Genomic DNA, 72,089 nt, shown 5'->3' with positions numbered 1-72,089 from the left:
TTGACTCCTCCCTCAGAACTGCCGGCTTTCAAGTCGCTTTGTTTCACTTCCACATCTGGCGCCTGGTCAGATGTTTCACTAATCGGCATCCTGTGGGAGGAGCCGTCTGAGTTTGAGATCCTGGCAGTCTTTTTTGTTCTGGCCATCATGCTCTGCATAGACACAGATACAGTCGGACTTTGTATAAAGGGCAAAGATGGGTCCAGAAAAGGGCAGGCGGCACTCCTAGTCCTAGATTCAGCCGTCCCCGGTGACCGGCTGATCACTAACCTAGGTCGTGTCGTGTGCTTCCGTGGTGCCATTTCAAAAAAGAATAAAGTAAAGAGAAAATTAAGAGTAAGAGAACCGACGGTTACCTGAACGAGTGACGATTGATGAAGTTCTGAAAATCCTTTGTAGTCGGCTTGTCAGAGCAGGCGGTAGGCAGAAAGGGTCCAAAATGTCAGAGCAAGTTCAGGGGTCCGAATGTTCTCTCACAAAGTTTTCAAGTGTGAAAATGACCGAAGTCAACACTCCTTTATATAGGCGAAGTGAGAAGGCGAAGGGTCACTTCCAGAATTCAAAATTTTGGCGGGAGAATCTCTCGGCCTCTCGCCGAGTGACACCTGTTGCAGGGCGATACCTGTCACAGGTAACACGTGACCAGTCACGTGCCACCTGTGAGGGGCAAATGATTAGGGGATTTTTCCCCACCAATCACCATCGGACAAGTGGACCAATCAAGTTCCGCCATGTGTCCGTCACATGGGCCAATAGGAGCCTGCCACGTGTCAAGCAATGATCCATCCACTATGGACCAATTACGACACGACACGTGTCCTTCCCATGACACCTGGGATAACCGGTCACCTAGGCCCAACTTCCGAGGGAAGCCCAATCAGCCCAAGGTTAACCTAAACCTAGATTGACACGTTTCCCGAGGTTATAAATACCTCCCTTAATCCTCATTAAGGGAGAGGACGCTAAAAATGCAGATTACACAAATTAAACACTCTCACCTAGAGAGACCCAATCACTTTAATTTCCGCATTAATTACTCCTTAATCAAGTACTAACTTGACCGTCGGAGGCGGATCTCCAATCATCCGGAGCATCCGTTTGTTTTGCAGGTACAGGCGTCCGGTTCCAGTCTCGGAATTGTAACTCTCCCGCAGGACATCAGAAAACCCCGAAACAGTAGGCTACGCCAAAGCGAGGTGCCATCACTTCTCCAAGGGGCATAAGGCACACCGGGTGTGCACGTTGGTTTTGGTTTAACTCATCGGTATGAGTGAGGAGTCCTCACATACCGTGGCAAAAGAGATACATCGTCAAAGATGCATTAGATGCGACGATTGTCTAACCAAGAATGGCTTAGAGCCATTAGCAAGGCAATTCTTACCCTAGAAGATTGAGTGTTTAAGACAAGCCAAAACATGCTTAACCACTCTTTGTTTATTCGGATCTTGGAATCGCCTTATTTTTGCCAAGTAGGGACAATTATTATGCGTAAATAAGACGTTTAATAAGATTGAAGTTTGCATGAATGCTATTAAATTTCAAACTTATTATGTTATTGATAAATGGTTATACTTAGCACTTATATTTATAGTATTCTAAATCAAATAATATTGTTTCCATGATTGGTAAAGGAAATCCTTGAGAATAGATCTCAAAGACAGGAAAAGCATTTCTAAAATACAATTCTCATAAATGACTTTTATAACTAAGTCCGAAAGGACGGTTGGACATCATGTATTCAAAATACTAGGTAGTTTTGATAAAACATGAGGAAATGAGTTGCAATCTCAAGATTGACAACCAACGTATCCTTTCGCATCATACATAATTGAGTAGGACTCATTGATGTAGTAATTCGAGTACGAATTAATGGAAAAGATGGAACTTCGTTTTACGGCGCACTAGGTGCTTGATTATGCCTAACAAAGTATAAGAGTCAAGGTACTTAAAGAAATGACTCTTAAAGTAAGATTATGAGATATTGTATGATAAGAAATATAGGAAAGAAGGAACGAAGAAAAGGAATTAGATTTCATTTCAACTCATGAGTTCATGTTATTGTAGTTAACTTAGCAATTCGTTATCTTCACAAGTATCGGATACTGCTTGAGTGTTCCACTATGATAGTGACCTCAAACTATTGAAGTTAAGCTAAGTTATCGACTTACAAGCTTAGAATGAAGCAAGAAGAGCTACATTAGTTGTAAGGTCGTATGTTTTGTTTAAAGACCTTTTAAGCCAAAGGCTGGAACAAGTAATGGTTATTATTTCCCATAATCAGCAATTGATCCGTTTACACACGGAAAGACTCACATTCAAAATAATGAGCAATAGTTGCGAGATTTATTTGAATGGCATGGTTATCCAAGCATTGAGTCAAGAATGCCTGATTATAAACAAACATTTCCCTAAACATGATAAAAGTCATGGGCTTGATTTGCATTCCGAACATCTTTAGCAATGTCACATCGACAAGAACGTACTCAAAGGCTATATTAGATAGACTCTTGATAGTTGCTCGATTTGGAATCGTTCTAAGACAAGCAAGTCTTACTTGTTGAAACCGACAAAACAGAGAGCTATTGTTCTTGGTATAGACAGTTGACTCCGAAGGCTAAAGAGGATTCAATTACTTCAACATTTCACAAAGAATTTGAAAGGATATGGCTATATTCATCAAATGTGAACAAACTTGACTTGAGTAGCTCAAAAGTTCAGTGAAGTACGGAATCGACTTGGCAAGATATCAAAACGTCTAGATTAGATCGAGCGATGTTTGCTTGAGCCAAGCGTGACTATCTCAAAGTTATGAATGGAAATTTTCATAAATAACTCCACAAAGAACATAGTGTGTCTTCATGGAGACCTCGGTGTCATTTGAAAATGACTCGAACAATGATGGTTCACAACCCTTCCTATAAAGTTCTTAAAGATTTGCACAAATGACTAATGTTACACTAAACAATGTGTCGAAGCTAAGAAAGGACGCCATATTCAGTTATGGATAGAAATAACTTCTAAAAGTCTTTTCAAGTATATGTCTAGGGCTCTTAGTCTCAGTGGGAGTTCACTAGCTCAGTGGGATCAAAGTGGCTCAGTGGGAGCTAGGTGACTCAATGGGAGCTTAATGGCTCAATAAAGACTAAGATAGCTCAAGTAGGAGCTAACTGTTTGTTTCACAACGAATACCCAAAGACAATATACATGTCTCTTTGTAAGCATTCAAGTGAGACTACGGGTATTACCTCCACATCCTAATTGAGAACAAAAATTGTTTGTTGCTCTAAGTAGTGTCTTTCTGGAAAGTAACACGTTTCCAAAAACGACAAGTGGGAGACAAATGAACTCGATGACCATCGAACTTAGCAACAAACTAGAACTGAGAATCTCGGAAGACCTTAAAGGACTTCATGAGAATGCTTGATCAAGAATACTCAAAAGGACTTTACAAGTGCCTTAAAAGAGAATTCATTACTCACAAAACATTAAAAATGTTGGAGTAAGATCAACATAATAAAAGGGCTTTGAAAGCGCCTTAAAACTCAGTGTTTGATGCAATTGCCCCGTATAGGTATAGAATTCACCAAAGGCTTGGATTGAATCCTATAAATTTTCTATTAAGTTAGAAACAAACCTAAGACTTACAAGCATACTATTTACTATTAGATAGTAAAGGAATAATGTCTTGTAAGATAGCTACGACAAATCCAAATTCCGAATAATGGTTAAAGACCATGAAAATTCGGAATAGACTCCATGTTTGAAAATCATGTTTGAAACTTGATTAATTTGCATGAAAGGTGAAAGACCCATCGATTGCAAATAAGTTTTCAAGGAGAAAACTAACAAATGTGGAAATGTATATGAATACATAGCTAGATTGGTTGTAAAGGATATAATTAATATCAAGGAGTTGATTTTAATAAAATCCCATTCACCAATCGGAATGCTCAAGTCTTTTTGTGATTGATCTAGCAAAATTGCACATATGAAATATGGCAAAATAGATACAAAAACCGCCTACCCAAAATAGGATTTTGGAAGTGACTATGGAATAGTCTAAGGGTTTTGAAAATCTAAATAATGCTAGATTTGAAAGCAAGCACATGGAATCCGTCATAGGATTAAAGGAAGCATTGCATGAAGGAATTGGAACGTGTTTTCTCATAAAGTTAATAAGAGGATTGACTTATGGAGAAACATAGAAATTCTGATGAACAAGAAGTTTAGTGGGAGCAAAAGTAATGGTCCAACAAGAAGTTTACGAACTCTATTGTGAAACAACCATCAAATGCTAAATGTTTAGATTTGAAAGTATTTTCGACAATGGACCGAGCTAAAGACGATACTTAGTACATGTTGGGAATTAAGTTCTATGGTATAGACTTAATTAAATGTTTAAATGAGTAAAAAAATTACCATGTTAAACATGAAGGACTTTGAAAGGCTTTCGACCCATATGTATGAAGCTAAGTAAATGTTTGACCTATGTATAAGCTAGGCTAAGTACTAAGTCAAATGAGAAAGACTCTAGTAGGAGACTTTCAACCACATCATATAGCGAACAATTTGGCAAGACTCAGTGTAACTGTATGAGCTAAATGTTACATGGATGGAATAAAATTGAGAATAATTCTAGAATTAAATCCATCATGTAAAGCTATGATATGGAATCGTCAGATGACTTAAATGCTTAGAGCATGTGAAGTACATATATAATACCAATCGATATTAATCTAAGTATTAGATCATTAGATTATAGTCAAGAACATCCAAAGAACTTAGATAAGTAGTTGGATGAGTTCTTGACGCATGGAAACAAATATAATTTGAGTTTTGATGTTGCAAGCATAAACCTTAACAAGGATTAGATCCTTAGCAAGGAAGCCATTTATAAGCACGAGGCAAGAAGTGTCGTGGCTTGAGAATGGTAACATGGATGTGCATCCATGTATAATGTGCGGGAATTTAAGGAAAATTACCATGCTCAACAGTGAGGTATCCCAAATCATTGTGAGTCGCTTGGAGTGAAACCCAAGCAAGGCGTCATCAGGGAGTCTACTAAAATATATGTTGAGAATATTGTTGCCTTAAAGGCAATAATAAGGAAAGATGTTAAATGGAAAAGTTCGTTGTTGAACGTTGATGATTGTAGGTTGTCAAGTAGAAGGTCTCGAATCATAAAAATGAGTGGGAGCCATTGCTTGGACAATAAATCCTAAATCACATGTAATCCATTAACACTCTCAAAATTTTATCATCTTATTATGGAAATGGTGGATAATGAAGATGCTAAGGTTTGCAAAGTAATTATAACTAAACCTATGCAATAAGTGAACGACAATATTCATAATTGCATGAAAGAAATCAAGCATATCAAATATGAGTGTGATTTTTATGAATGTTTTATGAAGATTACTACTCTTAAAACATTTGGAAAAAACCATTTATCATAAGATGAAACATTGTGAAGTTTCATAGTGGAATAAAATATTTCTAAAAATTCCACAAAACTATTTAATTGTGGTTTAGAATTAAATAATAAGTCCATTCGATTTTAATAAATATTCAAAATAGGGAATCAAGTCAATGGCTTGGATAAAGAAACACCTATTAAGTGAACATTGAATATTTTAATCGAAAATTATCCCTAATCAAGGTCATATTTTGTGGAAGATTGATGGCCATCAGAGATTAGTGTGTAGTATGATTTATAGCACCGTTTCTTGTGCTATGAGGATATAAATCATTTGCACAAGTATTGGTTTAGGAACCATACTGGATCGACCTATGAGGATACTTTAAGAGATTTAAAAATCGTCATAAGTATTTTCTCATTATTACTATCGGAACTCTTTTCCTTTGACCATGAGTTGTGGGAGATCTCTTGTTTGAGCACTGGTCCGCTTTGGTATCCGCCAAACGTCTTCCGTAACTGGGGATTATAAAGACATATATCAAGCGGGTGAGTCCTCTTAGTAAGAGAAGCTACATTACAAGACTGGAAATGTCCCCCTACTAACAATAGGGAGCATGTCTTGTTGTTTACAAGGCCTCTCGAAGAGCGAAACTGTGAAAAATGCATGGCCGTGCTCAGATGGATTTTAGAAATCATCTGCTTATTAACAGTCAAACTCGGATTTTGAGAAACACTTCTGGACGTAACAGAGATGACTAGTAATCTTACTCTGTAGTTCATGAAGAGACATGAAGAGACATAGGATAAGGGCTATACACTAAATGCACACTTGTCTGGAAGGACAAGTGGGAGATTAAAAGGAATGGTGTCCTTCGAACAAGTGTATTATTCTGATAGCGGGTTCAGAATTATTAGAAAGATAATATATTAAGTAAGGTCAAGTGATCGGAATGCCTGGGTGGAGGCCGCTTCCGATCAGTAATATTAATATAATTAATATTATAGCTTAATCTTGACTGAACCCTTCGGGTCACACCCAAGCAAAATATACGAACCAAATCGACGAATTAATTCAGAAAGTGGTTAGTTCACATTGCATGTGAAATGCCTTGGGGACCAAGTGAGAAAGTGGTCCACACCTAACCATGTGACACTTGTTACTTGTTCCATTGTTTATTTAACTAAGGGTTGAATTCACCAATCTTTCCATGTGGGATCTTTTTGTGAAAAGTCCCACATTGAAAGATGAGTGAAATTCACAAGGCATACTTCCTTATAAATAGTCATGGCATGGCTTGAGAATTCTTTGCTTGAGTGGGAGTTAGAAAGAGCATTCCATATTTTTGGGAAAACTCTTAAACTCTAATAACACTCGGGTTTTGGTCGGACCTTGCTAACCCCAAGGTAGCGGACCTTAAAGTTTTGTTCGCCTTTTTGTGGGTGGATACCGTCGGAGGCGCGGCGCTTGACGTGCTTGTAGCTTTCAAGTAAGAGTCCCGGTTTTTGGGCGAAGCTCGCTTCGAGGGTAAGATTCGTTATCTTTTCTTTGTGATTATTTATTTATGCTTTATGATTTTAATTATTGCGAGTGGTTCCTCGGGTAGGGGTTGTTTCCGCGGTGAGTCGAACTCACCAAACCCCAACATCGCACATGCAATACCTCAGCCGAGCGACGGCTAAAGGCGGCGAAGGCTGGTACACCTTGTCCACCTGGAAGGGGTACATGATGGCAGTCGGCAAGGAAAACAAGTGGAAGGAATGGAGAACAAATTTCTACATAGTCCACTCCTCTGATAGCCGACTAAATATGAAATACAATCGGTGGAACAAGGATCCGCCCCTCCTGGCTGGCAAAAGTGCTCTGCCGCCTCTCCCTAGGGGAGCCCAGGAGGAAATCTTTGATAGGGGGTTGTTCAAAGTGTCCGTCCGGAAAAATGAACAGGGGGAGAAAGAGGTCGTCCCTTAAAGCTACATCCCCCTATACAAATGGTTAGAGGATGGGGGTGTTCTTGGCCGCTTGTGGGCTAAGTTCTGAGATGCCGAGAGGTAGTCGGCCGTCGATATTTATGCAACTTTAAATTGCTTTTCGATACTTGTTAACATATTCTAACTCTTGCTTTTTGTGCAGACAAAGCTATGGAAAAAGTCTCGACATCAAGGAAGTCGGCTGCCGTCTCTGTGGCAAAATACCGCTCAAACGTCATTAATCGGACGAATGACGAGCAGAAAACAGGCGGGACACCCAAGGTAGTTGTTTATCATACTTGGTATTTTTGAGCAAGGTCAATTTTTCCCGCATGTTTTCTGACGCCTTTTCTTTTTATTGATGCACGGTGGCTCCACCAGACCTTCTCCCTCTAAGAAATCCCAACCCAAAATCCAGAAGATTGGGGCGGGTGATGTGAGCGCATCCGGCAAGTCCCGGAAGCACATTGCTCACAAGCCAAAGAAAACAGGGGACGACTCTACTCTCAAAGCTAAAGGGAGGTCAGCAAACCAGATGTCAACCAGGCATCAAAGGGTGGCTTTAAGCAACCCACCACTACTGTCGACTCAGCAGGAGAGAAGAGGCGTCTCGGAAAAGAGGAGGAGGTTCAGCCGGATGGTATAAACCACCTCTACCTTTAATACTATCACATAGATAGATCCTTTAAATTTTCTAAACTAATTTTCATCTTATAATTCCTGTGCAAAGGCCGACTGTCATCCAGATGGCCAAGGAGATGTTGAGGGCGCTTGATCCGGAGGATAAGGCGTCCGTGAGAGGAGTCGGTACCCTTAACTTGGATGCCATTTTGGGGAACCTCTGTGAGGTAAATAATTAACTTGATTCATTTATTTTCAAGTACATATCCGACTGGCTCTAAACATTCGGCTCTTTACTTCAATGCAGGCCATGATACGCATTCAGGGGCTAAAGAAGCCTCTCTAGGAGAAGTCCAAAGAGGTAACGGCTTCTCATGCTCGAGCCGAGTCCGCCTTAGACCGAGCTCAATTTGAAATTGCTCAAAATGAGCTACTGACCCTTGATATGATGTATTCCCAGGCGGACGCCAACCTGCAGGTGAAAAAGGACTTGGATTCGGCTCGCTCCAAAATCAATGAGCTTAATGCCGAAATTAAAGGCCTTAAGGAAAAGCTTGAGCCTATGCAAGAGGTCGAGAGGGCCAAGGAGCGGGTTGGCCGCCTGGAGAAGCGTCTGGCAAACCAGGAGCAGCAGTTGAAGGCCAAGTTAGAGTTTTGAGCCGAGGAGGAGAAGGAGGCCCTTGTCAAACAATTGATGGAAGATTATGAAGCCATCATGCGAATGGCATGGGAGGCAGTACAGCCGGGTGCTGACTACGGCACTTGGAAATCCAAGTTTGATCAAGCCAACAAGGATTTCAATGTTGACCTTCTTCAACAGGCTCAAGAGGAGGCGACCAAGGCTGCAGCTGAGGTTGAAGAGTCCGACTCCTCATCGGACTCGTCTGGGGATGAGTAGGGGGACGAGGAGGATGGTGAAAATGCTGAGCAACCGACGAGTGGAAATACGGATGATGTGGCTGCCAACGCTGAGATCCTCTCCCCTGCTACTTAAGCTTTTATGTCTTTTCTAGGGCTGAATGGCCAATTATTTGATTTTTCGGCCTGTGTGCCGAGTATTTGATGTACTTCTTTACCGACCAAGGGGTCGGGTAAATTGACAATTTCTGGCTTTTCCAGCTAACTTTTTCAGTCGTGTTTGGCAGTTGGTTTTATTTTATTGAACCACTCGGCTGTTTAACTAATTCTGTTTATATTGTTGTGCTTCAAAAATTTTAAAGCTTTGGTTTTTCTTTGCATGTTTTTGGCTAAGTAATTATAACTTGTATACCATGCAAATATCCTTGCCCCTGGACGGATGTCGATTGGTTTCGGTTGATTGGATTGATTGACTTAGAAATTATTGATACTTAAAAGAGTATGCATGGTTTCTTAGTCAATCAATCACTATGGTGATTGCCCCAAAACAAGCGATAGACGGCCATTCAGAGCAGTCGATCCTTTGATTTCATCCGGCGATAGGCCTCGTTAAAATAAGATGCTAAGTTTTTAACTTAGCTTATTTGTTAGAGAAAAATAATCCGCCTGGTTTGCCCCGGAGCAAAGAACAGGCACATTGGGCCAAAGGCCTCGTTAAGTTTAAATAATCTGCTAAGAATTTTAGCTCATTTTCTTAATAAGGAAAAAGTCCACCTGTCCTGCCTTAGAGCAGAAGTAGGCGCATCCGTCCATAAGCCTCGTACACATAGAATGCTAAGATTTTTTAATTAGCTTTTTGATTGAAAAAGAATTTTCCGCCTGTCTTGCCCCAGAGCAAAAACAGGGGCATCCGGTCTTATGCCTCAATAGCCTCTAATCATGAAACAGTGACTGTTTTCTAATTGTACTAGAACAGTTGAAGAATTCTGGGCCTTTTAGATTTCAATTTAGATTAAATCAAACAATTGCGAATGCTGCCTTAGCATTCGGTAGGGTCGTTTGATGTATTCGTAGAGCAATGTGCCACCTAAATGGGAGATGCTTCTCCTCGACGAATTCGCCCGAATGGACGTCGCCGGTTATCTGACTCATGTTGGAGCAGACGGTCATACTCATGTTGGAGCAGACTGTGGTCATCGACCTCTATTGATTTATTAATATCCGGTCATTAGCCTCTTTAAAATAATATCCGGCCTTAGGCCTCTTTTAAAAAATGGTAAATAGTCGTTAAGTGTTGGACTTAACTTTTTTTTTTTAAAAAAAAAATTCGTTGGGTCGACTGCTTTGATGCAGTCGACTCCTTTAGATGGATTGGGGTGTCTGCTATTGGAACAGACGCTTTTGCAAATAGGGTGGCCGTCTGCACTTTGTACAGGCGACGCTAAAATAATTTTCTTTTATAAAGCATAGTAAAAAGACAAGTTGGGAAATGAAGGCATATTCTCATTAACAAAATTTCGAGAAATTTACAAAAATTCTTAGAAGTAGTACTTTTTTAAGTTGTCTACATTCCAAGTTCTGGGCAGCTGCCTGCCGTCTAGTTCTTCCAGGCGGTAGGTGTTGTCTTTTACTTCGTCATAAATTTGTTAGGGGCCTTCCCAATTTGGGGTTAACTTTCCCTGCTCGTTCGGCCTACCGACTGCCTCCATTTTCCGTAGCACAAAGTCCCCCACTTTGAGTGGACGCTTGTGTACTCTTTTGTTGTAAGCCCGAGTCATTCTCAGACGGTAGATCTCATGGCGCAAGGCAGCATTGCCCCTGTGCTCTAGAAGTGAGTCCAATGCTAGCCACATGGCCTTCCAGTTTGCATCTTGTCATACAACATGATTCGAAGAGTCGGCTCATACTGTTCAATGGGCAGGACAGCTTCCGCACCATACACCATGACGAATGGGGTTTCTCCAGTTGCCCCTTTCACGGTTGTTCTTGAAAGGAATGGTGTCCTTCGAACAAGTGTATTATTCTGATAGCGGGTTCAGAATTATAAGAAAGCTAATATATTCAGCAAGTTCAAGTGATCTGAATGCCTAGGTGGAAGCCCCTTCCGATCAGTAATATTAATGTATAATTAATATTACAGCTTAATCTTGACTGAACCCTTCGAGTTACACCCTGGCAAATATACGAACCGACTCGACGAATTAATTCGGAAGAAATTAATTCGTCGCCCGAGTATTAAATATTTAGACGTTGGAAATTCGAGCTTCGAGCGTCGGAAATCGAGTCAAAATAATAAAAGACGAGACACGAAAATAATAAATCAACAAGACCAAAATACCCCTAGCATCAGAATGCCCCGAGCAAACTGAGTGCCAGGGGCATTTGTTATAGCATGGTGACTAGCATGCGCACCAAGCCGAGCCTAGGTTGGCTGGTGCGTGCTAGCGCACCAATGCTAGCATAGCGTGCTAGCAGCGCTAGCCAACGCGCGCAAGGTGCAAGGTATTCAGCAAGCAGCTCGCATCATTGATGCGCGGCTTGTTGGTCGAGTGCGCAAGCAGCCCGCACAAGCTATGTTGGGCTTGCTGGCCAGCAGCGCCAAGCAGCCCGCACGATTGTGTTGGCCCTGCTGGCAGCCGCACATGACAGCCCACTTTGGGGTGCCTTGGTGCCCAAGTGTGGTACCATGTGGAACATTGTAAGGGGAGGCTTGAGGAATGAGGTGGGCGGTTTTTGGAGAGGGAGTGGGGAGAAAGTTTGCCCCCCCTCCAAATGGTCCTCACCTAACCTCTCTCATGAGCTTACCACTTGTTGATTTATTACATGTTTGATTATTTATTTTATAAAATGGAAAATTCAAATTCTCCCACATTGATGGGAGAGCCTTTTCACTCTCTTGTTTTCCCTATAAATACCCAAGTTGGGGTATTGGGAAAATCACTTGAGTGAGAGTTGAAAAAGGCATCACCATTGTGAAAACCTTTGAACTCATTTAATCACTCGGGTTTTGGTCAGACCTTGCTAACTCCAAGGTAGCGGACCTAAAAAGTCGGTGTTCGTCCTTTGTGGGTGGATACCGTTGGAGGCTCGGTATTTTCGGAGCTAAAGCTTTCAAGTAAGAGCCCATTAGGTCGGGCGAAGCACGCGTCAAAGGTAAATTCCGATTCTATCCTTTTATGTTTATTTGTTATGCTTTATGGTTTTATCAATTGCGAGTGGTTCTTTGGGTCGGGGTCATTTCCGCAGTAAGTTGGACTTACCAAACCCCAACAGTTCTGATGGCCCAAAGGACGTGTGGTAATTCATCTGCCCAAAGGCCACCAGCTCTCTCTATTTTCTTTTTAATTCCGTTTGAGATTAACTTGTTGAAGGCTTCGACCTGGCCGTTTGCTTGGGGTCGACCGACTGATGCAAAGAAGCTTGAGACCCCCTGGTCCCGCAACCAAGTCTTGAGCTGAGGCGTCTCAAACTGAGGACCATTGTCAAAAACCATAGACATAGGCACCCCAAAACGAGTGATAATATTCCTCCATATGAAGGAGATGACATCTTTAGTCTTGATGTTTTTTACCGCCTCCGCCTCTACCCACTTGGTAAAGTAATCCACAACTACCAATGTGTAGCGCTTGCCGCCTGGGGCGGCTATGTAAGTTCCAAGTATGTCCATGCCCCATTTAGTAAAGGTTATTGGGCTGTGGATGGCCGTCAGGTCTGTAGCCGGACGATGGATGAGCTTGCCAAACTTTTGGCACTTGTCACATCTTTTTACCATTTCCATTGCATCCGACTCCTGATTTGGCAAAAAATAGAGTCGTCTGGCCTTGGCAGCTAAGGACCTGCCGCCTATATGGGAGGCGCAGTAACCCGTATGCAATTCTTCGAGGACCTCTTTACCCTTCTCTTGGGTAACACACTTCAATAGAGGTTTCAAAAAACCAGTCTTGAAGAGTTCTCCTTGTCTTTGCTCAAAGTTTGTCGCTCGTTTCTTCAGAACAGTCGCGCTCCAGGGGTGAATCAGGGAGCGTGCCGTCTGCAAGATAAGCCCGGATATTGTCCATCCAGGTTGAGCTTTGGTCGAGAATTCCAATGTGGTCTTCATCAGATATACTTCTTTTTTCCATGACCTCCCTGAAAACTGACCGAGGCGTTTCACAGGAGGCGGATGATGCCAGTTTGGATAGAGCATCCGCCTGATTGTTTGAAGACCTAGGCACTTGACTTAGATGAAATTCCTCAAGTGTCCCAACTTCATTTTTGACCGCTTGCAAATATTTTATCATGGCCGGGTGAGTGGCCTCGTACGTTCCATTGACTTGGAGTACGATCAGTTGTGAATCAGAGCAGGCGTCAACTTTCTTTACCCCTGCCGCCCTACAATACCGGATGCCGGCTAGCAGGGCTTCATATTCGGCCTCATTATTAGAGACCTGGAACTCGAACTGTAGTGCATACTCATACTTATCTCCCTCAGGAGATTGACAGATAATTCCCGCACCACAGCGGTTCGTAGTGGAGCTCCCGTCCACATACACTTTCCAAACCCGACTGGTATTGTCCAGAGAAACCGACCTTGTCATTTCAACAATAAAGTCGGCGAATTCTTGCCCCTTTATTGCCTTTCTTGGTTTGTAAGTGATTTCCAATCCTTGCATTTCAATCACCCATTTGAGCATTTGTCCAGTAAACTCCAAGGTTGTAAGTGGCCGCTTAATTAGTTGGTCGATATAGACTACTACTGCATGCGCCAAGAAGTAAGGTTTTAACTTCTTGATGGCCATGTAAAGGGCGAGGCCAAAATTTTCAACTATGAGGTACCGAAGCTTTGCGTTCCTAAGAACATGGCTAATGAAATAGACCGGAGCTGGATGCCATCTCTTTCAGCTAAGAGAACGGCACTGAGGGCATGATCGGAGACGGACAGATACATGAAGAGCTTCTCTTTGGGCAAAGGGCTAACAAGCCTCGGCAAAGAGTGCAGATGAGTTTTTAACTTTTGAAAGGCCGCCTCTACGTCATCCCCCCATTCAAAGTTGGTATTTATCCTGATTGCCTGGAAGAAGTAGAGGCACTTGTCACCTTACCGGCTGAGGAATCACCCCAAGGCCGTCAGACAACCTATTAGCTTTTGCACTTCTTTCACAGTACGGGGCGACTGCATGTCGATTACCGCCTGTATTTTTTTAGGGTTGGCCTCTATTCCCCTTGGCCAATCAAGAATCCGAGAAACTTCCCAGACTCAACACCAAAGACACACTTTTTTGGGTTCAGCATGACCTTGTGCCGCCTGAGTGTGGCGACTGTTTCTCGGAGATCAGCAAGGTGATCCACCTGTTGTTTGGATTTGACTATCATGTCATCAATGTATGCCTCTACATTCCTTTTAATTTGATTAATGAAGACCGTATTAATCATTCGTTGGAAAGTAGCAGGCGCATTCTTCAAACCAAACGGCATCACCGTATAACAGAACAACCCCTGATCAGTAACGAATGTCGTCTTTTCTTGATCTTTTTTCCACAAGGGGATCTGGTGGAAGCCTGAATAGGCGTCCATAAAACTCATCAGGGCATATCCGGCTGTTGAATCAACCAGACTGTCGATCTTTGGCAGTGGATAACTATCCTTCGGACATGCTCTAATCAGGTCAGTGTAGTCAACACACATGTGCCAAGTTCCATTCGGCTTTCTTACTAACACAACGTTAGCCACCCACTTAGGGAAAGTGCATGGCCGAATGAACTTGGCGTCCAGCAGCTTTTTTACTTCGGCGGCTACCGCCTGACTTCTTTCCTCGCCGTGGTTTCTCTTCTTTTGCCGAATGGGCTTCTTTTTGGGATCCACGACAAGTTTGTGGACAGCGAGATCTGGGCTGATGCCTGACATCTCCTCCACTTAAAAGGCAAAGATGTTTTTAAATTCTTTCAGCAGCTGGTACAGGCTCTCACCCAGCTTAGCAAATGCAACCGTCCCCACCTTAACCGTCCGCTCTGGCCAACTATCGTCTAGAGGGATATCAATGTGTTCGCCACTAGGCTGGGGACGGGGGTCTTCTGATCGTCCCCCGGTCAGTGATTGCTATTGCTTTTCTTTTTTGACCACCACTAGCTGATCGACCTTTCTTTTCTTACCGGCTGGTAGGGTCGGATGTTCTTCCTTGATATCATCAAGGTCGATTGTCTGTTTGCCCCGGTCGGCTGCTGTGACCACGGGCTTGACGTCCGAGAGGTAGCACTCCCGAGCTGTCTTCTGGTCCCCGTTGAGGGAACCGACTGTTCCATTATCCTTCTCATACTTGAGCAACATGAGAGCAGGAATGATGACGGCCTTGCACTCGTTCAGAGTGGGTCGACCAAAGATGAGGTTGTAGGCAGTGAGCTCTTCAACCACTAGGAAACGGATGGTCATGTGCCGACCGCTCCCCTTTTTTCCCAGGCGGACGGGCAAATCGATCCGTCCGACTGGGTGCACAAGTCCTCCCCCAAAACCAACAAGGGGGTGTGAGAGACCTCCATCATGCTATCTGGTTTATACTTGAGGTTGGATAAGCATTTGAGGCTAATGAGGTTAGAGGAGCTGCCTGTGTCAATCAAAATTCGACCAACCAATTGGTTGGCCACTTTGCATTCAATGACCACAGGGTCATCATGTGGCCGACGGACTTTGCCTCTGTCCCTTTCGGTGATGATGACTTCAGGGACGGCGGATGTGCTTTCCACCTCTCCCTCTTCAACAGAATTGACCATCTTTTTCAGATGGTCCTTGGTTCCCCAAATGGTCTGGCCACCCCCGGCGATGTCGCCTGCTATTGTATATACCGGATCTTCATCTGTTTCGGTACTAATAGCAGGCTAGGGAGTCTTCTTCTTGGACTGCCCCGGATTTGCCTTGGAAGTCACTTTGGACTTCACATAGGACTTCAGCTGTCCTTTGTTGGCCAGACGGTCAAGCTCCCGCTTGAGACTAAAGTAGTCGTTCGTGTCATGGCCGACATCCTCATGGAAGTGGCAGTATTTGTTTTTGTTCCGATTTTCAGTGGAACCTTTCATAGGAGTCGGTTTCTCAAGAGTCATCCAATCCTTGATCTCCAAGAGGATGGAGCAGCAGTCCTTATGGAACTCGTTCCTTAGAACGTACGGCTTCCACTCTTTTTTCTTCTTCTGAGCCAGCTGATCGGAGGTATCAATGGCCCAGATCTGTTTTTTCTTTTTTGCTCTCTTCTGGATTTTGGAGTCGGTTGAGCAGGCCGACTCTCCTTCTGTCGGTCAGACTTCTATGAGTCAGACTGTTTGCTGGAGGAGTAGAGTTCGGTCGCCTGTATATAGGCTTTCACCTCTCGCAGTGCTCCTTGCAGAGTGAAGATTTGTTTGCGGACAAGTTCATACTTGAAAGTACACCCGTCCTTCAGACCCTTGAAGAAGTCTGTGTAAACGACCTCATCAGACAGCCCATGGATCTGGATTCTCACCAGATTGAACCGCCTGACATAGGAACGCAACCCTTCTCTATCTCCTTGCTGTACATTGCCTAAATCAAGGCTTGTCTTTTTGGCAGGGATGTTCATAGAGAAGTTATAAGCAAACAAAAACGCAAGCATCTTGAAGCTAATCATAGGTCCCAACCAACACATTCTTAACCTTGGTAGGCTGTTCAGCTTCGACTATTTCCCAGGAGAATGTAGAGGGTTGACCTCCAAGGTGTTGTAGTCTAAGCTTCTAGTCCATAGGCCGATAGTCATATGTCGCATGTCCTCCAAAGAAGGCAGGCTAGATGTATGGTAAAGCAGGCGGCTGGTACGATGGCGGAGCCATGTACTGGGTCGACTGTATCACATGAGGGCCAGGCTGAACCCGAGGACTGCTTGCTGTGGTCTCATGTACAGATTGGGAATACCTCACAGAGGTATTCTGAAAGCTATCATGGCAGGTCGACGTAGAGGCCGACTCTGATAGCTGGGTTCTCTTCTGCTCGATGTAATGTCGAGCATCAGAGAAATTTTTCTTGCTACCATCCGTCTGTATTTGCCGAATGGCTTTTCTTGTACCCGCTTATGGGAAACGGAGTCTTGAGAGATCAAATTGAGGCCAAGCCTTCCCCTTAGGGGCGGGATGAGGAGTCGGCTGGCGGTCCCTGACCGACTTTTGTTTGCCAGGCTGAGTTGGCTTCTTGGCCGACTGCTCCTTTCTAGGAGTAGACGACTTCTTGGTGGCAAGCTGCTTGATTTCACCCCTAAGACTGCTCACGATTTTCATGAGTTTGTCTCGGGTGACTGGGGTTGATCCTGCCGCCTAGTAAGGATCAACTGGCTGCCCTGAGGGCTTACTTGGCTGTCCAGCAATCTTGCTTGGACCCGCCTGATCATGGTGACGCTCCTGCTTTTCTTTACTGCGGATGCGTCTAGAGATGAGGGACCCATCACGGCCCATGTAGGTTTCGACATCAGCGTCGTCCCCAAAATAATGGTCAGTCTGGACCACTATGTCCTCTAGAGGCCGATTGGTCCCAGGAGTCGGTACAGGTTCTTATGAAGACGTCTTAGAGGTAATCTCCCCACAAACGACGCCAAATGTTTCGAAAGTTTTTGTGTCCCTCGGGAGAGTTAAAACACTAAGACTGGATCCAGCAAGGGGGCGCCTGTACTTGCAAAACAGCGGAGCACCGAATGGTCGGTGGTCCGCCTCCGAAGATTAAGTTAGTATATGTTCGGAGTGAAAACGTGCGGAAAAGAGGTTATCTGCTTGGATTCCAAGCTCAGGTGTTATATTTCTTAAGAGTGACAGTTTAGACAAGATTGGTATTCAATCAAGGTTATGTCATAAAAGTTGTCCAGAAGATCCCCCCTCCATAAATGAGGGAAATGTTCCCTATTTATAGGATCCTAGGAATGTGTGCCCTTTCAAGGATTTGGTGCCCTAGGAAAGGGCACGCCGTTTTTGCAGGCGCCCCTTGGGATTTGGGCCTTGAAAGCCGCCATTCTCAAGGGGCTAAATCTGCCTGCCACTTGTCACCATCTGGAAGGTCCAAGGTGGTGCCCCTTCCAGTGACACGTGGATGGCTCGGATTAGGCCAGCTAGTAGGGTAAAAATACCATAATTAATAATCATAATATAATTAGACTAAGTCATAAAGCCCAAAACCCTCCATATCACTCCATATGGAAGTCCATACTTGGGGATGAGGCCCATCATGGGCCTCGTCCTCTCGTGCTCAATGTAGGCCCTTTGTGTGACCTTATAGGATCCGTCTAATTTAATTGGGCTTTGGCCTATTTTACTAGCCCAAAGATCTTTAGTACCTCTAACTATGATATAACGACGACCCAAATGCACGAACTTAATTATCTCCATAATTTGATCCATTTACATATCTAGTAATTGCACAAGACGAAAACATAAATCCTTCAAAGACATCATAGTTTGGATAGCTAAACAAGCAGCTTAACATAATCTTAAGCAACACATCAGGACTAGCTGCAACAACTAAACCAGGAGTAATACAAAATGCTAACTTATTCAAGATTAATGCCTAAGATAACATATTCTAAAGATCATCATATCATAAAACCAAAAGAGGCACCCTATGTGACGTACTTGTTACAATATGCTTAAATAATCTACTAAGTTCAGGCGGAACTGGCTTGTCGCTGACCCGATCACCAAAGGAAGAATGAGCTCTAGGCTTGCGAGGTAGAGGCGGGGGTAGAGCAGGTGTTGGAATCATACTTAAGCAAGACTTAGGTGTAACACATCATTCTTCATGTAAGTACGGAGGCAAATACAGAGCTCCTTGAATCCCAAGAACCCGTTCCTTAACTGCTAGGTAGCTCTCCCTAGTCAATGAACACTTAATACTAGCATAAACCTCATTGCCATGATTCAAATCCACTATGTCTAAGTTATACAGAGAACACAAATAATTTACATCTCTCCTAGCAGCGTCTTGTTTGGAAACATTGCATTACAGTGCTGAAAACGCATTCCATCTCAACAGCACTTGAAGGATTGTAAATGATCAGCCATGACACAAACTTTGTTGTGTCAAGTTTGAAAGTGTCTACTTCAGAAACCCGGGCTTTAATTTCAAAAGCTAAAGTGTGCAAGACATCTATGAAATCAATGCGCACATATTTTACACGGCGCTTACGATTAGTTATAGCAAGCAATTTAAGTGGGGGGTTGTTCAAGTCTCTTTTCAGGGATGCCAACTCAAAAACGCTTCATCTAATAAAGAAATTTACACTTCTCAAGTTTGCTAATCCTCTTTGTTGTCAAGTCTTCAATATGTACACCGTATTCCATCCGCAGAGAACGTACTACAGCCCTTTCCAATGACTGATGACCTTATCAGCTGCACCACCTTCAAAAACATAAGGTAACTAATCTATGCTACTCATTAGAGATATAGAAAATCATGAAAAAAAAAACAGCACAAGTCTAAATGAGTAGTCAAACAAACACTTAGATCTTCATCATAAATTACATGCCAGCATATTTAATCTCAAAAGCAAATAATTCATAATACAACAGCAAGCAATCTAGTTTTATTAAACCACAATTGTGCAAAGCACACCACATCATATAAGCATTCAAGATAACCACCTTATACACATAGATATTAATAAAAACACTACATGCAACAAGCACCGACTATGCACATTAGCAAATCAAACTTAGGCCATAAATCCATGCACCATATAGTACAACAACACTAAAATAGTTAGGGGTGTACAAAAACTGGACCGGACCTGAAATCGGACCTGAACCGACCTGATCCGGACCGGACCTGACCCGGACCTGTTGATTCAGGTCCGGTCCCGGTCCTTAAAAATCAAGGTTCCCGGTTCCGGTCCGGACCCGGTCTAAACCCGGGGTTTTCAGGTCCGGACCTGAAACCCGGAAAAATTGTATTTTTTTTATAAAAAAAAAAAAAAAAAAAAAAAAAAATTAAAATAACGCTGCTGCTTGACAGCTTGAGTGACGCTTGAATTCTCTTTCATTTCATTCTAACCCTAACAAACAGGCTATCTCCCCCTCTCCCTCACGCAGTCACGCAAGTCTCAGCCCAACGCGGCAACGCCCACCGCCGACACCTCCTGCCTTCCTCACTCTCTCAGGCGAAGCCCAGGCGCCCACCGACCACCGCATGAGACAGCTACTGCGCGATTTTCCATTTCTCCGGTAAGTTATTTTTTTTTTTTAATGTAAATCTAAATTATCTAATTATGTTTGGGTATTTTGTATTCGAAATAATGAATTAAGTGTTAGAATTTATATGTTTATTCATGTTTCAATTGCTTATAATGATTATTTGATGTTTGCATGTTGAATTTCTTTTTTTTACTTCAATGTTTTCGAATTTATGTTTTTTCTTTTTTGGTTTATTTTCGAATTTCTTTCGAATTTATGTTTTTTTTTTTGGTTTTTTTTAGTTTAAAGTTTAGGGTTTTAGGGTTTAATGTTTAGAATTGATAACAAGTATGGTTTATCTTCGAATTTATTTATTTTTATGTTTTGGTAATGGGATTGTAGCAGAGGACAATTAGTTTTTCATCATGATTGCATTGTTTATTTTTGTCAAGTACCTGAATTTCTTAGACTCCTTTTGGTTGGACTTTGAAATTAGAGAAAATGCAATTATTTTGATTTCAAAATTAGAAATTGAGAGAAAGGTAGAAATTAGCTTGGTTGATATATGATAAGTTGGAATGTGCCTCTGAAATTGAGTGTCTTTGGTTATAACTTTAGTCTTTGGGTTCGTATTTGTACCCCCTATTCCGATTTCTATCCTATATTACTCGATTCCTTTTATCTTTTTTGTTTATTTACTTTACGCTTCAGACTACGATGTTGAATGAGGAGTTCTATGCTGAATTGGATGGCATACTCAAACGTGATGACAAAGATAGTTTTGTGGAGCTCCTTGATATTAACATAGCAGCCTTAAATGAGGAAAATAGGGGGGCTGCTACTGCCTTTACTATACACTCAAGGGCTTCTATTCCTCTAGGAGATCCTTATGCCCCCTTTACTGCAATTTGAACACAATCTCAAGTAGGGGGTGGATTCAGAATGTCTGTTGCGCTCGAGGACAACCTTTTCTCAGACTCTTCAAGTTCTAGTGCCTCCCTGCATCGTGCAAGTAGCTCTACTGCCGACTCCTCAAATACAGAAAATCAGTAGCTCGTGTCTCCAACTGTCCAGCTACCTATTGTGGGGTGGATTCCATGGTTGGAGTGTCAGGGAAGGCGGCTAGGGGTGGGGCTGCCAATGAAGCTGGTTGTGTACTTGTGTTGTGTTGTGTGGGCAGTGGTGGATCTGGGTATTGACATAAATTTCAGAAAGTTGGTTGTGTTGTGTTGTGTTGTGTTGTGTGGGCAATGCCTCTCTCATTTTTTTCTTAACATAAATTTCAGAAAGTTGAAAGTATTTCTAATGTGTATTGATATTTCTAATGTGTATATATGGACACTTTTTAAGCTAACTTATACTTTAAAATTTGTGTTTATTCCTGCTAGGCTGCTAAAAGTATGGACTCAGATTATTAAGATTAAATAAGTTGGCTAACCTGTGTGTAGTTCAGGGGTTCTTATTTTTGTTTTTATTCTTGCAGGGAGTGAAGGAAGTCAAGGAACCACGGATTCTTATTCTTGCAATGTAAGTTGCTCTTAAATTTTTTTTATAAAATGGTATGTGTATATAATTGTTACTTTAAAATTACTTATATTGTATATAATTATATTGTAGATGGAGAGCTCTCAATCCAAACGGTCTGCTTCTTTTTCTGAACAAACGTCACAGCCACTTTCTGAAAAGGATATGGAAGAATTGCAATCTACTTTGCCTCCTGATAAGAAGCTAAAAGCGGGGCGGGAATATATATGGAACAGAAAAAGTAAGAGGAAAGCTGAGTATTGGAAATATTACTTAGAGTACGTCGAGAATGGAAAACTACGAGCTGAATGTAAGTTCTGTCCTAAAACTTTTGCTGCTGATGGTAATCTTAATGGTTCAAAAAATGTTAAAAACCATGCAGAATCATGTCTCGGTAATCCTATTAATATAGAAAAAGAAAAGGGCAAAGAAAAGCAAACTAAATTGTATTTTGATCAAGAACATGAGAGTAGTGAATTAAAGTGTGGGAGTAGGATTATTAACTTGAATGATGTTAGAGAGGCATTGATTCACATGATTATTGTTGATGAGTTACCATTTAAGCATGTGGAAAAACCCGGTTTTAGGCACTTTGTGCAAGTTGCATGTCCACAATTTCACATTCCATCTCGTGTTACCATTGCTCGTGATTGTTTAAAGTTGTATTATAGTGAAAAAGAGAAATTGAGAGAAATGTTTAAGACATGTCAAAGAATTTCTGTGACCACTGATACTTGGACTTCAATACAAAGAATTAATTATATGTGTCTTACAGCTCATTTCATTGATAATGACTGGAAATTGAATAAAAAGATCATAAATTTTTGTCCAATTTCTAGTCATAAAGGAGAGGCTATTGGAAAAGCAGTTGAGGCATGTTTAGAGTATTGGGGTATTGATGATAAACTTTTTACTGTCACTGTTGATAATGCTTCTTCAAATGATGTTGCTTGTGCACACTTGAGTAGAATGGTTAGAAGAACAGGATGTATAAATGATGGAAAAAATCTTCATGTTAGATGCATTGCTCATATCATTAATTTAATTGTGTGGGATGGTATTAGAGAACATGGTGTGTGCATTGATAGAGTTAGAAATGCTGTGAAATATGTTAAGAATTCCCCTGCAAGAATACTTAGATTCAAAGATCTTGTGCAAAAAGCAAACATAGATTCAAAATCTTCTTTATCCTTTGATGTCCCCACTCGTTGGAACTCCACATACATAATGTTGGAAACGGCTTTGAAGTTTCGACGTGTTTTTAGTGGGTTATCTCTTCCTGATGGAGAGGATTTGAATGACAATGAAAGGCCTCCCGAACCCGAAGATTGGGAAAAAGTGGAGAGGTTGGTTTTGTTTCTAGGGGGGTTTTATCTGTTAACTAAACGAATTTCTGGTTCCCATTATGTGACAGCTAATAAAGGTTTAGGAGAAATTGCTTCTATGTATGATATGTTGAATAATTGGGAACAAAGTGAGGACTTGAATTTTCAAGCCATGGCCATTGCAATGAAAAAAAAGTTTGATAAGTATTGGGGGGATGTGGATAAGATGAATAAGTTCATTTATGTTGCTCTTCTTCTCGACCCTCACTCTAAGATGGTCATTGTTGAATTGACACTAACGGATATGCATGGACCGGAAAAGGGTACAAAACTTGCGAATGATGTGAAGGAGTTCGCTTACTCTTTATTTGAGGAATATAGAAAAATGTATGCTACTTCTAATATTCCAGATTGTGGAGATAATATGTCAATGGATATTGATAATAGTAAAGGAGTGGGTTCCGATTATGTGAGGAAACTAAAAGAAAGAGCAAAACGATTGAAGGGGACAAGTGGGTATGCGATAAGTGAGTTGGATAGGTACTTAAATGATCAATTAGGGCCGGAGGAGGAAGAACAAGATGCATTGACATGGTGGGGTAAGAATGGTCAGTGTTATGTGATTCTTAATCGCATGGCACGTGACATACTAGCCATCCCATTGTCGACCGTTGCATCGGAATCTGCTTTTAGTACGGGAGGTCGTACTCTAGATCCATTTCGGAGTTCTTTAACTCCTAAGGTAATGCATCGTTATCTTTTTATTTTATAAAATCAAGTTTGTTTATATCTTAATATGACTTTGTTTATACATATTTGTGTAATATTTTTGTATTGAAGATGGTTCAAGTGTTACTTTGCACACAAGATTGGCTTAGAGCTAAGGAAGTGCCAATTGTTGATGTGGAAGAAAATTTGAAAGAGTTAGAGGAAATAGAGAAAGGTAGTAATAATTTTATGTATTTGAAATTTTGTTACACCAAATTTATTATTTCATTGTTATCAATCATTAATATATTCTATATTGTATTTTATTTAGAGGTGCAACGTGGTGAATCTAACGATGTAGACGATGAAGTTGTTTTCGTGGACTCATTAGTGTGAATCACGCGATCAAAGGGAAAACAACTCGTTGGAGAATTTATGTATTCCTAGTACTTGAGAGTTGAGAGTTGAGACTTAAGAGAATTTATGTAATTTTATGAGTTTTCGTGGACTTATTTGTATTTTCGGTGGACTCATTTGTATTTTTGGTGTTTGAGAATCGGGACTTTATAGACTTTATGTAGTTTTGTAATTGATAATTTTGGTTTGTATGTAATTATTAAATTATGCAACAGGTCTAAAAATCACAAAACAGGTCCATATGCAGGTCCAACAGGTTTTGTATTAAAAAAAAAACGAAAAAGACACAAAACAGGTCCATTCAGGTCCAAACCCGGACCGGACCTGATTTTTCAGGTCTGGCCCGGAACCGGACCTGTTAATTCAGGTCCGGTCCCCGGTCCTCATAATTACCCAATTCAGGTCCCCGGTCCAAACAGGTCCGGTCCAGGTCCGGTCCGGTTTTGGACCGGTGTACACCCCTAAAAATAGTACTAACACAATAAGTTTATTATAGCAAAACACAATAGAAAACAACAAACAAACTACATGCAACAAGTACTATTCCATGAACATATGACACAGACAACACTAACATTATTAACATCCTCTAAAACAAAATAAGTTTATAAAAAAAACATAACAGCAAACAGCTTACAACATAATTTTGGGTAACACCTTTTTAAACAAGATCAACCCGCCAAAAAATGCAAACAAATACTTGTGAATATCTTCCTTGGAAAGTAATTATTTCATTGAGCAAACAACAACATCAATAATAATCCATAAACCATAACCATCAACTTAACAAAAGGGTACAAAACATGCAACCACAACTAAGCTAAGGCAACATGCCTCTACAATCTCCATAAACCCTTTTTAAGGACTATAAACTTTTTTTGTATTAACAGTAAGTAGCATACATATCTGAATAAGTTATGTGTAATTAATGATGATACTAAATTAAACAGCAATTTAACAAGCAGTTTTTCGTTAGTTCAATGTCTAGAAATTAGAGGAATCAGTTTCTTGCTCAAAGAGATTCAATGCAAAAGTCAAGCACATTAAGGAGTGTATATTGATAAGTTGTCCTGAGTATATAGTTGCCAAAAGCAAGTTATCCAAACATAATTCAAGAAATTCCATGGTTCTAACAAGAAGTAAAGCTACCATAAGAGCAATCTCATCACCAAAACAATTACCTCAACTGTAATTCCCATTTTACTCAGTTATCTAAAGCTTACATACAAAGAAAATAGAACTCAACCCCTCAGTATATATATATATATAAAAGGAATCAATGAAAGGAATCAAAACACCCCCCCAATGAAGAGCACACATAAATACACAAAGGAAATACAGCCGAAACACAATGAATAATAGTGCATCAAACTACCTTCCAAGAAACTAAGCATGCACTATTATAAGGCATGTTATGTGAGGCCAAAACAGGATTAAAAAAAAAGAAAAAAAATAAAATATCCCCATTTCCCTAAGCCAATGAAAACACCTCCCAATGAAGAGCATACATAACTACACAAAGGAAATACGGCCTAAACACAATGGATAATAGAATGCATCACAACACTTTCTAAGAAACTAAACATACATCACTATCCTTGTAAATCAAGTATTTTAATCATTTAAATGTAAAGCTAAAAAGAGTATAACAACAGATGAAAAACCCATTAAGTGCATAAAAAAAGCATACTTATTATTATACATATCAATGTACCGCTGGGTAATAGAACGCCTCATCAACCTTAGCATATCATTGAACATATAATTAGCTTAGAATATAAATTATCACACTTACATTGTAATACCCCGTATTTTTAAAACGTATTTCTAATTAATTAATTAATTACTACTCTCTTAAAAAGGGTATTTTAGTAATTTATTTTACTATTGGATTTTGGATCCAAAATGATGATTGAATTTTGGCGTCAAAAGTATTTTAAAACTCAATTATTATTTTTGGATTTTGGATAAGATTTATTATCCATTTATTTTAGTTTAAAAACCGGATTATATATATGTATTTTGGATATTTAAATAATCAAAAATTATATTTTAATTATTTAATTAGGAGGTCTGAATTTTCTAAATATTAAGCTACGATTTTTGGATTTTCTAAGTGTAGAAAATCTGATTTTCTATGTGTAGAAAATCTTATTTTCATAGTGAATTTATTTAGTGAATAATTGGTATTTTCTTAATTAATTATTTTATACAATATATTTTATTTACACAACTATTTTTTATTCCTTAAAACTAGCAAATTAATTCCCTCAATATCTAAACAGAGGTCCAAAAATATGAGCTTAGGAAAGCTCAAATTTTCTGCTACCATGATGGATTTTTGGGTGATTTATTTTGGTAAATTGTATTTTTAATTATCTCCTTAAAATCTCTTATTTTCCTTATTTTCTATTTTCCATCTCACAAAGATTTGATCATCTTATTTTCCTACCTTATTTCATCTTTGATTATTCCCCCAAGTAATCTCTTTTGTCATATTATTTTCATGACAAACACACTTTCCTAAATTCTATTATTCTTAATCACCTTAATATCAAAAGTTTCCATATTTCTTTATTCACTTCTCCAAGTAATTCCTTAATTCTTTTTACCATAATTCTTCCTACATTCTCCTACCATAATTCTCTCATTCATGAGCCTATAAATACCCCTTCATACCTCCCATATTCTTCACACCAAAAACCCAATTCACTTCTTCTCTCTTCTTCTTCTTTTCCCTAAACCTTTTCATACTTTTCTTCTCCGACCTCTTTTCAAACAAATATTATCCCATTTATCTTTAAAGCCAGTTTTCAGGCACTTTTGTTCAGTTTTTGGGGTATTGATGTTTTCACGGAAGGTTCTTGAGGTTCTTTTGTGTGGTTTTGCTAGCAAGAATCAAGGTACGTTAGGTGGCTAGATACCTTTGAAAGTGATTGGTTTGAATAACATGTTTTATATGAATTGATTAGTGATTGAATTAAATTAATTGTATTATGATTTTGAAATAAATTATGTTTGGAGGTATTGATAAAAGTATTTTGAATGATTGATTTTTAAATCATGTTTTGAATGGTTTGAAGTACTGATCATGTTTAAATAAAGGATTTGATTTTAAAAGGCTTGTTGAATTAAATAAAGGATTTGATTTTAAAAGGCTTGTTGAATTAAATAAAGGTTTTTCAAGGAAGAGTTGTTGATTTTGAAAAGCTATTAATTAATATGAGATTTTATTCTCAAGTATTTATTTAGGTTTGATTTTGAAAAAATGTGGAATTAATAAAAAAAAGATTTTGAATTATATTGGAACTATTGGATATTAAAAGGATTTATTGAACCATTGAATTATTATTAGGAAAAATTGCCCGGAATAATCCGACCTTTGCCTCATCCGCCTAAAATAATCCCACCTTTCGATTATTTTTTAATAATCCGACCTTTATACCCAATCCGCTTCCAATGGTCCCAGGTGACTTGAAACCGGCTAAACATGTTACCATTTGTAACTTGGGATTATTTGCACACGTGGTACCACATTGTTGGTCTAAAATAATAATACAAAAAAAAAATTAATAAAAAAAATTTAAAAAAAAACCCAACCACCTCCCCTTACCCACGCACCACCACTGAAACCACCTCCATTACCCACCACCACTGAAACTACCTCCCCTACCCAACCCACCAGCCGACACCACCTTCTTTACCCAAGCCCACCAACCGAACCCACTTCCTCTACCCAACCCACCAACCGAAACCACTTCCTCTACCAACCCACCAACCGACCAATCGAAACCAACGGCCACTACCTGTGATGGTTTTTCAATTCTTAGGTTGATTTGTGGGTGTTCGAAGATGCTCAAAATTGTAGTGTTTGCCGGCGATTGTTGGTGCAGCTGTAGTGGGTGGTAAGTGATTGTGATGGTGGGTTCATTTGTTACGGGTTTGTGGTGGCGCGTTTGCGAAGGAGAAGCAGCAACAATAGGGCTGCTATTTTTGGTGGTTTTACAGCTTGGGTGCTGGGGTTGGGTCGACCGGAAACGGGGAGGGAGAGGGAGGGGGTGGTCAGAAAAGGGGAGGGAGAGGGAGAGGGAGGGGTGGTCGGAATCGTGGAAAGGAAGGGAGATAGTGGCCGGATTTGGGCAAGGGGGCGGTGGGTGGGCCGGAATCTGGGTTTCAGCTTTTTTTTAAAAATAATTTTTTTTTGTTTTTTTTTTAATTTTTTTCTATTTTTTTATTTTTATTTTTGACCAATTATAGTCTGACACGTGTCTAATAAATTGTAATAACAAGTTAGGTGACCGGTTAGGACCATTTAAAGCGGAAGAGGTATAAAGGTCGGATTATTAAAAAATAATCGAAAGGTGGGATTATTTTGAGCGGATGAGCCAAAGGTCGGATTATTCTGGGCAATTTTTCCTTATTATTATTATTAATGCTTTATAAGCATGTTGGTAATCCCACTATGCGAATTTGGTTTATTGATAAAGCCTTAGACTTTGTATGACCGGGTCTTTCCTCAAGAATAGTCTTGTAATATATGGAGACTAGCATGGGGGTGTGCACACTTGGGTGAGGAATTGGATTAAAAGGAATTGGTTCTTAATAAAGGAATTAGTTTTATAAGCTATTATTTTGAATATTTAATCATTGGAATAGATTTTGGAATAATCAGTTAGAAATTATTGGATTAATTATTAGAGTTGATTTTAAAAGCATGTTTGCAAATAAATTGAGTTTACATTATCTTGCACTTATCGTACTTAGCATATTTTTGCTAATCCGTATTTCCTATTTGTTTTGGTTCGCCCTGTTTACCGTAATGGTAAGCAGTGTTGACTATATTCAGGTGGAGTCATGAATGAGCATATGGGAGTCCCGGTATTTGCTTCACCTAGTTTTAGGAATGTTGGTCTTGTCTTTATTTTGAGTACTCATAACAATGTTATCATTTTTATAAGTATTAATAAAATAAAGTTGAGTTTCCGCTGCAAGTTTTGTTATTGAGTTAAGTATTTTGAGTAGCCTTGTGTAATCACGCGGCGGTAATACGCCTATGTCTATCTCTATAGTATAATTATACGTATTATACTAGTATTTCTGTAGAGAGAGATTTGGGGGTGTTACATACATTACCATGGAAATTGCCAAACATTATTAAGGGAAAATTACTAAACATAATTAGATGACCACCAAATATAGCAAACAATTTCACAGAATTCCTACAAAATAGCTCTCCCCTTAAAACTGACAAACATAATTAAGCCGAAAATCCCTAATAATTATTCACAAGAACATAATTAACCAATTAAATCCTCAATTTCATAAACCCAAAAAATGCCACAATTGAACTTAGCAAACAATTGTACGATAATTAACCCTCTCCAAAAAAAATTGACAAAGAACAAATGAATTCCTAACTACTTCAGAACTCCCTAATAATTATTCACAAAAACATAATTAACCAATCAAAGCCTCAATTTCAAAATTCCGAAAAATGCCACAATTGAACATAGCAAACAACTTAACAAAATCGAACGATAATTAGCCCTCTCCAAAAAATTGACAAAGAACAAAGAAATTCCTAAATATTTATTCGGACAAACATAATTAACGAATTAAATCCCTAATAATAATTCAGAACTCCCAAAAATGCTATAATTTAAACAAACAGCTACCCAAAAATAAAAAAGTAAAATGGTCCCAAATCATAAAGCATGGCACGTGGAGGACAATGGCCAGCAAAACATGTGCATATTTTTGAGGGCAAAAGAGGGAAAACACTGTAGATAAGGAAAGTAGAGAGTACTTATGGGGGTAAGATGGTTATGACACTGTAAACAAGCATTGTCCTTTTGTGGCACTTTTTATTTGTAAGTTGGGGCTTTTAGAGTTAGGGATACGTATAAAAATACGAGGTATTACATTCGCACCCATGGGGTCGATTCTTGGGCTTTGTTGGTCGTTCGAAAGGGAGTTTTCTAGTGGGATAGTTACTGGGACAAAGGATGAGATTGTGTCTATGGAATGGATAAAATTTTGGCCTGTTGATTTTGCTGTTCTGTTCTAGGAAACCAAATTGAATACAACAAGTTTATGGCCACCATGTGTGCTATGAATGGAGTAAGCATTGATGACCACTTAGAATTAATCAACCGTCCACCATATTCCGAGGAAGGGTTTCATCATGTGTACGTGGATAATATGGGCAGTGCTGTAAAATAATAATTCAGCATCTAAAATAATAGAATTTCTTTGTAAGACCTGTAGAATATTATAAGATTTCAGAAGTTTATTGTCTGATGTATAGTAAGTTGTGTAATGAACACATATACGAAGTAGCAAGTATTGATTTTATTGTGCTGAACTACTAATGTTGAAATGTGTTGCATGATTATGTAGTAGGTGTTTTCTATTATGGAAGCCCTCTGACAAAACTGATGTGGCAACTATGCCAAGAGTTCAGCCTTAGTAGTACCACCCTTAAACTCTAGCACTCTATAATTAGATACCACCCTTAAACTTTTAGGTATAGTAGTAAGGGAAGGAGGGGAAAAGATAGCTCAACTCTAGCACTCTAGATTTGGAAAATAATGACAATGAGAACTGATAGAGTCCCATCTAGACAAAAAGATTAACATTTTAACCTATCCCTTAATGTTGATATGATTAATTATTTTCCAAATGATTGCTGATGTTTCTTGCTATAATTAATTTTGATATGATTAACATTTTAGGCTCATATGCTTCATAACCTCTCCCTTAAACTTGAAACTTACATTGGATAATAATTAAATTATTTATCCTATTTTCCCCCCAAACCTTTTTATTACTACACTTATGACATGAATAGTATGAATAATTAATTTAGAGATTAAGTGTGACAAGATATATGACATTAATTATGTTTGCATACCTGAAGACTTACTCCATCCAAAATACCCAGGTCCTTCCCTTGGACGCTTTTTCACACCTTGAGTGGATATAAGTTCATCCACTACATCCTCCTCTTCTACATCAACAACTTTCATTAACACTTCAACAACCTATTATCAATAATAGTATTTCAAATTACAATGTACCACAAACTCTAAACAACATACATGTAATCAAACACAACTCATCTCTCACCTCTACAGCCACAACACTTCTTTTTCACTGGCATACTGTCCAATGCAGCCCTTTCGTGTGGCCTCCCATATGCCGCGTGACAAACTACTCAAATTTAAAAAAACCACCACAAGATGATATACAACAACAACAAAATCAAATAAAAAAAAAACAAGGCCACTTTACTTTACTTTACTTACCCCTAATTTCCCAAAATCACCATCCATAATACGATCAGCATTCTTAGCCTTGTCTATCTCAGCTTCTGTCCACACCTTCAACCGAGGAAACACACCCCGTTTGACAGGGGGTCTTCTCAACCGATAAAGATACATCATCTATAGCGTACAAGGTTTTATTATTTCCATAAAAAACATAATTGCAGAAAAACCAAATTATAAATTACCCCCATAGGCTAGAATTAACCGCAAGAAATATTATACATTCCACAACCCTTGGAATACCCCGTATGGTAGAACCTCCTTGCAAAGCTTGAAACAGAATACATAAGTTTTTTCTAGCACTAAGGAACACCAATCATATGACTCAGGGTCCACTGCTGCAATTGCCGCTGGAAGTAACTTAGGGTACAACCTATGGGATGTTGTAGGACACGGAACATCCACTAGGGCTAGCAGCAAGAACGCAACCTTAAACTCAAACACATCTTCAAGTGGAGATTCAACAGCTTGTACTAAGTTTTTCCTCGGAATCCCATTCATATTGCTCGGGGTAGTCGTACTGAATTGAGAAAGGACACCTTCAAGAAACTGCTTTGTGGCATCATCCATAGCTTCTTTCGGAACCGGCAAATACCCCTTAGGAATCCCAAGAACCCAATGGACTTGAACGGGGTCAACTGTAAACTCTAGCCCATCAGGATTTATCAAGCAATATGACAGAACATCAACCCTCGTAGCAAGCCAAAAATACAACTCCCTATGAAGTTGCCTGTCAACTAAACCAAACATTCTAGGAAATCCCATCTCTTTTCTTTTCACAAAACTCATTAAAAATCATACCAAAATACTCCACCAGTAAATTTACATTTTCAGGCCGCATATAACAAAAAACACATATCAATATACACATGTCATGGATGCAACTGATAATTGAATTAACACCATTTTACCCTTGTGACCTCCACCTTGCAACGTTCAATTTATTTACCAATTTCCTTCATCTTTCTGCCTTCACTAAGTTTATTGTCCGAAACAAAAACAAGAAAAAAAAAACAAAAATAAATTCACCTACAATGGCAACACTTGGACAATACAACGAAAAACTCACCCGGTACACGGCTTCATCAATTTTCTTGCACACCTTAAAGAAAAAAGCAATTAATTATCATCGCCCTCCAAACAATTAGAGATCAACTTCTACATTTATGTATGTTACCGATAAATGTGATACCCTTACCTTTTTGCTACCGACCAGCAGATTCCACTTTAGAATTTAATTACTTCTCCACCATCCTTCAAATTGAGTACACAAACAATATTATAACCAAAATATACAAATGCAAACAAAAAGCAACCAAAATATACAAATGCGTGAACTTTTTCACAAAATATACAAATGCACGTAACTTTTTCACAAAATAAAATCCACCCCACCAACTTACGCATGTAAGTTAGAAAAATGTATGATGACTCAATAACATACAACTATCAAGTATGGCCACACCACTTATAAATTAAAATGCCACCAAATAAACTATAACAAACTTCTTAAATAGGACTAGACATTAAAATGATGAGAATGAGGGCCACCATTCTGAATAATCCTTCAACTCTAATCAGATCAAACTTTCAGTATCACACCCCTCCTCAAAATGGCCACAACCACCATTGATTTTAAATGCCATTTTAATACGTACTAATCATCATGTCCAAAATGTCCAAAAGAATATAAGACTTTCATTTAGCAACCATTCATTAGTCAAAATCTTTTCAATATACTATATAAACAAATATTCAATAATAATTATTACAGTAATAAACTTCATTCAACAACTCACCATTAAATCTTTTCAATATACTATATAAACAAAGTTCATTCAAAAACCACTATTAAATAGCAACGACAAAAGGAGATAAAAAATCAACTACGGATGCCAGGCACTTAAATTAAAGTGAAATCACCAAACTTAGAAAAATTGAAGGGTGGTAGCCACTATGCCAATCAACACCATTTTCGAATATTCAAAGTTAACAAATCAGATTACTAACTGAACAACTCATAAGAAAGCAAATTATCTGATATTTATTTAACTGAACATGTTTAAGCATTCGTAGATATTCATTCATAATTCTATACAAAGAATAAAAATACATTTTACTCAATTACTAATAAATTACCTGAATACAACTTCTTAAATTCACCGTGTTGTACCTTTTCGACTACATGACCGCGCGTACGTCCACCTCTTCTTGCACCCCTACGACCACCCCTTCCACCCCTCATATAACTTGCTACAATTAACCCCTTAGTAACATAAACCCTACAATTCTTATGAATCCTTTATATAAAAATAAATAACTTGTATTACCTTACATGCCTCCATTGTTGCGAGAATGAGGTCTACACCACCCACCTTCGAATTACAGCAAACACAGATCTCTTCAACAAAAAACCTTGAATTTCATGACAAACCTTGTTACGATATAACCTAGACTAAATTCGACACTTTTGAGGCCATTTTCTGACGCTAGGTTTTGACAATTTTTAGCGAGATTTAGGCTAGCTCAAATACTTACTATTATATAAAATAAATTAGGGAGACTTTGTATTAATTAATTAATGACTTGATGTTAGAATTTTTATTTTAATCACAATTTTGAAATTTTTTATTTATATTAAAGCTTTATTTTTATAATTGTATTAGGCGCTAAAAAATATTGTATTATAATTCGGATTTTCGGATCGGATCCAAATAAAAGAATTTTAATTTGGATTGGATCAAAAGAAAATTTGGATTGGATCGGATCAAATTGAAAAGTGCAAACCGAATTATATTTTGAATTGGATCGGATTTGGACTAAATCCAAATCGAAAACCGAACAGACACCCCTTGAGAAATTCTCGTTGGTGTGTTGGGCGTTAACACCACGCATAGTCTAGGATAGAAAGGGAATCAATCCATCAATTTATGAAATCAAATCAAAGAAACAAAAATGTCGTCATAATTTTAGCTGAATTGATTTACTTTTTAGACCAAACAGATAAAATAAAATTCAGAAATTCAAAAGTCAATCATATTTTCAGACCAACAAAACCACCTAATCGCTGACTTCTCACCTACAACTTCACCTGCTGCTCATTCTTGCTTTCCACCCTTTCCAATTTTCTCCATCTAATTACCTCTTTTACTATTTCCCCCAAATCTCCTAATTATTCGATTAAGGTTAGGGTTAGGGTTTGTGTTATTCCGCCATGGATTTACCTCCGTTGACTGGCGGAGGTGAAGAATCGGGTGCGCCATTTGAGTGGAGTGATCTATTTGACTTTACAATCGACGATCAATTACTGCTTAATCTGGATGTTTCCGATCACCCGAAGGAGCAGCCACCGGTGCTACTACCGCCGGTAACGAACGCGGAGGATAATGGAAAGACCGTTGCGGTAAATGGAGGTGAATCAGGGTCGTCCGATCGGGTGCGAAAGCGAGACCCGAGGATGATTTGCAAGAATTTTTTGGCGGGGAGGGTGCCGTGCGCTTGTCCAGAGTTGGATGCATTGATGGCGGAGGAGGAGGAAGAAGAGGCCGGTCCTGGAAAGAAGCGGCCGAGGATGGGGCGGACACCGGGTGTAGCGAAGTGTCAGGTGCCCGGGTGTGAGGTCGATATTCGTGAGCTCAAAGGGTATCACCGGCGACATAGGGTTTGTTTGGTGTGTGCTAATGCTACCTCGGTTGTGATTGAGGGTGAGACTAAAAGATATTGTCAGCAGTGTGGCAAGTAAGTTAATTTTTAAGTGTTGGGTTTATTCAATTTGTTTATTTACTTTTGTTTTGAGGTTTTAGTTTAATTTTTCATTTGGTGTTTAAAAGCTGTTTAGTTGTCAGGGACTCAGGGTTATGATTTTAGAAATTCTTTAGGATAGGTTATGAGAATTTCGAGTCAGTTGAATGGTGGAGGAATTCAAAATTTTCGCAATTGAAATCCAAAATGTAGAAATTTTGAATAATTATATTGCGACAGTGGTTGGTGGATGTTGATATTAGTTGCTAATAAGTTTTGATATTAGTTTAACCGTTAAAAATTGTTGGTGAATGAATTTATATTTTGTAATCAAGCCATAGTACTTTATGTTTTCTGTGTTTTTTCTTTCTGTTTTCTTAAAACAGAATTGAATCTTTTTCGGTGGCTCAGTTGTAAAAAACAACTTTTATGTAATTTTTCTCACCTTTCTTGTTAGATTGTTTGTAATTTTAGTTGCAATAACCTTCTCCATATTGCAAAAAAATTGCCAAAGCTCCTTAAAAGTTCTGCCTCCACTGCCATGGGATTGTGATTGATGACTTAACATTATTATTGTGTTTCATGGATAATTCAATCAAACTTCTCTCTGTCCAAAATTGATTGTCATTGTTCACAACTTGTGCTCAAAATGAACTCACTGGCAACCACTGTTGACAGCTATCCCTGACTCTTCTAATATGTGTAGCTTGTTCCAGTGATGAAAAAATTTAGCTTTGTTTTGATTCCTACCAGAATTGTTGTGATCCAAGTGATGTTTATATGAGAATAATGGATGTGGCTGTCGGAAAGGGAGAAAGGGTGGGTATGGTCTTAATTGTGTAGTAAGGGGAGGTGGGGGGGGGGGGGGGGGAGGGAAGGAGTATAATACTGGTCTAAATTCTTCATTTTTTAGAGTTAAAATCATAACCCATCGGTTAAAATAGGTTTTGTAGCAATTTTGAAAATTTTGAAATTATGAGCATTTGGCATCGCTGTGGTTTTTTGTTTTTTATTTTTCAAAAGCATATGATATCATATAACTAATATATAAAGCTAAACTTTTAGCCGGACGACGAGATAGCAACACTTGGCGTTTCAAATTTTCGCCAAGTGTCGCGCCACGTAGGATAGAGTTATATAGAATTCAATTTGTAGGATATAAAAGTTAACTTAGAATTCTATTTTCAATCAAATTTGGATAGAATTTTAGGATAAAATTGTTGATTTAGAGTTTTATTTTCGATAAGGTACCAATATTTCATATGTACAAATTAAATTATAATTTTATTTAAAAAAAAATTATAATACATAAATTATCATATAATTTTTTTTTTTTGTATCATAGTATTTTTTTGGAACGAAGGAATTAACTCAAAATGCACCACATCCATTATTTATAATATATTCTAATCAATTAAAACAATATATTTTACAATCTAATATAATTTTATTACTGGGTCGGGTCACGAGTCATTTCGGACAAAGTCATTATTTCAGGTTATGGGTCAAGAAATGTTTTTCACCAATGTTATTATTATTAGTTATTACATGCCTATTATATAGTTTTAATTATCACAAAAACACATCAATTCCTAACTAATTTTGTATCATTGATATATTTTAAAATTTGACATATAGATTAAAAATTTATCTTAAAATTCAATAAACAACCCGGGGCATCGCACGGGCACAAAACTAGTATGTAATATAATGAATCAAATGTTACTCAAACTTATTAAAATCATAATAATTTTGAAAACTGACAATAGAAAAGTAAAAACATATTTTTCTTTTTTCCTTAAAAAAAAAAAAAAAAAAAGAAAACAAAAAACGATGTCAAACAATTTTTAAAAAAAAGCTTAAAACAGGAAATTATACTGTAAGCCCGAAATCTATCCAAATACATGTTATAACGTAAATACCTCAATTTCCACAAGTGTAAAATTTGTTAAAACTTGATATTAATAGATATTTATGGTCAAAGTTTAAAAGTTTGACCCAATTATTAGCAATAGGGCCAAAAAATTAGGGAGAGAGGTAGTATGTGAACATACGTGAAAACTAATTCTACTCAATAACTAATATCTAAATTGGATCACCTTAGAGATATGAAAATATTGTTACCGCTTACCACTTACCACTTACCATTACAACCAACCGGCTATATCATTACTGTCATCTAACCACTGCTGGCTTTTGCAAGTTTACACTACCATAGTGACTGACTTGATTATTTGAAATTTCTCTCTAATACCTGATTGTATCTTGCATTTAATAGCTGCAATGCCTAAAGGGGGGAAGGGGTGTTGAAGAGAAGGATAAAAGTTTAGAGGTAGGAGTCTGCAAAGGAAGAAAGGTAAGGCTATAGGTGTAGCCATGTAGGATTTTGGATACTCCATAGTAAAGAGGGCAAGGGTGAGGAGAAGAGAAGAAAAGCGGAAGGTAATCAGTTGGGGAAGGAGAGAGGGCTTTGCCTCACTAGAAAGCGAGGGAGACTAGATGAAGTGAGGGAATGGGATTTTAATTCTAGGAATAATTATTGATGTACATGTGGGTTTATCTTCTCACTTGATGGTGAAGTATGGCACAAAAGGCCCCTTAATTATTCTTATATTATTGGGTTATGATGGTGATGTAGGTAGTCGACTCAAGAAGTTAACTTTGGATGATCTAATTTAGTGTTGACGTCAGTGTACTCCTTCCTCTTTTATTTATTTATATATTTTTTATTTTATTTTAATTTTTTTCCAAGTGTTATAAATTGATTGACACATTCTTAGGCAATGTAAATGATTTATACATAATAAGATGTAAGGTAGCTAGGTGATTAAATATTGTACAATATAATTTTTAGGCAATGTTAATGATTTTTATATAATAAGATGTAAATAAGGTAGTTAGGTGATTAAATATTGTAAAAAATGATATTGAAGTTAATAATTTATTGAAGATTAAAGGATACGAGAATAGAGAAAGAATGATAAAAAAGGTATGAATTGGTAGGAATGGGGACCATAAGAAGAAAAAGATAAGATATATAAATGTACTCATTCCGTCTTTGATATTCTACTCGGTTACTATTGATGTATGCAAATAAGAAAATATTGGAAAGGTTAAGTATATGTAAGATTAAGTATGAGAGAGAAAGTAAAAAAGTTGATGAGTGAAACAAGAAGCTAAATAAAGTAAGAGAGATTGTGTGGAAAGGTGTAATTGTTGTGGGGTAAAAGGGGTATGTTAAATGGAAGATTCCTATAATAGAATAAAACAAAGGAAAGGTGTAATTGTTGTGGGGTAAAAGGGATATGTTAAATGGAAGATTCCTATAATAGAATAAAACAAAGTAAGTAGGAAAAAAAAAAAGAAAAAACCAAAGTGTAAAGTAAGTAAAACAAAAAAGAATGTACTGAGTAGTAGTTTACCAAAAAAAAAGGAATAGCAACACCTAAAATTAAGGCCGATTAAGGGGCAAATGTAACACTTGAATTAAAACAAAACAAGGGTGTTGGCGTCTTGCTTTTTAGGGGACTTTAATGAGGCTCGCTTAATTAATATTTATTGAAAAAATGTGGAGCAAAACTTCAAAAGTAAAAGTTGTGAGCCTCATGTGTGGCTCATGCTCCTTAGGTGTGCCTCCTTGAACGTGCTTTGCCTAGCTTAATAGCACTTCAGCAAAAGGCACACAAGAAGTTGAAGACACAGGCATAATAAGTTGATAGTGTGATAGTAGAGTATTAAACTATTAAAGTAATGGGCAAAATTATTAATTTGTGGTTTTAATTGATTTTGCAAAAAATCCTATAGCACTATTCTCTCCACCTATACTTGGTTGATACGTTCTACATTTATTATCACTGAATCTCTACCATGAAAGTACTCTTATGCCAATTTACTACTCCGTAGAAAAAAAAAAACTGTATTATGAGGGATCTTGTTGTGCTTGTCTCCATGTGTGTTTTCCAAAATATCTAAGTTTCATAAAGTTTACTTATTCGAATTTAGAGATGTTTGGTCATAAGTAAACAAATGTTGGTTTGGTCACCATTGAATCTTGAGAATAATTATGAAAAGAATATCCTTCAATGAGGACAATTACATAAGATTAACCTAATTATCCTTTTTGAAATAGTGTTGCCCAATTAAGCAACTTAGATTTTGATGGCATGGATGAAGTATTTACATATATGCAGCCATATGGGAAGAGATATGATCAAGATGTAGGTGATAAGTGATAATGAGGAGGCATTTGATCAAGACGTTACTTCACTTTAGTAAAAAAAAGTGCAATCAACAATACTAAAATATTTTAGTTTTGAGGAGGCATTTGATTGCTTCAACTAGGAGGTGCTAAGAGCCTAAGATCCCATCAAGGGGTTGCGAGAGAAGAATTCCTCATTGAATCTACTAGTTAGTTACTACCTCCATTTCGTATTATGTGCAACAAAGACATTAACACGGGCTCTTAGGTAAAATTTGCTTATGAGTGTTAAATGAAGAGAGAAATATAAACATGCATGTGATAAAGAGAGAGACAGAGAGAAATGACAACTTAAAAAAGAAAGAAAACATTTGTTGCACATAATGTGTAACAACCGTTTTTAGTAAATGTTGCACATAATATGAGACAATGGTTGCTTTTATGATAAATTATAAAATTTTATGTACAAAGTTATTTTGTGTATGAGTTTGATATATTTTGGCCGGAGCTAATACAAATGAGATAGCATACTTCCTCTTTTTTTTTTTTTTTTTTTTTTTTTTTTTTTTTTTTTTGAAATTTTTTTTTGTAACAATACCATTTAACGAACATCTCAAATATTGCATTGTTTCTCTTGAAGGAAATCCAATATCTCATTTCACACAACAAATACTCAATGTAACCTTATTATACATTTCTAAGCTACTTATTCACATGTTTTGTGGGTATTTTGTATTTGTGGTACCTTATATCTTATACGCACTTTCTCTAATCTTGTGCCTCTTTCCCATATATACTTCGTCTGTTTTTTTAATTGCATCATTTGTGTTAGATTAAAATAACAAAAAATACCCATGTAACTACAAACAAAGGAGAGAGAATAAAAGTGAGGTAACAAGGGTTAATATCAAATGTGAGTAAGGGTAAGATAGGTATTTGGTGTATGAACATAAACATAAAGTGTATGAAAGTATACCCAATTCTGGCTATGATGCAATTAATTTGAAACTTCCCTAAAAGGAAAATGGTATAAAAAAAAATAGACGAAGTATTAAATACATACGAAGTACAATTTATTTTAGAAATATAATATTCAAGCGCCAAATAGGTAAATGGTGACAATGCCCTATAAGCAACTATCAATAGCTAATGAATATGGTCGCTGAATGAAAATTAATTAACTAATTAAAAAAATTAAAAGTTATGTAAGTCAATAATTTTTTTTTTCCTTTAGAGCAGATTTCCTCCAATTTTTTTTATATAATTGGAAAACAAAAAAAAAATCTCCTTTAATTTATTAATTTTTTTTTAAAACAAAAGGAATTAGAACCTAACTGAAGCCAAAAAAAAAAATAAAAATAAAAAAAGATTACGAGATCGGCACTCAAAAGTGTTGTTTAAAAAAAAATCTGATTGCATGGGCATAAGTCTAGTTATATCAATTATATTCAATTAATGGTTCAATAATGACCCTTGAATGATGCTTCATTTTTGGTTGTACATATATCAGTTAATTATAGAGTTCAATTTAAAGTTAATTTTGATGAATCTTGATTGACATGTTCATTGATGAACCTCAAATTGCTAGTTAAATCGGGGTCGTTTGCAGATTTGATAATATAAAGGGTGTTCTCATATGTAAACTTTTACTGATGTTTTGGAGTTAAATGTCAATAAACAAGTGAGATCGTAGAGTTGTGTTAGTTATGGTAAAGTTTTGAAGAATGTGAGGAAGTATATTGTTCGATAGTATAGTGATTGCTTACATGCTAATTAATCATCCTTGGTACTTTGTGTGGAAGGTTTCACTTGCTGTCAGATTTTGATGAAGGAAAACGTAGTTGTAGACGTAAATTAGAGCGCCACAACAATAGGCGGCGAAGGAAGTCTGCTGATTACAGAGGAACTGTTGAAAAGGAGCCTCAGGGTGATGTGCAGACAGAAGATGTTTTTTCTGATGGAGAAGCAGGGAAAGGTATCATCAAAATCTCCTTCGTATTTGTAGTTAAATTTTTTTTTCCTAGAGTATTTTCTTCAAACAAAATAGAGCCCAGATACAAGTTTAGGACATCAGCAATCCACAGATCTAAGTAGTCTGAATCAGAAATTTTATGATATATATGCGTGCCACTCTGCCAGCAAGTATAAAACATATAAGTCTGCCAGCATTGCTTAAAATTCTAGGAGTTAAATGTCTGACTTTCCCCTTTTTCTTTCACAATTATATTGTGAAACTGACATTGCAAACGTGGTAACTTATACAGTCTGAGAGACAGGACAACGTATTAGAAAGTAGATTTTCGCTTCAATACCCATCAACAATTTTCTTTGGTTTTTCCTTCATGTCTTGAGATTCTAGAGAAGTGTATAAAGGCTCCATGAATAATCTTGATCAACATGTTACCATCCTTTCAAATAACCTGTCTTTTGCAAAACACTGATGTGAAAATCCCAGGTTTCTATCATTTTGTTCAATATCAATATCTGGGCTCCTCTTTAAATAAGTTATGCTCCTACTCAGATACTTTACTGCTACACAAACAAAGTTACAACGGGCCTCTCTATCTTAACCTTTCTTTGCACAAAAAGGCATAGAAGGAGGACCAATAAAAAACAATTATATTGTATACAATATTATGAGATTATATCTAGACGATTATATCCTTATAGCTGTTGTCATATGTGAAGATAATCTGATACCTGGATTTAATCAATGATCATCTGTGTGATGAATATGCTTCTCTAGCAACATAATGTAATGTCTTACAAATCACGTGTCTTTGATGGCAGAGAATGCATGGTCAGGTGGCCAAATTGAGAAGGAAGATTCCAAGGATAAAACTTTGTCAAACCTTTGCTCTGCTCTGGAATCTCAGAACATTGAGAGTGACAGCAATTTAACTTTTACTCCAGTGGATAAAGTAGTAGATAATTTGGAGCGAGAATATTCCCCACCTTCTGATACTAAGAGTGCTTACACATCTGCGGTAGGATCAGTTTAGCCTTTTTCATTGTTGGCTTATTCAATTTCTCCCAACTAAAACTTCATTAGTTAATAATATTTGATGTAGTGCCCTACAGGTCGTATCTCTTTTAAACTCTACGACTGGAACCCTGCAGAATTCCCTCGACGACTACGGCATCAAGTATTTATACTTTTCATTCTGCAGTTTAGAAGTGAAACTGTTGTTTCTTTCTGAATGATACCTATCACATGTAGCTGACTTGGTAGCATATTTCTACAGATATTCCAATGGTTGGCCAGCATGCCTGTTGAGTTGGAGGGCTATATCCGTCCTGGTTGTACAATATTGACTGTATTTGTTTCAATGCCACAATATATGTGGGTAAAGGTAAGGTTTAAATGCTATGATGTAATGCTTTGAATTATACTTTGCATTGTTCATATAAGAGGTAAATTTTGATGAATATATAATTTTCTTAAGTAATAGAATAGAAGATACTTCCTCCGTTTTTGATAGAGGAATAAACGTGTCGTCAATTGTCTATCCCTAGATCAAATACAATTTATACAACCTAAGAGCAAGTTTAGTCCCAAGTCTTAAGACTTGGGGTGACATCATCATTTTAAGTCTTAAGACTTATGCTTAAGACTTTTCTCATTTTTCTTCAAAAATCTCAAGCAAGTCCAAATTGAGTCTTGAAATTTCAAGATTCAACTTAAGACTTGAGATTGGGACCTCACACCTCACTTTTATTTTTATTATCCCTTTTTTTTTTCCTTACACTTTTCTACATATAATATGTCAAATATATAAGTCTTAGGGCTAAAGTGATAAATTTGTGTAAATCTTAGTGAGTCTTAACAAGAATTTGATGACATCATTTTCAATGGGGACCACCAAAAATGATGTCACATCCAAGTCTTAAGAATTGGGGCTAAACTTGCTCTAAACCAACCTAATACGAGTATAAGGCAAGTCGAGGGTCGAACCCAAAGGAGTGAGTCGGTATTAACTATAGCCTAAGTCAAGCTACTTCAAAGATTGTAGTGAGAAAATGGTTGGTACTATGGTAACAAAGCTAGATTAATCAAGTAATTCAAGAAACTAAACACTAGGGATATAGGTTCCACATGCAAGTTCAATAATCATGCTAATTGGTAATTCATTCAATTGATTCAAGCATTGCAAAGGACAAACAATAGTAGCAATCAAAAGAATTCAAAAGCTATCTCCTATAGGCCAAGCTAGGGGTCACTATGAATGGCTAATGAAGGAAAATCACAATCAAACTCAATCAATTAAAGCAATTCTCAAATTGATGGTTCATGTCATTAAGAATTGCAATGCAATCGAGATTAATCTTATAGGTTGATCACTCCTAATCTATTAATCACATGCAAAACTATGTCAACCAATTTAATTGCAACAATTCAATCAATCAATGATCATCAACTAGCACAAATCATCAATCAAACATACTTCCCCTTCTCCCTAGCAACTAATCTACTCACTAATCATGGTGTAACTCAAGAACAAATCACTAGAAATTGCATTGATCATCATTCTAAATCAAAATCAAGAGAAAACAATATCAACTACAATATCAAATTCAAATCCAAGGAAATCAAACAATCAAAAAATGAATCTAAGACAAACAAGTAAAGAGATGAACTAAAAGAAGAGATTCTCACTAATATTAATGATTGAAGATGAAGAAATCCAAACTTGATTGAACCAATGTTGAAATACAAATCCAAATCCAAGAACTTCTCTCTAACTTCTCTCTCTAAAACTAAGCTAATGAAAATTATCTAGATGTTAGTTTTTTAAAAGGAATTACAAGTGTATTTATAAGCAAAGAAGGAAAACAGGATCCCCGCGCCCTCTCTAAGAAATCCCGCGCCCGCGGGGAAATGGGTACGGAACCCATAACAAACTCCGCGGGTTGTCTGGGCAACACCCGCGCCCGCGGCAAGGGCGCGACAAATCTCCTGCTCCTAAAGAGTAATCAGAGGGCTGCGGTCTCTCTAATCTGGAGCACTCTCTCCGGTCTATCCGCGCCTGCGGGGAGCTCACAGCCATTCCTGGTCGATTTTGGCTAATTTGGTGCAACACAACCCGCGCCCGCGGCCTTCAGGGCCCGCACCTGCGGCAACCTGGCAAAGGCTGATGCCCTCTGCAAGGCCTCTCCAAGCCCCTCTCTGAGCAGATAGCAGATTGCTTCCTCCTTGCTTAGTCAATATAGCTTATCTTGATCTCTTTGCAAAGACAACTCCTAGGTACCTACAAGAGCAAACAAAGGAAAGAAATAAAAGGGAAAAAGGGCCAAATAAAAGGAAAACACGAGAAAATACGAAAAACTCAAAGAAAGAAGGAAAGAGAGGAACTAAAGGAAAAAGGACCAAAAATAAGAGAAGAAAGCATGAAAAAGGGATGAAATCATCCTAAAAGACTACCCTATGAGTGTCATCAGTTTTTTAATAGTTGCAACACACATTTTTTCACGGTATTTAAGAAAAGTGGGGTTCACATATTGTAATACACTTTAAAATGGGGTGAGAGGTTGTTAAGAGTAATCTAGTGTATGTGCTTTAAATAAGGGAAATAGTATAACTTTTCTCCAAAATAACTTTTTCCAATTATAGTGTGTTGCAAGTATTGTGACATTTCCATTTAAGGGAAATGTTGCAACTATTAAAAAACAGAGGAAGTAACATTCAACAAAAAAATACTACCTCGGTTTTTTTTTACTCACTTCTATGTATAGTTTTCTCTTTTGTTGTTGTTGTTGTTGTTATACTCACTTTTACTTTATCTTAAAGGCAAACCCCTTTTACTTTCTTACCTTTCTTACCCCATATATATATACCTTTCCATACACTCTTGTACTTTGTCTGCTTTTTTCTTATACCCACTTAGCTTCATATCTCATTATTTGTCCACATTGTTCTTGTATTCAAATTTACTTTTTCGATTTTTATCTGCAACAACTAAGTCGAACCAAGAAAAAGTTCAAAAAGTTTTGTGAAATCAAGTCATTGCATCCTGTTTGATTTAAAATTGTTTGGTATGGTTCAGGGTGAGCTTTAGTGTAAATGAAAGTAATGTAGGCATGAAGGTGAACAAAACATACCCACTGAGAGTAAAAGGTTTTATTTGGGACCTCAGTACAGTATTTAATTTATATTTCTTATTATCATTGTTTATTCTAATTTTCGTTAAGTGGTATTGAATATCAAAATCTAGGCTACGGATCAACTAAGCAAAATCAAAAGTAAAACCCAATGGAGGTAAAAACCGCGGGTAGAATGAGGATCTACCAAACTTTCACTATGCAAAAAATAATGATCAGGGATTACAATAAGGATCGTAGTGTGTATATTGCTAGATGGAACTGCCCTTCGCTCACTGTTGCTTTGCCTCTTATATAGACGATTGCTAGGTTAAATTCTAGCCGTTGCAAGGAGATAGAATTGTGCCCACGATTTTCGGACTTCAGTTGCTGAAAATATTCTTCTTCTGTTTTGAATCCTAACGGACTGAACTAGCTAAGCTTGGACTAAGTCTTCACTCATTTCTTCCTAGAAAATAGGGAGTTGTTACTTGACTTTTTGTCTTCCGACAATGCTGATGGTGCGTCGTCGAGCTTGCGCCTTCGTCAAGAGGAGTCTTCGTCATTGACCTTTATTGACTGTCGTTGACTAACCCTTGCAGATTTTTACCCATAACAATCATTATAATCTTCATTATTATCTATTAAGCAAGGATTAAATATTACTCCCTCCGTCTTGAAAATTTTGGGTACTCTCTCTGTTTGTCTGGTTGAGATTAGTTTAAACAGTTCCAATTTAGGAAAAAACCCACTATTATTTTGATACATCTCTCTTTCCACTACCAAAAAGTTATAGCCCAAACCTCTCTAACATTCAAATAAAAAAGGTCATCTATCTTCTCTCACATCTAAATAATACCCCACTCTCTTTTATCACATCTACTTTCCTGTAAGTAATAATTAATAATGCCAAAACAACTTTATACGTGAACTCTATGCCCTCAAAAGTTTTGGGATGGTGGTTGACTGCGTGTGCTAGTAATTACTTAATTTCTTTGGAATGGTTCATTTGTAATATATTCGTTGGTTTTTCTGGCTGAAATAGATTGTTTGCACCTTATAAAACCGCTAAGGAGTATCCATTCATAAAATCCAACTCTACTGCCTTGTGAAGTAAATTTTTATTTCCTCCATTTTTTTTTAATTTTTTATTTGCAAATCACTACTTTGGCACGCACTATAAGATATTAGACTAGGTATACAGAGAAATTAACTGAAATAATTTTACCAACGATAAGAAGAAAGTGTTAAGATCTTGCAGTTTAAATTTTATAGTTTAATCCATTCGTTTACGTTTTCCAATCACTCTCTCAATAGTGCGCCAAGAAGGTGTGTTGCAAGTAAAAATAGTATGACTTTTTGAAGACTTAGTTCGCATGTATATAAAATAAATTTTTATTTGATGTGCCTTGGTTGCTCCAAATCTTTCCTTTAAAAAACTCTGTATTCTCTGATATTGCCAAATTTTTTTTACACTAGATTCACATATTCATCTTGACTTGTTATTAATAAAAAAATATATCCTTGTGCAGCTGTTTGAAGACCCTGTTTCTTATGTACAAAACTCTGTTGGACATGGAGGAATACTGTCTGGGAGAGGCGCTGCCTTGGTTTACTTGAACGATTTGAGATTTCGTGTTATGAGAGGTTACTTGATGCTTTGCTATTACAAGACCTATAATTGTTTCTTCTAATAATATTGGTTTGTGATCCTTGCACTTGGGATTATGTATAGGCTTCCTGCAAAATTTCAGAACATCATAGTCACAATTAACTGCTGTTGAAGATTGAAAAAATAATTTTCTAAGATGGTTTTGTAATTTTTTATGCATGTCTGTGCTTTTGGGAAACCTCAGCTGAACCTGTAAATTGTTAGACTTGCTGAAGGGTAGTTTTTTGTTGATAACTAGATATGGATAGAAACAAATAATTTTGTTACAGATTGTTGCTTATAATGTCTCTCAATGTTCTGTTCGGATTTTAGGAAACTAAGTGTCAGATTTTAGAGTTGTAATTTGTTCTTCCATCACCTCTTATTTTCCCAATAGAAACTGGTGGTATAGCCTTTAAATTTTCAAGCATATGCATTTTCTCATGTACAGAAGGAGCTTCCGTGATGAAAGTGAAGGTTGCTGTTCGGGCCCCAAGACTTCACTACATCTATCCTCCTTGTTTTGAGGCTGGAAAACCAATGGATTTTGTTGCCTGTGGAAGCAATTTACTTCAGCCAAAATTTCGGTGCGATGAATATTTTAGTGCTTTTTTTCTTTATTTAATTAGTTGTTATTCGTCATTCTAGATTTTCTATATGAATAATTGCAATAAATTGGTGGTTGTGCTTAATTTTTTGTCCATTATTTGTGTCAATCTTTGTCTGTTTTCTTTTACACTTCATTCTCTTGCACATGACTTATCTGAATTGATCCAGGGGTTGCTGTTGCATCACCTGGATCTATAAATACTACGTATGTTTTATTTTATTTCTAAGCCTTTACTGGTATTAGAAATCTTAACCATTGCTTTGAATGTCTGTCCTTTGTTTCCAAATTTTCTCTTTTTCCTCTTCTCACTTATCGTTTCAACTAATTTATTACAAAATGCAACTCTGCATATGAATATTATGTAATGTACAACTTTTGCATGGCGATTTGCAACACTTTTTATTAGTCCTTCAAAGGATGCTAATTTTGTTACTCATTGTTTGAAATTTGTTTTACTACATCAACAAGGGAAGGGAAGGTAGTTTACTGCATAGCTGATTATGTAGGTGGTATTTGAAGGTGTATAATTTGATGTATATTTTGGTATGGGTTAAGAAAATAGCTGGATAATCATTGAATCCAAAAAGGCATTAATTGCGTTTGGACTGTTTTATTCAGTTTTATTAATTCAAAATTATGTGGACTTTATCTGAACTTGTCTTGTCATAATAAGGTTATATCGTTGAAAATAAACTTATTTGTGTATGAAGCTGGTAAAACCATATTATGTCTTTAGTTCTTAAAAATAAAGCAGAACAGCAAATAGCCATAGAGTTATTAGTTTGTGTTTGTTGAAATAGTGTTCTGAACATTGGCTGGTGTTAAAATTAAAGGAAAGTAAGGCAAACTTAGTCCTAAAGGCTATGTATTAAAAGCTAAAATTGCAGTAAACACATATCAAGCATTAAATAAGATTGAATGACTCGTAATTTTTCTTACGTATGACATTAATACATTTTTTTTTTGACATTTGATTAACGCTTATGTATAGTTCTTAGGGCTACAAACAGTATAGAAAATCCCTTCATTAAATTTTGTGAAAGACTGAAAGTTAATAAAGCCTATTTATGGTTTGAAAGATATCATAATTTCTGATTGTTCATATATTATAAGTCCAACATTTATCGGTCTTCCTAGATTTGGATGCTAATATATGATCCGTACATGTTATAAAAAGATTTTCGTGATGAGTGTCTTGATAATGGCATGTACTCAGTCTGTTTTCTTTTGATGAATAGATACCTATAATTAGAATATATAAATAAAAACAACTCAAAACGGAATATGGGTATACCTTTCGAAATGCAGGAACTGCTCTAGATATGTGAAATTTAATATTTGAGTCATTTAGCATCTTTATGAATGTACTTTTAAAAAAATCATCTGGTACACCCAATTTATTTGTTAAGGGATTACTTTTGACCAAAGTGGTTTGCTAATAGGTCTCTCGTATCGTTTGCGGGAAAGTATTTGGCTCATGATTACTATGTCGCTTTTCCACGTGGAAAAGAAGACAAGCCTGCCATTGATTATGATTATCAGCTCTGCAGAATATATGTGCCACACACTGAACCAAGTTACTTTGGTCCTGCGTTTGTTGAGGTTAGTAACGGATGAAGCTCATCTCTTCTCTAAAATTGTATGCACTGTTTATTTGGGAGCTGTTTATCACTTGGTTTTGTAGCACGAAGACGGATACAGATGCGTGGATGGGGACGAAAATGGCAAAATCAAAATTTATAACATGAGTTCAGTGTGCATATTGCCAGCAAAATAAAAAATTCAAGAATTTGTAAATTCAAAACATCATACAAAAGTCACTACAACAAATTACAAGTGAGTTGCATATTTAAGAGAGAGTAATTAGAAGATAAAATCTTGGAAACGTAAAGGGAGAAGACAAATGAGTAGAGTAGCAAGAAAAGTGACGAAGTGAAACTACAACTTTCAACTATTGGTCATGGTTGCCTGCCTTGTAGCTGTTCGATAGAGAAAGTAGGCGATGTGACTACGTACCCTAGTTCAATTTTCAATCCTTTTTTTTAATTTTTATTTTTACAAGCCAAGTAGAGAAACCCTAAGTGCAAGCTTGCTTCCACTCCTTATCTTCCTTTAAAGAAGTAAGGGCAAAGGTTGAAGAGAAACAGATTGGGGGGTGGGGTTGGGGTGGGGGGGGGGGGGGGCGTTAAGGGCCAGTAGGAGACATGACAAGTGAAAAAAACGAGAAAAAAAAATCTCTATCAAGTGTCAACCTATTTATATTTTATGGAAATTTTGACATTTGCTACGACGGAAAACACCTCGATCACATTTGCTACCGTTTAATTATTTTATTTTATTTTTTTTTAACTTTTCTACCACCTAAATTAGAGTAGTTAAGTTTATTAAAAAAAAAATAAAAAAACCTAGCCACCCAACTGCCACCCCCTCCCCTCAACTGCCACCCCTCCCCCTCCCCCCCGCCGGCGGCCGACACCAAAAGATTCGGTCTGCGCCGGCGACCTCACCCCCCTCCTTTTTCCCTACCCACGAAGCCAACCCCCACTCCCTTTCCCCCACCCACAAAGCCAACCCCCAACACTTACGAAGCTAACCCCACCACCCACGAAGCCAACCCCCACCGAAATCAGCCCCCCTTCCCGTAGCTAATCCCATAGCTGTCGAGGAGTTACGTTTTATATGCTCTAAGCATTCTCATTTCAAAACTTCATGTATTAAGAGAAATTGTGTGATCTTACAGGGAGTTATTGTTTGTCTTGTTATAAGAGCACTTCTTGCTACTCTTTGGTTTTTGTTGAGTATGACTTTATCTACTTGTGTTTTTTTTATTTAGTGTAACATTTCCCTTTTTCGAAAGTTGAATAATAAGTGCAACAACAATGCTAACGGAAATGAGCTCTCTCTCTCCTCACCACTTGGGACCACTTTATCTCTATCTTTTTCTCCAAAAAGATTGTGCTTCCCCTACATGTTTTGCACTTATAAAAAATAGAGAAAGTATATTAAAATAACTTGTATACTTTTATCTTAATTTTAAGTGCTTTTGAGTAACTATGATTCGCATGTTTATTGACTATTCTTTTGTAAATAATCCATGCAGGTCGAGAATGAGTGTGGTCTATCCAATTTCATACCTATACTCATTGGAGATGCGCATGTCTGTTCCGAAATAAAGTTGATACATCAGAAGTATGATTGTTCGAATTGTAGAAAAAAGTCGCAATGTATGCCAAGTGGTTCTTCATATGGAACTTGCGAAGTTTCATGTTCAAGACAAGCTGCATTGTCTGAATTTATGCTGGATGTTGCATGGTTGCTTAAGCAGCCTTGTTCTGAGAAGCTTCACTGCATATTAACATCTTCTCAGATTCAGAGATACAATTGCTTGATAAAGTTCTTAATAAGCAACAAATCCACTTCTATCTTGGAAAAAATTCTACAATCTCTGCAGATTGTGTTTGATGGGATGAATTCCTGTGATGTGATTAATAATGATACTGATAGGGATAGAAGGTTGCTGAAGGAATATATTGCTCAGGCTAATGATTTTCTTCGCCAAAGCGCTCACAACAAAGAATTGATCTTGAAGCAGGGTGGGGAATGTGTCTCAAATGTTTACACATGTTTGGGAAGTTTCTCTCGTGACGACATGCTATCTGTTGATCATACTGCTTGTCAGGTAATGTTTCACCACTTAATCAGATGATCCAATAAACTGTATGAAGAATTTAAAACTACATCATTGTTGGAATGTTAACTTGTAGTTATGGTTCATTCTGAACTAGTCAAGATCTTATCTCATTGCATGTAGCCATCTGTCTAGACTTCCATCTCATCCTCCTTCCCGTCATTTTTCCAGCCACCACCTTAATATTACTAGTAATTGGAAACTAAGGCGGTACATTCTGAACTTGATCAGATCTTATCTCGTTGCATGTAGTCATCTGTCTCTACCTCCATCTCATCCTCCCCATCATTTTTCCAGTCACCACCTTTTGGAAAGCTAAGGCTGGTTGCAGAGGGTTAATTTTTTTGTAGAATGATGAGAACCGAGTGCATGAGGTGAACTATGGGTAAAAATGTAATATTTGGGAAGTGAAGGTGAAATGAGAGGAAACTGAAAGGTAATTTATGTGTTAGAAGGATTGTTGATTCATGCACAGGTCAACTGTTTGATAGTCTTGTTTCTTCAATTTTTAATGGGCCACATTAAACAGCACAATTTTATGTCTGGCTCATCATGAACTCATGATCCTTCTAATAGTATTAAATAGCCAGGCCTTGGCCTCCCGTTTGGTGATGGTTTGGTCTCAAGTTGGTTTGTCCCTTGTTTAGCATGCCAAATTTAACAGATTGTCCCATCCCGATGAGTGGCTTATTGCTTATGAATTTTGTAGGGTGTTTATAATTAAATTAATATTGGCTCCATCTTGTTGCCATAGAAAGCCGAGTGCAGTGCCTTTAGTTTCTGAGTTTTGGACTGAGGTAAGCAGAGGAACCCATGCTTGCCTCGGCTCATTATCTACCCTTAAAGTTTTCTTTGTATTAAAAATACCTACGTTTCTTGTTTTGAGTTTTTGACCATTGTGACCCTGCCTTATTTGCAGTTCTTACCAAACCCCAATCTGAAAGAATTTATCTTTGTTTATCGGAATTAGGGTAACTTTTTAGGCCTGTATTTCTTATACTCAAAAGGAGGGTAGTGCGTTACTCAGCCCCGCTCACCCTTCACCCCTATCTCAGGAGTAAGTATTCATAGGTACAAGTATTCATTTTTCAACTTTCTCATGTACCGGCATTGACACGCCCTGTCTCTCTCTTTGAAATTTCTCCTGTGTTTGATATGAAGTTTTCTCGTAATAATATTCATCTGGCTATATTCTACAATGTTTATCAGTTTTTAGTTCTTGGATCTGCAATAGGTTTGTTCGTTTGTTATTGAACTTTGTTTCATTTTTTTAAAAAGATTTTGCTTTTCTTGGCTTTGATAATCAAATTTGATTATTTAGCTTCGTGATCTTTATATACTCCCTCAGGCCACATTAGTTCGAATTCATAGCAATACACAAATTTTAAGGAGATTAGTTATTGTAAAATTAATAGAAAGATATAAAGGGGGTGTTAATGAGGGGGGTGTTTGTATTTTAATTTTAAATGGAAGAGTAAGTGTGAAAAAGAGAAAGTAGGTCCAAAATAAAGGCAAAAATCAATACACAATTTGTGAGACCATATTAAATTTTTTTAAAAAAAGGTATTTAAAATATTGTTGGACAGATGATTATACTGTTCTATTTTGGTTATCAAAAGAACTTTTATCATAAAATTTGTTTTGCTCTTGGGAAACCTTGTCTAAATTAATCTGAGACTCCCATGGATTCTCTCCCTCACTAATTTTTCTCCTGGTATCAATTGCCCCTATACAATGTATCCTTGTAATGATTTTCCCCTTAAGCCGACTCTCGTTCTTTGGATTAACCTATGACCGAAATGGGTACCAGGCAAGGTAAGTTTAACTGCTTGGTGGATTTTTTGACATCAGAATCTCTTATAATTTGGTGTATATAAGTTAAAGCTGCGATGCTTGTTCATGAATTTGCTGACCTAAAGTTTTTAATCATTTCACAGGTTACAAAATTGAGAGCAGAGATGAACTGCACATTTTTGGAGCATTCAGATTCTCAGGGTGAAGGGGAATCTATTTCACTTATAAACAGGGAAGTTGCAATGAATGTTAATGACAGCAGAGATTGGCCAAAGAACTCATGTCATAGTGTAATTTCAAAGAAATTCACCAGTACTCGGCCTTTCATTTATGCCATTGCTGTAGTTGCTGTTTGCTTTGGTGTATGTGCAGTTGTCTTGCACCCTTACAAAGTTACCAAATTTGCAGTTACTATCAGAAGGTGTGTATTTGACAATTCTTCATAGTTGTTTGGCTAAGATGGTCGTCAACCTGACCATCTCTGAAGAATTAGCCTGGATGAATACAGTCAACAGAGCCCTGGTGCAATTATATTAATACCACAATTCCATTGTAGAAATCAGTTAGACGATTTCACATTGTTGTGGTTATAACTGCAAACTAGCTCCGAAATGCTGTATATCATGCAGAAGCTATTATTTGTATGAAAGTCACTGGCCAGCCTGGTCCTGTACATATATATAACACTATATATATATATATATATATATATATATATATATATATATATATATATATATATATATATATATATATATATATATAAATAAGCATGTCAAATGAAGTTGGGGATTTAAATTTCGACATCTTTAGTTTTATGTATCATATACTTGTCATATGAAATGAGTAGCAAATATTTTGCCCCAATGCAGTTGATGCTGTAACTCATAACAAAAATTCATTGGATCGATAAGATCAATTGCATTGTGTCTTCACATTATGAATGTAAATTAAATTACTTTGGGAAATTCTATGTTATGGCCTTTGGCTGTTGACTTTTTCTAGTTGTGTTCCTTCTTTTAGAAAGATATACATTGTTACTCTCAAGTGTGTCTGGCTCAACATCATAAGTGAAGATGTCTTAAACTCTTTTAGCAAGTCAATAAGAGGCGCGCCAAACTGCCCAGATGTTGCCACACCACTTTGATTGTCCGCTTCGGCCAAGAGCATCTAATTCCAAATTTATTTGCTTTCCTGCCGGCTAAGGCCTCAGCACCTCAAGCCTTTGGGAAATTTTGACTTTGTTGGATGTCAAGATAGCCTGAAATTCACATCTGGCTACATCTTTGTCATAGCTAAAGGAGATGTCTCTTGAAAAAATGTTAAACAGACTCTATTGTCTTACAACTACTTCCACCATGGAAGCAGAATTCATAGCTTGTTATGAGGCATCCAACCATGCATTATGGTTAAGGAATTTTGTCACAGGTTTACGCACAGTGAATGATATTGATAGACCACTCAAATTGTTATGTGACAACAGGTTGGCAGTATTGTATGCCGACAATAACAAAAGCTTGTCAAAATCAAAGCATATTGATGTCAAGTTTAGAGCTGTGAAAGAAAGAGTGGAGAGTAAACAATCGTCCTTAGAGCATATTAACACAAACTCCATGATTACAGATCCGCTTACTAAGGGTTTACCGACCAAAGTATTTCATGAGCACACTGCTCTATGGTTGTCATGCCACTTAAGGATATATAGTTTCAGTGGGAGTTTGTTTTCTTATTGCTTGTATGACATAAACACGTTTTGAATATTATAAAGTATTTCTACAGAAATAAAGTATTCAGTTTGGTTTACTCTTTTATTAGATCATATTGTGATCTTGCTAAAGTTTAAAGTGGATAAGTTGGAAATAGACATTTTGGATCACATTTATGTTATTTCCATGCCACACACCTATGCTTGATTCATGTCATTGATTTCCTACAATGTACTTAATCTTCATATCAAATTAATCGGTAAAACATAATTGCGAAAGCGTACTTGATTCCATGTCAATTGATCGAACCCCTTCTTGATTATGCGTGTATATTACTCTTGATTAATACATATACATGTTTTATGATCTGATTAAGAAACTGCAGTATATCTTAGCATCTAATTCAAGAATACAATATGATTCTACAACATAAATCAACAATGAATCATGGATGAATCATGGAAGGCAGTGGAGGATCCACATTGACGCCCGGGGGGCACGTGCTACCCCCACAAAAAATAAAAAAATAAAAAAAAACGCTGGAAAACCGTCCTTTATATGTGTATATATATATATATTATAATCTGTATTAATGTTAAGTGTTTCCAACATTGCTTCAGTGGTAAGGGAGTTGGATGGGTGAATTATGTGTCTTCAAGTTCAGGGTTCGAGACCTCTTAGCATCATTTTTTTTGCTTTGAACCCAAATGAATTTCCACTTTCCTCCTATTTAAATTAACAAAAGGATAAGCTATTACTATCTTTTCATGATAAATTTCTTTTTTCCGTTTTCACACTTTTTATAAAACAGTCCTTATTAATATGAAATACTCTCTCCGTTATATTTTATTCATTTTCATCACATTATATTTATTGCATTTATTTGGCCATTATTAAATCTTGTTTATAATCGTATGAAAATTTACATTGAAATAAATACAAAAAATCATACTCCAACTGTGTTTACATAAATGAAACGTTTTGACTTTTTGTACAATATCTAATTCACTTTAGCTACTATTTATGATTTATACATAACAATAAATATAGTTGTTTCGGGGTTTTCTGATGTCCTGCGGGAGAGTTACAATTCCGAGACTGGAACCGGACGCCTGTACCTGCAAAACAAACGGATGCTCCGGATGATTGGAGATCCGCCTCCGACGGTCAAGTTAGTACTTGATTAAGGAGTAATTAATGCGGAAATTAAAGTGATTGGGTCTCTCTAGGTGAGAGTGTTTAATGTGTGTAATCTGCCTTTTTTCCCTTAATGAGGATTAAGGGAGGTATTTATAACCTCGGGAAACGTGCCAATCTAGGTTTAGGTTAACCTTGGGCTGATTGGGCTTCCCTCGGAAGTTGGGCCTAGGTGACCGGCTTCTCCATTAGGCATGGAGTATGCCACGTGTCATGACATAATAAGTCCAGGGTGGACAAATAAGCGTGTGCCACGTGGCAAGCCTTGAGAGGTCCAACTGGGGGACACTTGGCAGGACCTGATTTGCCCACGTGGCACATTCCGATTGGTGGGAGCAAAATCCCCTAATCATTTGCCCCTCACAGGTGGCACGTGACTGGTCACGTGTTACCTGTGACAGGTATCGCCCTGTAACAGGCGACGACCTGCTACAGGTGTCACTCGGCGAGAGGCCGAGAGATTCTCCCGCCAAAATTTTGAATTCTGGAAGTGACCCTTCGCCTTCTCACTTCGCCTATATAAAGGAGTGTTGACTTCGATCATTTTCACACTTGAAAACTTTGTGAGAGAACAGTCGGACCCCTGAACTTGCTCTGACATTTTGGACCCTTTCTGCCTACCGCCTGCTCTGACAAGCCGACTGCAAAGGATTTTCAGAACTTCATCAATCGTCACTCGTTCAGGTAACCGTCGGTTCTCTTACTCTTAATTTTCTCTTTACTTTATTCTTTTTTGAAATGGCACCACGGAAGCACACGACACGACCTAGGTTAGTGATCAGCCGGTCACCGGGGACGGCTGAATCTAGGACTAGGAGTGCCGCCTGCCCTTTTCTGGACCCATCTTTGCCCTTTATACAAAGTCCGACTGTATCTGTGTCTATGCAGAGCATGATGGCCAGAACAAAAAAGACTGCCAGGATCTCAAACTCAGACGGCTCCTCCCACAGGGTGCCGATTAGTGAAACATCTGACCAGGCGCCAGATGTGGAAGTGAAACAAAGCGGCTTGAAAGCCGGCAATTCTGAGGGGGAGTCAAAGTGACCCCTTCCCAGTTTACAGTTGACAATTCTACATTCTCTCCTGCTCCTTTTAAAGGAGAGGAGGCGGGCCCCTCCGGGAGAGGGGAGGAGTCGTCCTCTTCGGACTCGTCAGAGGACAAATCCGAGTCTAGCTCTTCTGGCCATGCTTCTCTGGACACAGAAGAGAAAAACAGTCGCCTACAAGAGGCGAGGCTTTCTCACGCAGTTGAGAAGGGGGACGATTGGGCGGAGCCATCCGCCTCTCACCGAGAGCAAAATACCCCCTACTACTGCACGGTACCTCGGGGCCGGATCACGACCATGCAACAGAAAGTGGAGAGCTTTATCGCAAACCACACAATGGGCCCCGGCTTTTTAGTGTTCGTGCCGGATCCAGAAGACACAGTCGTCTGGCTGGCTGGTACCAGTTATGATGGCGCTTGCTTTGGCTGCTACGAGGCGGCCATCAAGGCTGGGTTGCGCTTCCTACTACATCCGGCTGTTCAGCGGATCTTGGATGGGTATGAGTTGGGGTTATGGCAGTTAGCCCCGAACTCCTGGGTCAACGTACTCGGCTATGTGGCCGGGTGCAAACTGCACGGGGTGGAGCCGAACTTCGAGGCTTTCGCCCACATGAACTACCTCAGCCGGACCCCTAAGGCAGGCGGTACCGGCTGGTATCAATTGACGAGCCACAGGGGCTACCTCATGACGAGAGGTAAAGCAAACAAATGGAAGGACTGGCGGAGCACCTTCCTTATCATTGAGAGTTCAGACACAGAGCTGAACAAGCGCTTCAACAGGTGGAACAGGAATCCGCCCCTTCTTGCAGGCGGCCGCAGCATGCCGCCTGTTCCCCCCAAGGCTAAGAAAGAGATCCTAGATAAAGGACTCTTCAAAGTAGAGTCGAAGGTGAACTCTACTTCAGGGGTACGAGAGCAAGTACCTCTGCACTGCGTCCCGAGCTTCAAATGGCTCTACGACGAGTACTTTTTGGCCGCCTGTGGCCTCAGCAGTCAGTGCTCAAGAGGTAGCCGGCCTGTCGAATACTCTGTTGTTCCGTGCATTTCTTGTTATGACTTTTATTAACTTTGCTATTTGTTTTTGCAGCGGACGCCATGAGCAAAATTACCGCCTCCAAGACTGCGGCGACCATGTTGCGGGCCTCCATCATGCAACAGTCTTCAACCGACTCCCCCAACAAGGGGGAACCCTTGGTGGGCTTCGAACCTTTCACCCTCTTTTTGGAGTTGTGTTTATGCATATACTAACTCTTTTCTTCTTTTTTAGACGGGCGCTCCAAGAGCTTCTTCTTCCCAACAGCCGGACCCCAAGGCCCGGAGGACGACTGTTGCGAGCTCTCCTGGTTCTGCCAGGAAACATGCGGCGGCTGAGAAACAACCGACCACTTCTTCTAAAACTCCAGCTGGGCCACCTAGAAGTATGAAATTGTCCTTGTAAATTTTGGACTTGCTCCCTCCTTTACTATGTCTAATCCGTTTGTTTATGCTTGATGCAGCCGGCCCTCAGGAGCCTGACTTGGTCGAAGTGGCCAAGTCTATGATCAAGGCCGTACCTCTAGCTGAAAGGGAGGCGGTCAGGGGTGTCGGCACCCTTGACCTAGACGGGATTGCAGGGGTCCTTGCTGAGGTATACTTAGCATATTTTTGAGTATTTGAATTCCAGGACTCCTGTTTTCTTTTTTGTTTGGAAACTGACGCCTGTTCCCCTTTTTACTTAGGCCCTGCTCCGAGTGAACGGCCTTCGCAAGCCGCTTGACCGGAAGAACAAAGAGGTAAAGGCTGCAAAAGCTGTGGCCGCCTCTGACTGTGATAAGGCAATGTTTCAAATTGCCCAAAATGAAGTTCTGACAATTGATATTCTTTATTATCAGGCGCAGGCTACCGCCGCTATCCGGGCTCAGTTAGAGGCGGCCCAGAAGAGGAATAGCGAGCTGGAGGCGACCATCAACAACCTCAAGACCGAGCTGAGACCTCTTCGCCAAAAGATGTCCTCATACGAAACCTTGGAGAAATCCTTGGCGAGCGTAAAGGAACGCCTGGTGACCCAGGAGAAGAGTCTTACTCAGGAGCTCTCGGAAAAGGCCGAGCAAGAAAAGAAAGAGCTGGTCCGGGAGATGATGGAAGACTCTGCTCAAATCCAGCGCATGACTTGGGGCCGCCTCTTCCCCAATGCCGACTTTGCCTCCTGGGAAAAAACGTACCGCCAGTGTTCTGATAGATATAATCAAGAGATCCTGGCGGCTGCCGAGGAAGAGGCGCTGGAGGAGGAGGAGCAGCCGGTAGTGGCGCTTGTGCCGCTTGGGGGTAATACATCAAAGAAGGATGCAGCTGAAGCCGAGTCCAGCAAAAAGAGTGATGACTAGGCGGCAGCTGCTAATATGAAGATCTGCCCCCTTCATAAGCTTTATGTCTTCTTTCCCCAGCCTGCGTGCCGTTTGTTTGTATTTACCCGGCCAGGGGGCCGGGGCTCTGAATATTTTGCCGGTCTTTAATGACCGACTTCCTTTTAATGAATATTTTTGTTTTGCTTCAAATTTGTTCAAGTATTGAATATTCTGATATCCAATTGTACACTATACCGACTGTTTTACATGGCCGATAGTTGCAGACAGGTACGGATAGTTAGTCACGCCGCCTATGCCCCTGGACGACTGGTTGTCTGTTTCCAGGCTAGACGATCAGTCGGCCATTTATCCAATCGGTATTCGAACCATTTTAAAGACTGGATCCCCTTTAGGCAGGCGGTTCTGTCATTTGTAAAATTAACCAAGTAGGAAAGTAGTTTCCTACTTGTCATGTTTTTAGGCTAGAGACTTTAGGCCGTCTAGGCCGACTGTTCCCCGCCATATTTAATCTAGTGTGAACAGGTGCTGTATGAACACCTTTTTAGTTTCATACTAAATTTTTAAGGAGTAACCAAGTAAACATGATTGTTACCTAGTCGCCAAGTAACTGAGTAGTAGAGGTATCAAGCGGTGGGTACCGATTGTTCCCCTTTATTCGCCAATGTTTGTTGGCTTTTAACTCATAGGTTGTTAACCTAGCAGGAGTAGTGGTTGAGAGCCCCTGTTTGCTAAAAACAGGCGGACGACTCATACCTTTTAGGCTCCATACTAAGTTTGAGAGAGTGACTATGAGTTAACTTTGGTGTTACTAAGTCGCCGTCACTCCTGCTTGAGTAGTAAAGGTACCAGGCGGCGGAGGCCGGCTGAACCTTTTGATTCGCCAATGTTTGTTGGCTATTAACTCAAGAGGTACCCCCTGCATTTATCCCAAGTAATACAGGCGGTCATCTGACTCAGATGTCAACTGCTACCACTGGTTTGGTTAGTGATAGAGTTATCCTTGTCTCAAAAACGGCTACGTGGTTGCCCTTAGGGACAGTCGTATGGGTGCCGTGTAATTAGTTTATAGAGCAATTTTCCACCCAAAAGGGAGCTTCTCTCTGCGACGAATTTCATCCGGAGGGATGCTGCCGGACGCCTGCTATGATGTTGGGACAGGTCGTATTAGTTTTGAAGATTGGATCAGTTGGCTTGGCGCCTGGTCTGATCATTCGGCCTGTGGCCTTGGTTAGTCCTTTGGTGGACGCAGATGCTAAGTATTTTACTCTATCTCCAGACGGCATGCCCCTATGGTGATAGAGTAATATATTCAATGGAGAGTAGCCGACTGTAAAGGTAAAGGCGGCATGCCCCTCTGAAGATAGAGTAAAATACTCAATGGAGAGTAGCCAAATGTAAAGGTACAGACGGCATGCCCCTCTGATGATAAAGTGAAATAATCAATGGAGAGTAGGCGACTGTAAATGTATAGGCGGCCTGCCCCTCTTAAGTAAGAATAAAAATTAAACATGGAGAGTAGCCGACTGTTTGTCAGTAGGCATGCCCCTCTTAAGTAAAAATGAAAACTGAGTATGGAGAGTAGCCGACTGTTTGTTAGTAGGCGTGCCCCTCTTAGTACAAAATTGAATATTAAGTATGCAAACTTTTATTAAGTAGCCCTTGACTATTTATATCATTCAAAAGAAATATTTCTTAAGATTATCTACATTCCAAGTTCGAGGCAACGGTTGGCCGTCTGGTGTTTCCAGACGGTAGGTACCGTCCCTGACCTTTTCACAGATTCGGTAGGGTCCTTCCCAGTTGGGAGTTAGTTTGCCAGACTCATTAGCCCTTCCAACTGCTTCCATTTTTCTAAGTACAAAGTCCCCCACTTTGAGTGGACGCCTGTGTACTTTTTTGTTGTATGATCTAGTCATTCTCAGGCGGTAAATTTCATGGCGCAAGACAGCATTGCCCCTCCTTTCAGGAAGTGAGTCTAATGCCAGGCGCATGGCTTCCCAGTTTGCCTCTTCGTCATATAGCATTACTCGAAGAGTCGGCTCGTAGTGTTCTATTAGAAGAACAGCTTCCGCACCATAAGTTAGGAGGAATGGAGTTTCTCCAGTCGCCCCTTTTTCAGTCGTCCTAATGGCCCAGAGAACATGTGGTAATTCATCCGCCCATAGGCCGCCTGCTCGTTCAATCTTTTTCTTGAGACCGTCTGAGATGATTTTATTAAAGGCTTCTACCTGGCCGTTTGCTTGTGGACGGCCGACAGATGCAAAGTAGTGTGCAATTCCTTGGTCACCCAACCAGATTTTGAGAACAGGCGTCTCAAATTGGGGACCATTATCAAAAACCATAGACATGGAAACCCCGAACCGAGTGATGACATTTTTCCAAATGAATGAAATTACATCCTTCGTCTTGATTCCCTTTACAGCCTCGGCCTCTACCCATTTAGTGAAGTAGTCGACGGCAACAAGTATGTACCTCCTTCCGCCTGTAGCAGGCGTATATGGACCCAGAATATCCATGCCCCACTTAGCAAACGGTAGTGGGCTATGAATGGTAGTGAGGTCAGTAGCCGGACAGTGAATTAGTTTGCCAAACCTTTCGCACTTGTCACATTTTTTCACCATCTCCATCGCATCTTCTTCTAAAGTAGGCCAAAAGTAGCCCTGCCGCCTTGCCCGTTGAGCAAGCGTCCTACCGCCTATATGGGAAGCACAGTAACCAGAGTGAAGATCATCTAGTATCTCTCGCCCCTTTTCTGGAATAACACACTTTAAGAAGGGTTGAAGGTACCCCCTTTTGTGAAGTTCTCCCTTTATTATTTCAAAACTGGTTGCTCGTTTTTTCAGTGCTGCCGCCTGTTGATGATCATCCGGCAGGGTACCATTTTTCAGATATGCCCTGATTGGATCCATCCAGGTTGAGCTTCTGTCTAAGATTCCAATAGGGTCTTCCTCAATGCTTCTCTTCTCCATTACTTCCCAAAAAACAGTTCGAGGAGTATCACAGGAGGCGGATGATGCTAATTTTGAAAGTGCATCCGCCTGGTTGTTTTCGGATCTCGGCACTTGGGTCAGATGGAAATCCTCAAGGGAGCCGACTGCTTGTCGGACCGCCTGTAAATACTTGATCATGGCCGGATGGGTTGCTTCGTATTCGCCATTGTACTGACTCACTATCAAATGTGAATCGGAACATGCGTCTATTTTTCTTGCCCCTGCCGCCTTGCACATGCGGATTCCGGCTAGTAAAGCTTCATATTCTGCCTCATTGTTTGAGGCCTGAAAACTGAAGCGTGAGCATACTCGTACCTGTCGCCCTCTGGCGACTGACATATGACGCCTGCTCCACAACCATTTGAAGTAGAGCTTCCATCCACATATACCTTCCAGACTTGGTCTGGAACTTGAGAGTCAGGAGGACGAGTCATCTCAACAATAAAGTCAGCAAAGGCTTGCCCCTTCACTGCTTTTCTAGGCTCGAAGGTAACTTCGAGGCTCTGTATTTCTATGTCCCATTTGATCATTCGGCCTGACGACTCCATGATGGTCAGTGGCCGCTTGATAGGTTGGTCTGTATACACGACGACTGCATGTGCCAAAAAGTAGGGCTTCAATTTTTTAACAGCCATGAAGAGTGCAAGACCAAATTTCTCCACTAAGGGATACCTCAACTCGGCATTTTTCAGTACGTGACTGACAAAGTAGACCGGGAGCTGACAGCCGTCTCTTTCAGCAAGGAGAACAGCGCTTAACGCATGATCAGAGACGGCCAGGTACATGTAGAGTACTTCTTTGGGCAAAGGGCTGACCAGCCTCGGCAAGGAATGCAAGTGAACTTTCAATTTCTAGAAGGCCGCCTCAGCATCCAGCCCCCATTCAAACCTTGCCTTTTTCTTAATTGCCTGGAAAAAGTATAGGCATTTGTCGCCTGATTGGCTTAGAAATCTTCCCAAGGCCGCCAGACAACCTGTTAACTTCTGAACCTCTCGGATGGTACGAGGCGACTGCATGTCGATGACCGCCTGCACCTTCTCAGGGTTTGCCTTATTCCTCTCTGATTGATAAGGAATCCGAGAAATTTCCCAGACTCAACTCCAAAGAAACATTTCCTGGGATTGAGCATGACATGGTGCCGCCTGAGTGTGGCGAAAGTTTCTCGGAGGTCCGACAGATGATCTTTCTGAAGTTTAGACTTGACAATCATATCATCAATATATGCCTCGACATTTCTCCCAATCTGATCAAAGAACACAGTGTTTATCATTCGCTGGAAAGTGGCCGGGGCATTCTTAAGACCAAACGGCATGACCGTGTAACAGTATAACCCCTGATCAGTGACAAAGGCCGTCTTCTCCTGATCTTTCTTCCATAAAGGAATTTGATGGAAACCAGAGTAGGCGTCCATAAAGCTCATCAAAGCATGGCCGGCTGTTGAGTCGACCAGGTTATCAATTTTAGGCAGAGGGTAACTGTCTTTGGGGCACGCCTTGTTTAAGTCTGTGTAGTCTACACACATTCGCCAGGTGCCATTCGGCTTTTTAACAAGCACCACATTTGCAACCCAGTCTGGGAAGTAACATTGTCGAATGAACCCTGCATCAAGTAATTTTTTAACTTCGGCGGCTGCCGCCTGACTTCTTTCTTCGCCATGGTTCCGCTTCTTCTGCCGTACCGGCTTCTTTTTCGGATCCACGACCAGTTTATGTACCGCTAGATCAGGACTAATGCCTGGCATTTCATGGACTTCGAATGCAAAGATGTTTTTGTATTCTTTCAATAGTTTGTGAAAGTCGTCACCCAGGTCCCTTAGAGCAGTCATCCCAACCTTGATTGTTCTGTCAGGACGCGAGTCATCTAAGATCAGGTCCGTATGCTCACCAGCTGGCTGAGGGCGGAATTCATCCGACCGCTCCTCTGCCAATGATTGCTATTTTCTGTCTTTTCTTGCGGCCCCTGTCTGGGATCCTTTCTCTTCTTGCCGCCTGCTTCTTGAACAGGCGCACTCTCCTTGACATTGTCAAGGTCTATTTTTCCACCGCTCGACCCAGTGGCCATAACAGTGGGCTTGACATCCGAGAGATAGCACTCTCGGGCCATCCTCTGATCTCCCCTTAGGGACCCGACTGTTCCATTATCCCTCTCAAACTTGAGCAACATAAGAGATGGGATTATAACGGCCTTGGAATTATTCAGGGTTGGTCGTCCCAGAATCATGTTGTAGGCCGAGAGTTCTTCTACTACTAGGAACTGGACTACCATGTGTCGTCCTTCCCCTTTTTCGCCCAGGCGGATGGATAAATCCACTCGTCCCACTGGGTGGACGACTCCTCCTCCAAACCCTACTAAAGGGTGGGATGCCGGATGTATGCAATCAGTCTGATATTTTAGTTTCGACAGACATTTGCTACTGATGAAATCTGAGGAGCTTCCGGTATCTATGAGGATTCGGTCAACTCTCTGGTTGGCCACTTTACATTCAATAACGATAGGGTCGTCATGTGGCCCTCTTACCCCTCCTAGATCTTCTTCAGTGATGACAATCTCAGGAAATGAATATTTGGAGGGCCATTCTTGGTGAACGGAATTTACATCTAACCGTCTGATATTGTCTTTGTTGCCCCTAATAGTGGGGCCGCCTCCTGAGAAGCCGCCTGCAATGGTGTAGACGACTGCATCATCTGTATCGGAGCTGTCGGCCTGTTGATTCTTTTTGGTCGACTGCTTTTTTGAGGAAGTGTTCCCCGTAGATTTCTTGACATAAGTGTCAAGGTCACCTTGCTCAGCCAGGCGGTCCAGATACCGCATGAGACTGATGCATTCATTGGTGTGATGACCAACATCTTCATGATAATCACATAATTTTTCTTGGTTCCGATTGTTTGCAGAACCCTTCATGGGGACCGGCTTCTCAATTGAGATCCGTCCCTTGATTTCCTTTAGGATAAATTGGCTATCCTTGTTAAACACATACTTTGGGGAGTATGGTTTGAATTCTTTTTTCTTCTTCTGGGACGGCTGTTTAGAGGAATCAGTTGCCTAGACCTCTTTTCTCTTCTCGTCTTTGTTTGACGACTGCTTCTGTCGTCCTTCTCTTTTGTCGGACCTTTTCCCGTCTGACTGTTTTACCGTACTACAAAGATCAGTCGCCTGTATATAGGCTTCCGCTTCAATCAAGGCCTCTTGAAGAGTCGCCACCCTCTTTCGGACCAAATCAAATTTGAAGGTCGACCCGTCTTTGAGACCTCTGAAAAAGTCAGTATAGGCTACTTCATCCGGTAACCCTTGATCTGTATTCTCATCAGGTTAAATCGCCTGATGTAAGAACGAAGCCCCTCCTTCTCTCCCTGCTGAATTGTTCCTAAATCAAGGGTCGTCTTCTTCGCAGGGATGTTCATGGCGAAGTTGGAGGTGAATAAGTAAGCAAGCGTCTTGAAGTTATTTACACAACCAGTCGCCAGGTTGCTGAACCATTGTTGTGCGATTCCTTTGAGAGTCGCTGGGAAACACTTGCACCAAGTGGGATCATCCAACCCTTGAAGGTACATCAGGTTGGTGAATGCCATCAGATGGTCTTCTGGGTTAGTAGTGCCGTCATAGGCGCCTACTAATACATTTTTCACTTTGGCCGGCTGAGCGGCTTCAGTAATTTCCTTGGAGAAGGTCGACGGCTGTTCACCAAGTCTAAGCAACCGTAGCTGTCAGTCCATAGGTTGGACATTTTTTGCTGCATGTCCACCAAACGGAGGTGGCTGTAAAAAATATTGTTGTTGCGGTACAAACGGTAAGTTTGGTACCGCCTGGTCGCTATGAAAGCCGGACTGACGGGAGGTGCCGCCTGACTGACTCTCATGATACGACTGAGTCTGCCTCATCGAGGTATTTCGCAGACTGTCTTGGAAGTTTGAAGTAGAGGCCGACTCTGACAATCGGTCACTCTTCTTCTGCTCTAGCAGTAGCCGAGCGTCTGTGTATGTTTTCCTCGACCCGTCCGCCTGAATATGACGAACAGGTTTCCTATTTCCTGGAGTAGGAAAACGGTATTTTGTGAAATCAAGGGCAGGTGGCTCCCACTTCCTAGATTTAGGATGAGGGGTCGCCTCTCGCCCTTGAACTGGCTTCCTCTTCTGTGAAGTGGAGGGTTTCTTAGCCGACTGCTCCTTGTCCAGAGCAGGCGGCTTCTTGTTGATCAACTCTTGAATTTCTCCCTTGAAGTCCCTCATGAAGGTCATGAGTTCGTTCCTTGTAATGGGAGCAGACCCATCAGTCGGCTGCCGCCGAACAGGCGGTGCGCCTGCTGGCTCGCTTCCAGTTTGAAGATGTTCCCGGTCCCTCCTTTCGGTATGACGGGTACGTCGGGCCCTTAAGGTCCCGTCTGAAGCTGTGTGGGCTTCAACTTCAAATTCATTCTCAGTATCGTGGTCCGACTGAACTAGAGGATCGTCCAAGGGACGTCTCTCTTCAGGAGCCGGTACAAACGTGGGTGCCATCTCAGAAGTACTCTCCCCACAGACGGCGCCAAAATGTTTCGGGGTTTTCTGATGTCCTGCGGGAGAGTTACAATTCCGAGACTGGAACCGGACGCCTGTACCTGCAAAACAAACGGATTCTCCGGATGATTGGAGATCCGCCTCCGACGGTCAAGTTAGTACTTGATTAAGGAGTAATTAATGCGGAAATTAAAGTGATTGGGTCTCTCTAGGTGAGAGTGTTTAATTTGTGTAATCTGCCTTTTTTCCCTTAATGAGGATTAAGGGAGGTATTTATAACCTCGGGAAACGTGCCAATCTAGGTTTAGGTTAACCTTGGGCTGATTGGGCTTCCCTCGGAAGTTGGGCCTAGGTGATCGGCTTCTCCATTAGGCATGGAGTATGCCACGTGTCATGACATAATAAGTCCAGGGTGGACGAATAAGCGTGTGCCACGTGGCAAGCCCTGAGAGGTCCAACTGGGGGACACTTGGCAGGACCTGATTGGCCCACGTGGCGCATTCCGATTGGTGGGAGCAAAATCCCCTAATCAATAGTCATGTGGGTACTTGTTGGAATCGTCAAATTTATTACTATAATATTCAATTGTTATAAGTTTATTTATTAAAGATATATATTTTCAGTCAAAGTTTTACGTTAGCATATGTGCCATAATTGCACAAGGAAAAATTTATACCAAACTTTTCGGTATAAATTCATATGCAACTTTGACAAAATAAAAAATAAACAGGTGGAAAGTTTATAATAGTATAATCGATATCTACAATATAATTGCATTATTTGTAAAAAAAAAATTTTTTTTTTAAAAAAACTTGTCAATATAAATGTTTGAACGTGATTGTTAATTATTATACGACCACACAACACATTATATCCTTGTTTGGCTGATTAATTATGTTACGTGACTAGAATGTTATATTTTTTCTTTTTATTATTATCTAGTGCTACCCCTACTTCGGATTCCTGGATCCGCCACTGATGGAAGGATCAGTATAGTCAAAACATGTTGCCATCAGTGGCGGATCCAGGAATCCGAAGTAGGGGTAGCGCTAGACAATAATAAAAAGAAAAAATATAACGTTCTTGTAGCGTAACATAATTAATCAGCCAAACATGGATATAATGCGTTGTGTAGTCGTATAATAATTAACAATCACGTTCAAACATTTATATCGATAAGTTTTTTTAAATTTTTTTTTTTTTTTTTACAAATAATTCAATTATATTGTAGATATCGATTATACTATTATAAACTTTCCACCTGTTTATTTTTTATTTTGTCAAAGTTGCATATGAATTTATACCGAAAAGTTTGGTATAAATTTCTCCTTGTGCACTTATGACACATATGCTAACGTAAAACTTTGACTGAAAATATATATCTTTAATAATTAAACTTATAACAATTGAATATTGTAGTAATAAATTTGACGATTCCAACGAGTACCCACATGACTGTATTTATTGTTATGTATAAATCATAAATATTAACTAAAGTGAATTAGATGAATTGTACAAAAAGTCAAAATGTTTCATTTATTCAAATACAGTTGGAGTATGATTTTTTGTATTTATTTCAATGTAAATTTTCATACGATTATAAACAAGATTTAATAATGGCCAAATAAATGCAATAAATATAATGTGATAAAAATGAATAAAATATAACGGAGAGAGTATTTCATATTAATAAGGACTGTTTTATAAAAAGTGTGAAAACGGAAAAAAGAAATTTATCATGAAAAGATAGTAATAGCTTATCCTTTTGTTAATTTAAATAGGAGGAAAGTAGAAATTCATTTGGGTTCAAAGCAAAAAAAATGATGCTAACAGGTCTTGAACCCTGAATTAGAAGACACATGATTCACCCATCCAACTCCCTTACCACTGAAGCAATGTTGGAAACACTTAACATTACTACAGATTATAATATATATATACACATATAAAGGACGGTTTTCCAGCGTTTTTTTTTTTTTTTTTTTTTTTTTTTTTTTGTGGTGGTAGCACGTGCCCCCGGGCGTCAATGTGAATCCGCCACTGGTTGCCATGATAAAAAGTAAGCAGCATAAAACAAAATAAATAAGCATTAGATCGAGACAAAATAGACGAAAAAACCGAAGATCGCAAAATAATTAAACAACTCTCGATAAACCATGGCAACATTACGGTCAACAAACCAATTATAATTCATCTTAGACGTATTAGCCAAAACGAAACCATATTCAATCGTAGTGGAGCATATAATACAATCAAACAATATGTTCAGAATTTAACCGAATAGCAAGCGTAGAACTGCCAAATTATTAAACTCATGCAATTGAATAATCGAACCATAAAACTCGACTAATCTAATACGAAGGAGGCTCATGATACCACTTGTTGGAATTAATTCCTACAACATACTTAATTTTCATATCAAATTAATCTGTAAAATATAATTGCGGAAGCGTACATGATTCCATGTCAATTGGTCGGACCCCTTCTTGATTATGCGTCTTCTAGCAGGTACACACTCTAGGATTTCTCTCAATTGATGGGATATAACTGAGAGTCTATTGTATGTACTAATAGGGACCATAACCCTACATGTCTATTTATATATTGATAGGCGGTCGCACACCTAACAAAATTAATACCTAACTAAACCTCCCAATTAAGTAGTAGGGTAAGTTAGGGTCAATCCCACTGAGAAGAAAGTATTAATATTCGATTATTATGAATTAAAACTAGTCGAGTCAATCAAAATAGAGATGAAAATATTATACTACTAAAGCAAGAAAATCAAATAATAAAAACATCTAGAATTAAGTATCACCACTAGCATAATCAATACAAGATAAATTCTTACTCCAAGGAATTAATTATATGTTCACAAGGAAAAGCAATCTCTAAATAATACCAAAGGTGTCTCTCGAGTTAACAATGGTTTCTCTAATCACAATCAAGCCTATTTTCATGGAATCATGCAAATTAGAGACATTAAGCATATTACTCTAACTTCCTAATCATTCATTCAACTATTTTCGTGATGAATTTCAAACCCTTAATTGATCTATTCAATTCCGTTAAAACCCAACTCTCGTTGCGATTAAACCCAAAGGAATAATAGCAATACCAATTATCTCTAATTTAGTATCGGCATAAGCACAATCATTTAAATATGAACAATATAACAATTAATTGAGAATTCAAAAGAATATATCAAGTATTAATAATGGCTAGGGTTCAACCTAACCCTAAAAATAAGACTAGAGACACATAATTAAGAACAAAGATGAATAAACTACTAAAAGTAATAAAGGAAAACAAGAAGAATTGAAAACTAACAAAAAGAAAGTAAAAACTAAATCTCATACCCCAAAGAAGTATGAGGTTTCTAATTTCTACGCCTCTAATGCGGCTTCTAAGACCTTCCCCTTCACTAAAGTCATAAAGATCTATATATAAAAATAAGCAAGAATATTAGGGAAGTTAAGTGGAATTAGGATTATTTAAATTCGGCCCAAAATCTATCCAAAACCCTTCTCAAACGCTATCCAAGAAGAGGCCACATACATGTTGCGGTGCGATGCCCCGAGCAGCGGGTAGGCTGCGGACTAGACTGCCACCACGCATCTTCTTAGGTCCTTGGTGAGCTGGCTGCGGGAAGGCCGCGACAGACTGTTGCAAGCCGCAATTGGGTTGCGGAGTAGGCTGCCATGCCATGCTTGGTGCCACAATGTTATTGCCATATATTGTATTTAGCTTCACAAGAGTACCACAAATGTTGTGAGCAACTTATAACACTTTTTTTCCATGACCAAGCTACAATGCTTATTGTAAGTGCAACACCTCCAACTTGAATATCCTTGATAATATAAACTTTCGAGCAAAAACCTACAAAACAAAGAAAAAGAACTCGAGTAGAGCAATAATCTGAAATATATAGTAAAATGATGATCAAGTAATTAAATGTAGGAAGAAAATACGGCAAATATCATACAAATATGGCATATAAAACATGTATTTTATCATGTTATCATATATAGTGTTGGGGTTTGGTGAGTCCGACTCACCGCGGAAACAAACCCAAAAACAAGACCGCACTCGCAATAAATAAAACCATAAACATAATTAACATAACAACAACATTAAGATAATAAGATTACCTTTGAAGCGTGCTTCGCCCGACCGCTTGGGCTCTTACTTGAAAGATAGCCTCGAAATTACGAAGGCTTCCAACGATGATCCACCCGCAACAACGATCACCGACTAGGTCCAATGTCTTGGGGTTAGCAAGACCCGAGTGATAAAACCCGAGTAATTGAGTTCAAATTTTTTCACAAAATGTGATACCTTTTCCAACTCTTGAGTTCAAAGGTTTTCACTACTAGTGATCCCTTTTCCAACTCTTACTCAAGCATCATTTCCAATGCCCCTACTTGGGTATTTATAGGAAATGATGAGCGTATGATTGTCTCTCCTATCAATGTGGGATAGTGAAATTTTCACATTTTATTTTAAAGCTAAAATAAAATTATTTAAGCAAGCTAGTAATAAATCAACAAGTGTCAACTATACATGAGAGAGCAAGTGAGGACCACTTGGAAAGGGGGGACAAAACTTACTCCCCACTCTCTCCCTCACCTTGCGCCACATGTCCACTCCCACTTGGGCACCAAGGCACCCAAGTAGGCTTCCATTTGTTCCTCCCTTACTCTCGGCCCAGCTACCCCATACCCATGTGTTGCGGGCTGTTGCTACTCTCAGCAAGCCGCGCACTCCAAGTGCGAGCTGCTGCCGAGGCTTGCCTTGTGCGTGCACTTGGCTTCTAGCATTGGTGCGCTAGCACGCACCAGCCACCCAAGGCTCGGCTTGGTGCGCATGCTAGCCACCATGCTATGCATTGTGCCCCTATAACTCGGATTGCTCGGGGCACTTCGATGCTAGGGGTATTTTGGGAAATACGTTAATTTATTACTATTTGCACGTCTCGTCTTTTACTATTTTCAACTTGACTTCTGACGCTCTAAGATTTAATTTCCGACGTCTAAATAAATATTACTCGGTTGACTCATTAATTCCTTCCGAATTAATTCGTTGCTTTGGCTCGTTGGTTGCTTGGGTGTGACCCGAAGGGTTCAGTCAAGATTAAGTTGTAGTATTAATTATGCATTAATATTACTGATCGGAAGCGGCCTCCACCCAGGCATTCCAATCACTTGACCTAACTGAATATATCAGCTTTCTAATAATCCTGAACCCACTATCAGAATAATACAC

The 72,089-nt window shown here is 39.0% G+C and overlaps 2 protein-coding genes across 2 annotated transcripts; both read left to right on the top strand.

The window, feature by feature from the left end:
* Positions 1-20,928: 20,928 nt before the first annotated feature.
* On the top strand, positions 20,929-22,928 carry LOC110694013 (zinc finger BED domain-containing protein RICESLEEPER 2-like). Its single transcript, XM_021871172.1, has 5 exons — positions 20,929-20,998; positions 21,470-21,513; positions 21,604-21,853; positions 21,971-22,856; positions 22,925-22,928. The coding sequence occupies exons 1-5, from the start codon at positions 20,929-20,931 to the stop codon at positions 22,926-22,928; spliced, it is 1,254 nt and encodes a 417-aa protein (XP_021726864.1).
* An 11,323-nt stretch (positions 22,929-34,251) lies between these two features.
* LOC110694023 (squamosa promoter-binding-like protein 7) lies at positions 34,252-53,739 on the top strand. The gene is made up of 10 exons (XM_021871185.1): positions 34,252-35,026; positions 41,030-41,202; positions 42,018-42,214; positions 42,299-42,373; positions 42,473-42,580; positions 46,838-46,952; positions 47,408-47,543; positions 49,009-49,168; positions 50,667-51,245; positions 53,192-53,739. The coding sequence occupies exons 1-10, from the start codon at positions 34,503-34,505 to the stop codon at positions 53,492-53,494; spliced, it is 2,370 nt and encodes a 789-aa protein (XP_021726877.1). The 5' UTR covers positions 34,252-34,502; the 3' UTR covers positions 53,495-53,739.
* Positions 53,740-72,089: the final 18,350 nt, after the last annotated feature.

The sequence above is a fragment of the Chenopodium quinoa genome, unplaced genomic scaffold, assembly GCF_001683475.1.
Source record: "Chenopodium quinoa cultivar QQ74 unplaced genomic scaffold, ASM168347v1, whole genome shotgun sequence".
NCBI classification, from domain to species: domain Eukaryota; kingdom Viridiplantae; phylum Streptophyta; class Magnoliopsida; order Caryophyllales; family Amaranthaceae; genus Chenopodium; species Chenopodium quinoa.
Note: the sequence above shows the minus strand (reverse complement) of the source record. Positions and strands in the feature narration are given on the sequence as shown.

What these genes read in the sequence shown, in the direction of transcription:
- LOC110694013 (XM_021871172.1), top strand. Translation starts at nt 20,929, where the DNA reads ATGTCTGTTGCGCTCGAGGACAACCTTTTCTCAGACTCTTCAAGTTCT. An exon ending in CGGATTCTTATTCTTGCAAT is followed by an intron (nt 21,514 to 21,603) that starts GTAAGTTGCTCT and finishes ATTATATTGTAG; the next exon opens with ATGGAGAGCTCTCAATCCAA. An exon ending in TAAAACTTTTGCTGCTGATG is followed by an intron (nt 21,854 to 21,970) that starts GTAATCTTAATG and finishes ATTTTGATCAAG; the next exon opens with AACATGAGAGTAGTGAATTA.
- LOC110694023 (XM_021871185.1), top strand. Translation starts at nt 34,503, where the DNA reads ATGGATTTACCTCCGTTGACTGGCGGAGGTGAAGAATCGGGTGCGCCA. An exon ending in TATTGTCAGCAGTGTGGCAA is followed by an intron (nt 35,027 to 41,029) that starts GTAAGTTAATTT and finishes TTTGTGTGGAAG; the next exon opens with GTTTCACTTGCTGTCAGATT. An exon ending in CACAATATATGTGGGTAAAG is followed by an intron (nt 42,581 to 46,837) that starts GTAAGGTTTAAA and finishes ATCCTTGTGCAG; the next exon opens with CTGTTTGAAGACCCTGTTTC.